At 45.0% G+C, this 71,878-nt stretch overlaps 3 protein-coding genes and 1 long non-coding RNA gene across 4 annotated transcripts in view; all 4 read right to left on the bottom strand.

Moving 5' to 3' along the window:
- The window catches only part of LOC119402088 (monocarboxylate transporter 5), a 19,884-nt gene extending 11,732 nt beyond the window's left edge, over positions 1 to 8,152 (bottom strand). Inside the window, exon 1 of the mRNA XM_037669190.1 lies at positions 7,859 to 8,152. Within this exon, the coding sequence (XP_037525118.1) occupies positions 7,859 to 8,036 (178 nt within the window). The 5' untranslated portion in view covers positions 8,037 to 8,152. The remainder of the gene's footprint in view (positions 1 to 7,858) is intronic.
- A 5,714-nt stretch (positions 8,153 to 13,866) lies between these two features.
- LOC119402084 (PR domain zinc finger protein 4) lies at positions 13,867 to 44,556 on the bottom strand. Its single transcript, XM_037669183.1, has 10 exons — positions 43,687 to 44,556; positions 39,541 to 39,615; positions 37,934 to 38,065; positions 37,152 to 37,268; positions 29,033 to 29,131; positions 28,080 to 28,150; positions 26,795 to 26,977; positions 23,661 to 23,871; positions 20,624 to 20,741; positions 13,867 to 14,363 (listed from the first exon to the last, which is right to left on the bottom strand). The coding sequence occupies exons 1-10, from the start codon at positions 43,811 to 43,813 to the stop codon at positions 13,985 to 13,987; spliced, it is 1,512 nt and encodes a 503-aa protein (XP_037525111.1). The 5' UTR covers positions 43,814 to 44,556; the 3' UTR covers positions 13,867 to 13,984.
- Positions 44,557 to 44,804: 248 nt separating this feature from the next.
- Positions 44,805 to 61,329, bottom strand: LOC119402083 (uncharacterized). The gene is made up of 4 exons (XM_037669182.2): positions 61,115 to 61,329; positions 50,407 to 50,580; positions 49,080 to 49,274; positions 44,805 to 46,700 (listed from the first exon to the last, which is right to left on the bottom strand). Exons 1-4 carry the CDS (start codon positions 61,179 to 61,181, stop codon positions 46,561 to 46,563), a joined length of 576 nt encoding a protein of 191 aa, XP_037525110.1. The 5' UTR covers positions 61,182 to 61,329; the 3' UTR covers positions 44,805 to 46,560.
- A 7,177-nt stretch (positions 61,330 to 68,506) lies between these two features.
- The window catches only part of LOC119402082 (uncharacterized), a 17,340-nt gene continuing 13,968 nt past the window's right edge, over positions 68,507 to 71,878 (bottom strand). Inside the window, exon 4 of the long non-coding RNA XR_005185629.2 lies at positions 68,507 to 69,196. This is a non-coding gene — a long non-coding RNA (uncharacterized LOC119402082). The remainder of the gene's footprint in view (positions 69,197 to 71,878) is intronic.

The following is a 71,878-nucleotide window of genomic DNA, read 5'->3' as shown; positions in this document are numbered from 1 at the left end:
ATAAGATCCGGGTACTGGGGATGATGATAGAGCAGAACGGCGGCAATGGCGAAGCACTGCGCAGGATAACGGCAAAAGTCACCAGCACGATGCAACTCATCCGACGCATCGCGAATAAACACGCGGGCATGCGCGAAGGCAGCGTCATACGACTCATACAAGCCTTCGCCATTTCTCAAATAACGTACACGGCACCGTTTCACAAATGGAAGGTTGCGGAAAAGGACAAGCTTAACGCCCTCATACGCAAGACGTACAAATTTGCGTTGGGACTTGCGCCTGGAGTTAGCACCAGCAAACTCCTAGAACTAGGCTTGCATAACACGCTCGAGGAACTCGTGGAGGCGCAACAAATGTCCCAGCTCGAGCGCCTATCCAAGACCCGCCCGGGCCGACACGTGCTCGAAAAACTCGGCATAACATACCACACGCAGCATGGCATCAAGGTCGAAATTCCAAGAGCAGTACGCGAGCAAATATACGTTCCGCCATTGCCTCGCAACATGCACCCCCAGCACCACACGGGACGGCGTAAAGCCAGGGCACAAAGCATGAACCAAAGCTACTCCAACGACAAGGAAGCGGTTTTCACAGATGCAGCCCGTTATCCAGACAGGAAGAGTTTCGTGGCGGCAGTTACCAGCCATCGAGGCAAGTACCTCACGAGCGTGACCGTGAACACTGCACACGCCGAAGCGGCAGAGAAGCGGCTATAGCACTGGCCCTCACACAGACCAAGGCCACGTACGTGATCAGCGACTCACAAACAGCGATTCGCAATTTTGCGAACGGACGCATCTCGCAAGAGGCGTGCCACATACTACAGCGACATCCCGTACATCCAGGAGAGGTCGACTTCGATAACCGAAGGCACTTGCTGTGGATACCGGCACACACCGGACTGAGCACCCCAAACGAAGCGGCTCACCGTGTTGCTCGAGGCCTCACTCACCGAGCATCACCGGAGGAACAAGAGCCCCCGCGGGGTACGGCAAACATCTGGGCGTGGGAGGATCGTATGACCAGGTTTCACGATATCACGACACACTACCAGTTACAGAGACGCGTATACCCATCCCTCACGATAGGCTAAACAGGACGCAAGCGGTACACTACAGACAATTACAAACAGATTCGTACAGGAACCCCAGACTCATGCACGCCATGTATCCAGATATTTACACTACAAACAGATGCAGCTCGTGTGGCGAGGTTGCCACGCTTAGCCACATGTTGTGGGAGTGTCAGGGCTTAATAGACAAATCGAACAGTGCCGATTCATCCGTCTCTTCCACCGCCAGCCTCCGCTCGCGCTGGAAGACCGCACTGCTCAGCTCGAACCTGACAGCACAACTCTGGGCCGTCCAGCGTGCCGAGGAAGCCGCTTCGAGACAAGGTCTCGGAACCGCGTCCGCGGTGGGTGCCCAGGCCCACTAAAAAGACGCCGGACTCAAATCTCATTGATTTGACAATAAAGTTTCCGTTCTTCTTCCTTGGTGCGTTAGCTTAGTAAAAGGGGTTAGTCATGGACTTCACTTGAATCACGCGGTGCCTCTTTGGTACCTGTCCTCTACATAAGAAATAACTGAAAGGAAATAAGGAACGTGAAATCAGCGAGCTTATTTTCATATAATTTCATATTTCACAGACAACACGTACCGACAGAAACATCGTCACGTGACGTAAACGACCAATCCGCTTTAAAGTAAACTAACACGCCAACTATGAAAAGGTACCTTTGTCAAAGGTATATCCACCTATCCGAACGTCGGCCAGCTTTTCTGGGGCACCTAATAGATTATACAACTCACACAGCGTTTTTTACGGCAGTTTCTCGTGCTCATTCCTTGACATAATAACGGGATCATAACGTAAAGCAGGCTGTATAGTTGTAGTGCTTTACTCTCGACTCGTGTATTCAAGCCATACAGTCCGTGTCCTTTGGGTTCCGCTGGGCTTTTTTGAGCGTAATATGCGCGGCACTTAGTTATCCTAACAACCTACGCACTTCCGGGTGGGATCCGAGATAACGTGTTTTATTGCGCCAGCAACTTCAGGGGCACTCGTCGCGAAAATTCACCGGAGGCGTTATCGTGCAGTTAAGTATAAAGGCTAAACGCGATAACATGCAATCGCCTTGCGCGCGCGGTGCACAGTGTCTGAGGGAAAGGGTGAGAGGGTGAACCTAAAAACATGGTGGCACGATGTGCAGTCTTTCCCACTGGTGCTGCAGAAGGGGATGCTGCTTAGGTGAAGGTGCCAGGAGACCCGCATGATGTTCTCTGTGTGCAAAGGAGATATTCTGGAAATGTACATTAGTGGACATGTCCACTTCGGCCTGGCGGCATCAGAACGCGCTCAGTTGCTGCGAAAAGCGGCAAGCCGAGAAGTGATCGTGAAGGCGCGTTAAACGGGAGACCGCGTTAAGCCTAATTCGAGGGCTGACGCGATCGCGGTATCAGCGTTAATGCACGGCCTCTGATATTTACGATGCAAAGAGCGGATCTCAGGAGGCTGCGCTCGCGAGATAGAAGCGCATTCCGTTCCTTTCATTGCTGTTGAGAGTTGTGGAAGCCTCGTCATGTCAGAAGGACGTTACGGAAAAAGCACCGGAAAGAGTGATGCGCTGCTTGTGAAGCTCCGGCCAATCAAAGGTGGCCTAAATGGACAGTATACTCAATTGGCGGTTCGAGTATATATCCCCAAATAAACATAGCATGACGGAGCAGTTGCAGGAAGGCTGGCCGGATGTTCATGGGACAGGGTTGGGTCAGAAAAGAGAGGTATAGGGGGGAGGGGAGGGAGGTTCCGGTTGGCAAAGGTCTGACTTTCAGGTACCAGGAGATCTGCACATGCAACAGAGATGCAATATTGTCTGGTCCAGGCAAGATGTGATTTATAACAAGAACGAGGCTGTGGTTAAGTGGCTAACACAGCACCTGTATCAATAAAGATATTGGTTCACGTAAATGGTTTGGGTTTACAACGAAACGAGAGCCACGGCAGAAATCGAGCACCATGACTGACAATGCAACAGAAAGCAAATTAAACAAGGATGTTGCCTGACTGTCTGTCGACGTTTTTTTGTTTGAGCATCTGTGTGCTCATCCGTCGTCACTGATAGAACGAGCACAACGAAAGAAGAAAGTGGCCGCCGAAAGCGGAGAGAATGGCGGAAGAATTCGGGGGCCCTGCAGTTTTCACCGCCCAAAAAGAAGCCCATCGCCACCGCTGCCTGCGAGATGGCGCCATCGTATTTATAATCTGATTGTAAGGGTGAACCATATTGTGCACTTTTTCTGGAAGCCACGGGATTACCCACGGACCTTCGACGAGTCTTGCATAAAAGCCCACGTGCTCGACCCGTAGCTAAAATTTTCGCCAGCTCTTTCTGAACAATGAGTTACGCAACCCCGCAATTCGTGCCACCGAAGGAGAAGCTGATCGCCGCCACTGACAAGGGACCCGCGAAATAAGAACACACGTGGTTTAGCCTCAGGAAATATCGTAATCGTCAGTATTTTCTGTGCTGTTATCCAAATACCGTGAACGAAGTTAAACGAATATATCGCCGGATAACGTATTGAGTAAGAAGTGTGCGGTAATCCTGGCAATTACAGATCAAACTGATGCTTTCAGCACTTAGTTTCAGCTTGTAAACGCTGCTGTGGTTGTTCTGTAGAGGAGTGCTTGAAAAAGTTAGTAGCAAGGTGGAAAATGAGAGGATCTCAAACAACGACTGCAATATAAGTGTCCTGGCTATTAAAATAGCGAAAATTTCCTAATTTGTTGTACGTGGACAGCTTCGTGTCGAGAATGCTCAGTCATCAGAGAACAAAGGACACCCATGTAAACGCTGCCACGAACAAAGTGCTGAGAGAGAGAAATAGATGAAAAGGAAGAGGCAGGGAGGTTAACCTGGTGCGAGTGACCGGTTTGCTACCCTGCACAGGGGTGGGGATATAGGGGTCGGAAAGAGGACAGAGAGAGAGAGAGTGAGATAAAATAAAAACAAAACAAAAAATGCACACACATGCAGGACGTCTTATCAGAGCCGTTCTAATAGACCGGTTGAACGCAGAAAGCTCATTAGCGCCTGCACAGCCTTCTTCTGTGACGTTAAGTCCTGTCGGTGGCGCAGGATTCTCTCTTCCGAAAGAGTTCGGTCGTCCAGTTTATCAAGCGCGTTGCAAAGCGACTGTCTCTGCGAACAGTACTGCGGATAGTCGCACAGAATATGCTGAATAGTTTCATCACTTCCGCAGTGGTCACAAGCTGCGGTGTCGGCCATTCCTATGCGTAACGCGTACGCATAGGTAAATGCGACACTCAACCATAACCTGCACAGAAGGGTAGCGACACCTTGGCGAAGTCCTGGGGGAATGCGAAGGCTGAAAGTTGGGTCTAGGGCATATAGTCTTGCGTGCTGGAAGTGTGGCTCGTTCCGCTGCGACGTGGTGCGTTGGCGAGCAAGCACGCAGAGCTTCCGTGCAGCGTCAGTTCTAGAGGGCGGTATTGAGAGTTGATTGTTTTCAGTATGGGCGGAACGGGCAGCTTGATCGGCCCGTTCATTGCCGATAATCCCACAGTGACTTGGAAGCCACTGAAAAGTTATTTAATGCCCTTTCTCAGTTAAATGGTGCGTCTCTTCTGCAATCTCAAATATAAGTTGTTTGTGCGGGCCGCGTCGTAGAAGTGACAGAAGAGACTGCAGTGCCGCCTTCGAGTCACTGAACATAATCCATTTTTGTGCCCTTTCATCACTAATGAAATGTAATGCGACATGAAGCGCTGCGAGCTCTGCTGCCGTCGATGTCGTAAGGTGGGAGGTCTTCAATTTGATTGTTGTGGCTTTGATCGGTATCCCAACTGCTGCAGTTGAGCTGTTTGGCAAAACGGAGCCGTCAGTGTATACGTTTCGTAGTCTTGGTACTACTCATATAGCAGGAGTAAAGCAGGCTGTTTAAGGGCAGGTGACGACATATCCACTTTTCTTCGGATGCCAGGTATTGTTATGCTGATGTTGGGCTGAGCCAGGCACCACGGAGGAATCGAAGGTCTCGCGGCGGGCATGAAGCATGTTGGTAAAGACTCGCGATACGCGGTTACTGTTTGGCAAAAAGAGGTGCGTAGAGCCTGCTAAACACGGACATACGGACATACTTCAAAAACTTTGTGCGTCATGTCCTTAATTCTGAAAAGAATTACTCTTGGGAGGGACTGAAAACAGAGATTTAACACTCGATTCATATGTGGCAATATATATCTCTCGTGTACAGTGCTACAGCACTAGGTATCAATCGAGAAACGCCTGCCACGTCGAATCCACAGGTGCATTCCGCGAGATCTCCAAGAGGCCACCTCTAACGACGTCACGTTTTCTTACTTGACTTCCTCCGGAGAACGTGACACATTTGAGAGTAATATTATTACGCTCGTTTTAGATGTTGAATTTCACGGTAGGACACTGGTCAGCCAAGCCCACGTGGTCAGAAGATTCTAAAGGTCTTGAACAATCGGAACCGCAATGCAGACGAAGCATTACCATGTGAACAACTCGATAACATAGTCACTGATTTCTCAAGCGGCATTGTTCTCATTGTATTTAAATCCATTTCTCAATATTTCATCGTGGTTCAACGACATTTGAATGACTAGACTAGAACAGTAACCTAAGCGGCAGGTATTGTTAAAGACCAGGCCGTTAGTAAGTTAGTTGAGGTTTTTCAGAAGAAGGGCTATTCTTTGTGGCATGAATGGTAAGTGGTATGCCATTTTTTATTGTTGTCCTAACCTCCAGGTACCATTTGCCTTGCTGTCAAAGTTGTGCCATTCAATTTTTTTTGTATGATGTTAACATCATGCGTGTGCCGATAAATGTAGATTTCTGTAAAATAATATAGATGCAAGCGCTCGCCTCGGTTCTTGTTAACCTTGGTTGTTCAGTTCCGTACTGACATCTGTAATGAATATGGACACAAACGAGGTCGTTTCTTTAGTATGTTAGGTTAGTAAGATGGACTGCAGAGGAAGAATGTTGTCCTTCCTGTATCGACGTGGCCGCGGGCGTGTTAACAATATGTATAATGGTTAAGGTATCGTCGCATAAGGTAATCAGAACACAGCTGGTTTTGTGTCAATGTTATGCTGCTATTGCCTCATGAAGGGCTTCAGGGCATAAAGCACAGCCGCTTCATATTCTAAAAGGAAATGCTTGTGCGTAGGTATAAGGACCTGCTCGTGTCAACAGTGACGCATTAGGAACTGAAAAGCACAGGATAACGTTTTCGTGGAATGGGAGCTTTATTTTAGCGCACAGAAGTGTTGATTTGGAAGCTGTACACATACACGGCTGAACAATTTTGTGAAGAGACATGTGGAGGCTGGGGACAGTGTGCAAGATGAGAACATTCTTGAGAAGTGTGGCTTATGACCACAAAATAGTAAAAAAAAAGCAAATTGATGAAATGAATTGATGGACATTACTTATGATGCCAAGAAAATGTAATAATATAAGGTACAACGCATACTTTTCTACGTCAAGAGGCGAATTTGAGGTAAAGACTTTCGATTTATCAACTCCAGGAATGCAATAAACAACTTCGAAAGCATGCCACTATTTGAAATCGTAGAAGGCCGGCCATATGGTGTCACGTGGTATCAGGCCATGTGGGAGCGATTCGCCCGCAAGACTTCTGCGGCAATACGCAGTCGTTATAATAATTCTTAATTATGCGCACTAGTGTCTTATGTAGAGTACTAGGGGTCATTTGTACTGTACCTGTCTATACACCATTGTGCAAAGCTTCTACCAGCACATTAGACATCTTAACACCAGCAATGTGACGCTAACACGAGGAGGAGACACAAAGACAGGACGGGCACCCATCCGGTCTACGATGTTCTGTAAGTTATCACAAGCTAGCGTAAATTTCTGCATTAAATATATTCTCAGCTCCTCTTGCTCGAAGAAAGAAGATTGCTAATTCTTTCGATTATTAATCGTCTTCGTTTTGTTTTTTTCTGCGCTGTGCTGTCTACACATTGGACGACAAAGTGAAAAAGGGCACACAGCTGTTCCACTCAATTTGGTCGCACACGCCAGTGCAGTTTGTACCCGCTTATTACTCAAAGGAGGACAGTATGAATCCGGAGAAGCATGTGCAACAAAGTGAAACGGGACAGGAATGCGTCCCGTTTCACATTGCCGTCCATTGTATCAGGACAACGCAGAAAAGAACAAAATGATGCCATATAAACTAGCCTCACTAGAACCGCTAGTCCATGTCCTACTGGCTTATACTTGTGGGGAACTTGGAAGCAATTCGAGCAATTAAATTAGGAATATCTCATCGAAACCTCCAAAATTTTAAAATACCAGAGGAATTGTGTCGACGAGGTTGTCTACTATAAGACCATCCAGATTTTAAACGAAACTTAAGCTAAACTACTGGACCGAGCATTTCGCTATCAGCGATATCGTGCAATGAACCCTCAAATCGAAAAAAAAAAGAACGCACTGTCGGCCATTTATCGAGTACTTAAGGTACCAGAGGGTGGAAATGGTGACAAGGCCAAGGTGTGGGAATTAGTTCAGGAGCCGAGGGAAATGAATCGTATGTAACTACAAACGTACGACACAATTTGAACACGGATGCTAGTGTTAGGTAAGAAGTCTGCCGCGGTGGTAAAGTGCTTATGGTGCTCGGCCGCTGACCCGAAGTTCGATCCCGGTCGCTGCGGTCCCATTTCGATGGAAGCAGAGAGTAACGACTATATAGTACGTACCTACAAGCACACGTCAAAATGTGAACGCGGATGCCAGCGTTAGGTCAAGAGGGGGAATTCGCCAACTCACCTGCTAGCAGATTGAAAACGGTAGCCAGGCACATTGGCCAGGAAGCATCTTCTCGGGTCACCCCGAACGTGCTGGCGATTGCGACGTAAACGATGGCACCCGACCGCATCATGGCAAGCGTGAATATATTGATAGTGGAGGCCGCCGCGACGACGACCCATCCGCGTGAACAGCCCATCGCGAGCTGGAGTTCTCACTGTGTTTTCCAGTACGCGCTTTGCCCGCGCGCAAACATGCAAAGAACATTCAGATTCGTGACTCCTTACTTTCGACGTCGCAGGAAGAGCACCGCCGTCTTGCTCATACCCCTCTATCGTTCAAGCAAACGACCCTCCTTATCGCCTCGTTCGCATCTTTACCCGAAAGTTCTTGCTGCGGCGTGTGGTGGCCGCCAAAAGATAGCGCCGCCTTTGAAGGACTCCTTTGTGCGCCTGTATGACGTATGCCCTTAGCTAGGTTGTACTTGAGAATATGTTTATAGGCTTGTAACGCGTAAACGTCCGCGATAGGCGCGAATACGAGGGTCGTCAATCAAGTGCCACAGTATCTGAAGCCGGGGCTGTTATATGAGGGTGGTTATGCATATTAACTATAGTTATCCGCATTAACGGACACGGGTACAAGGGAACATACAGGGGTAGCTGCTATTCTAATTGGCATAACGAGCAAGTAATGGTCCTGGACCGGCCACGTAAGTCGTCGAGCAGGAAACCGGTGGTCATTTACCAAAAGATGGGAAACGCAGTCAGGAAGGCAGCGAGTTTAATGAAGTGACGGAATAAAGAAGTTCGCGGGGATAAACTGGAGTCAGCTCGCACAAGATAGAGTGAATTGGACATTACTAGGCAGGCCTGTAGCCAGAAATTTTTTACGGGGGGAAGTGGGGGGGGGGGAGAATGAGGCACTTGCTGAATGCCTTGACTATTTTAGAAAAACACCTATTTTCATTATTTATTTCCGGTAAAACATCCCCCTCCATCAAAATCAAGGGGGGGGGGGTGCTAAGCTCTTTCCCCTCTTGCTACGCGCCTGTTATTAAGCATTCGTGCTGCAGGGGACCTAAATAAACTGAAAATGTGATGATAATGATCAGTAACCGAAAATGGACTTTGTAGGTGGAAGTAGGAAATAAACTTCTGTCACAAAGCACATAAATCGGTGTGTGAAGATAAATTATAGCGCTTAACGTTCGCTCACGCCTGTGTGCGGTTCAACACGCCAACTCTGTGACAACGAAAGTGTGGAGTCATCCAGTGTGATCTGGTAGTGTTGTCCTCTGCGCCTTTGACACCACGTGTTGTGCAAGCAAATTCGCCAGGCATGTATTCGTCAAGGTAATAGCTGTGAATATTAACGTTCTTTTCTCGGGCACATACGCGACTTCTCTGGCAGCTGAACTTTTTGAACGCCCAACTGTATAAGCACGGTTCATGACATTTTTTGCCTTACCTTTTCATTGATGCGCGACCGCTACCATCGGCAATGAAACATATGATCTTGAATCATCAGTTGATAGTAATAATAATTGTTGGGCCTTAACGTCCCAAAACCACGATATTATTATGAGGGACACCGGGGTGGAGGGCTCCGGAAATTTAGACCACTTCTGGTTCTTTAACACGCATCTAAATCTATGTACATGGGTACCAGGCATTTCCGTTTACATCGAAAATGCGACCGCCGCGGTCGGGATTCAATCCCGCGACCTTTGCCTCAGCTGTAGAGCAGCATAACCACTATACCATCATGGTGGGTGCGCTCATCAGTTGAACGACACAATCACTGAGCCATTGGGGCAGGATCTAAAATTTACAATTTATTATTTTAGCGCCCACCCGTCGTCTGAAGAACCTAGAAGTTTGAATTTTATGTCCTTTCCAGGATGGATTTAGATCTTTTTCAAGATAGAGATATCTTCGCGTGCTCCCTTCGGGTCCCGTGCTCTTGTGAAGAAAACTATCGCATAGGAGAGACCGGGGCTTCAAGCCGGGCTCCAGTAGCAATCTGCAAGTTAGTGGATTACAAAAGGCAGGCAAAACAGAGAAATCTAATTCGCCTCAACCACTTTTTCCGCGTGTTGGTAGACTCGTACACCGTTCAGTCATTCATTTCGAGGGTTTGCTTTTAAATTTATACTTTTCATTCGGAGTGACTTGACGTGGCTGTGCTGCAAACTCACCCCTTCAGTAGTACCCTCTTGTGGGGTGTTTAAGGAAATAAAGTGATGTGATGAGAGAGGTACTCCTATGGCATGAGTATTGATTATTAACTGCACCAAGCAGCTCGGCTGCACTGGTGACGTCGCGGAAGTTGGGGGTCACCTGCCGGTCATTTAGGCCATGGCAATGCCTCGAGTTGCATCCGAAATTCGTTATTCATATGAATAACATTTCAAGCTATAATCGCTATTGAGATTTACTATGCGTGTTCAAGGAAATCGACCCGCAGGCTATCCTTCCGTGAAATTTTGTGTCAGTGCCCCATTCAGGTACAGGGCAAATTTCTTCGCAAGGAGGCGCACATTCATCGACATTCCGAAAGACAGCAGTCAAAATGGTTGTTTTATCTTCATCGCCCATATCCTGTCTGCGGTCGCTGAAACGCACGGGCAGTGAATAAGGCGGACATGAGTGGTGACTATAATTTAAAAATGCCGTTGCTCCTGCACTTGTTTCAGTTTACCATGCACCAAGTATAAATGATATTTCATTAATACTTGTACTTATAACGTAAGAGATGGTGCATCATTAGTATGCATCATTAAAATTTTGCTAAAGCATATCGCGAATAATTCATTGCCGCGACGCAAGCTTCGCAACAGCAGCCATTCGTTTACAAATATTAGGTTTACAAAAATTACTGCTGAGAAAGAAAGAACAGCCAATACTTTTATGCTGAAAGCGTGGCTTCACGCTTGGGCTTTCTCCTCAGTGGCTTAGACATCACCCACCAGAAATAAGCCGACAAATGTGACGGTTGTTTTCTAGCCGCGCACCAGTTCCGGAATGACGCCGCATTCTTGATTATTATGTTGAACTACGTCTTGGCGGAATAGCAGTATCTGCAGAAGCAGAACACGAGCAATACGAAGTCTCATTTCAGTGAGAGAGTTGCGAGTCTGTAACAGCGTATTTTTGGCAGATAAGCCGTACGCTCACACATCGTTATCTTTACTGGACTGTGGCATAAAACTGCGGACTCTATGGTGACCTTATCACGTCTCCGCCATCACTCGGTCAGGGCCGTGCTCTTACTCTTTTGGCGTCTCGCCACGGTGGTCTAGTGGTTATGGCGCTCGACTGCTGACCCGCAGGTCGCGGGATCGAATCCCGGCCGCGGCGGCTCCCTTTTCGATGGAGACGAAAATGTTTGAGGCCCGTCTACTTAGATTTAGGTGCATGGTAAAGAACCCCAGGTGGTCGAAATTTCCGGAGCCCTCCACTACGGCGTCTCTCATAATCATATTGTGGTTTTGGGACGTTAAACCCCATAATAATATTATTATGCTCTTTTGGCCTTACACGTGCTCATTTTGAAGTTTCACACCTAATGAAGCCGAGGTAAGCCATCAACACTGTCCCCGCTTACAGGCCAGGCCACCGCATCAACATGCGTTGGCACGGCCAGTAACCGCTCAAATGGAAAACCTTAAAGGAGCATACGCCTAATTCAAAGGAACCTTTCTGTAGCTTTCATGAAACTTGTTCGCCTGTCTGTACCTATTAATAAAAATTCTGTGTCCTCTAAGTGTCGTGTGCTGCACAGCTTCGCTGGTCACCCACCTTCAAAATGTGGAATGGCCTTAATCTTCAATAAAAATTGTATAACAATGGGGAAGTGGCCGTCTAACGCGAACTGTACGTTGAGGCGGAAATACATTGCCGTTGTCAAAGTTACATTTAAATGACCCATTATATGTAAAGGTTTAGGGCAGCATAATATATGGCATACTCATATTTCAGAAATCCAAAAAAAAAAGAAACAACGCACGTTATTCGAGACATTCGTCATTGATTGAAGGCCCCTGATCGAAATCAAGCACGTATACTCCATTTCACAAGCTGGTTGCAGCAGGGTGGAAGCTACGAGGTGTACACAAACCACACGCTAGCGCAGCAAAACATAGTTCTGTTTGTAATTGCATTATAATTGGGTAAGGTTAAGAAAACTGCGTTTGTTTAGCACGTTCTACGCCACAGCAATCCATGATACGCTACTCACGATTCGCATACGTGATAAACATTGAGTTATTGTACCGGAAACTGCCAATAACTACGATGACGAACAAACATGGCAGCGCCCATGCAAACGCGATCGCCCGCTTCAATCCGAACTCGCGCTTGGCACTTGCCACTGTCCTCACAGTAATTATTAAACAGCGCAATCGGTTATAGGTTTGTGTTTTCTCACGCTGAGGAAAAAGTATCAGGTTCATTTTGTCCTTGTATTGAGACTAGCTGTTTGCTCAGCGACGCCTGCTAAGCCTTTCATCTGAGAATTTGAAGAATGATCTTGGAAACAGTGCAAAATAGACACGAATGCATTGTTGTCGAAGCGTCAGGACGCAAATACAACGCGGACACAAGCGTTGGTTTAGAACTTACGGGCCACGCAGCTCACGACGGCGACTTCATAATTTAGAGTCGCAAGGAACAAGCGTCGACGTGTGCTGCCATGTTTTCTTTTTGTCAGGCGCTAAAGTTGCTCCCCAACGCTAAGAGCGCTGGTTTCTGTCGTGCGATCGCTTTGCTTACCAAACGCGTGTTGTTTTTTAAACACGATAGTCTTTCTTGGGGAATTTAAACGCAGAAATTTTGGTCTGTCTGTCTGTTTGTCTGTCTGTCTGTCACCCGTTTCAGCCACCCGGCAAAAGTTGAACCACTTGCCCAAGCGCCAGCCATATTGAACGGATTTGTAGGTTCATACTTGTGTACATTGTCGATCAAAAGGAAAACATGACGCATAACTGAGGCGCAACATCACTACGTAAGTATTAGGTAGTGTGTTCCTTTACCAGAAAATACATAGATACATAATTCTAAAGACCCTAGTTTCTTAGGCTGCGCTTAAAACGGCGGCTGCGCTGAAGGTGCGGCTGCGTTGAAAATGCAAGACGGCGACGAACGCCCTCTGCCACGGAAGAAGGAAACCCTCTGTACAAGCTCATGTTTCCCGACGATGTCAGATGGCGCTGATATCTCACGCAGCGCTCGTCTATCGTCTTTTGGCGGGATTTGCAGCGTAGCAAGCAGATACGCGGCCAATTTTTTTTCTTCGGCTCTGCTGTTGCTTCCCATCGCAAAGAACGTTAGTTGCTGCCGTGGGCTCTCTCCACTCGTCCAATGCGTGAACGTAGACGCTATGGGGACGCCAAGACGACGCTGCGCGGATGAATACATCATGAGTGGCGTTCGCTCTTCCTATTGGCTAAGAAGCCCCGTAGCTTCCACAGTGCTGCAACCAGCTCTTGAGATGGAGTATAGGGCGCGCAGGAACGCGGCAGCTGTTATACGTTTGTTTAGTAGCCTATTTAACTAGGAAGCTTTCTTTCTTAGAAATACGCCTGAATTTCCTTGTATATAGCTGCGAGCTACAACCGGGTGAATGGTAATTTTGTTTCTAATCACCCTTGCTACACCTTGCGAGATTCCGCAGAACAGATTTGCCAGTATCACGACTCTGTTTCAAAATTCCAGCGACTGATGCGGCTGGTTTACATGAGCAAAATTTATGCTGAAGCGAAAGATGGGAGCCCGTTGCTCTTCTGTAGTCTTTGGGTTTTTTGGTGCGCCGCAATCATGCAAATTAATCGTGAACCAATCACCTCAACAACGCGTTGTATCCGAAAATGGTTCATTGTCAGACTGACATAAGAAATCACCGAAGTGCTTCTCTAACCCTGGTTTTCTTATGAGGCACTCCACATCGAAACAAATTAATGAGGTGGAATCGAGGAAAACAGCTGCTTTCGTCGTGTGTCCAATGAAATGTAATTTCGTTTATTAGAGTGACTAAAGCGCCACCTTTACGGCTGTTTCCAAATCTATCGAGGAAGTAAGGTTCCTTCGCTGCACGGGAGTTCCTTCAGGCCTGACGTTCGGCCCTGTGCGGTACAGTGGGCGAACACTACCGTTTTCCGTGCATCAGTATCTCGTGCCTGGACCAGTGGCACTTGCGGGCGAACGCACGTCCGCAAACTCGGCACGAATACGGCTTCAGTCCCGCGTGGGATTGGACGTGGCTCTTGAAGTGCGTCACCATGCCAAACTCCCTCCCACACTCCGGGCACTTGTACATCAGGGCGCCCGTGTGACGCTTCTTGTGGCGCTTGAGCAACACCGCCTTAGTGAAGCTCTCCGCGCACTCTTCGCACTTGAATGGCTTCACCGAGGCGTGGATTGCGAGGTGACGGTCGAGGCCCACTTTCGTAAAGAACGCGTTGCAACAGACATGGCATACGAAGGACTTCGCGGCTTCGCGGCTTTTTTCGTTCGTACTGTCGCACCTGCGAAGGCCATAAATAAAGAGAATGGACTGTAATGAACGCTTTGAAGATGGTTGGTCAGATAAGTTGCCATCTCATCTGTTCCAGTAGACTAATGTGACGTAGATTTGAACTACAGAGCAATGTACTACAGGAAATGATTGACAGCGAGACAATCATGAGCACAGCAACTATATTGTTCACGCTACTGTTCGGATATTCGGAAGTCCTACTACGCCTGGCCTGGCCATAGCGTCATAAGCGTGCGCGGTGTTCTCAATCGGGGAGGGGCGGGGGAGGGGCAAATTTTACAGCAGCGCCCCCACCCTTCCGTTGGTTGAGTCCGAAAGAAACTGAGCTCAGCAGTGTATGCAAAGATTGAAATGAAGCCAGTGTAAACACTTCCTTGAATCAGGGGTCCTTGTTCATCATTACTGTAAAGAGAAAACAAAAATCACTCCATCTCCCGCTAAAGGGGACCATGAGGCGATGCGAAGTAGCGTTTCGGCATGTCGATCCCGCGTTTCTGAGGGGGAGTGGGAGGGGAGAGGGGTAGTGGATAGGAGGAAAATGGAGAGGGGTAAGTGGGAACGGAGAGGGGAATTGGAGAGGGAGGAAAGCGGGAGAGGGGAGTGGTGAGGGGTGTGTGGAGAGCGCTTGCGCATGCGCAGTAAGGGTGGTCACGCCCAGGGCTGGGCAGTATCGCGATACAAGAGTATCGCGATAGTATTTCAGAGATACTTTTGAGTATCTGTATTTCTGTATCGAGATACATTTGAAAAATGTATTTGTATCTCGGTAGTGAAATACATTTACGATGTATCGCCTGTATCGCGATACTATGCAGGAAACGAGTATCTCGTTACATTGTTTTTTTGTGTCGGAAATGAGTTGAGGCGTGTTTCCAATGGGGGAAGGACGTTTTTTTGTGCCAAGACAAGCAAAGGTGCGCCGCCGGTCGCCGACAGATAGGGCGGCGATGGCTTCCCCTCAAGCACAGAATGGTCCATGTGGTAAAGCGCGCAAAGCTGCAGACGGCAGAATCGCGGGGGCAGTGTTGTCGGCCTCTGCCAACGAAAGTCGCTGTCTCTCAAGGTCAGTGCAGCACGCCTATTTTTTTTCGGTTGGGAAGCCATTACTTCGCGACCTCCCGCGCGGACACCGCCTTGGAAAAGGCTTTGCAATGCTTCGCGTGCGTTCAGTTCTCAAAGCGGCGGCACTTCCGAAAGCAGTTCGCGTAGACGCGGCGGAAGTGAGTAGTAGATGGCTATCTTTGAAGCGCTTTCAGCCACCTCTCCAATGTCAGGGTGCGTTCCTAATTGATTACATGCGTGAAATGGTCTTTTGTGGTAGCAGGCTGCCCCACCGCCGGAGCCGACTTCGTCTGTTGCGGCTTTCTGAATTGGGTGCTGGTAGCGTCGGTGGTGGTGACAGCTTCATTGAAGCCGACAGGGTCAGACGGCTGTGGATTCCGAAGATGGGGACCGACTTGGGATTCTGAACAGTCAGAACAACCCAAGTGAGGGCGGAAGTGTTTCCGTATCTAGATGACCCGAGAAGACATATCGCCACGGTGCAGGGCAATCCGGCTATGAAGGCGTTATTTATTCACTATAACACCAATTTGTGCTCGCCTTCAGCGGTAGACAGACTTTTTTCTTTCGTGTGTCTTGTGCTGAGGCTGAACCGACGCTGTTAGAAGACAGCCTATTTGAGAAGCCTACGCAGCAAGCTTCACAGCAAAGCAGATCTTCAAAATAAATGTGTGCTTTATCTCAATTCACTGGCGTTAATTAGTGATTCGAGTGATTTGCTAAAAGTGTGCTATTTTTAGCATAGGTTAGTTCGTTCGCCAAGTATGTCGATTTCGGTGCCCAATCCTTGTTACTGTTGCTGTGAAATAGTGTATTTTTATTGCAATTGATAATTTTAATTATGCAATTATTACTAATTATGTACTTTGCCCGCCCCCCTCCCCTGCAACGTCTTAATGGCGCTGAGGGTACTGTAATAAATAAATAAATGAACTGAACGTTTCGATGCGCTGTAACTTTAATTACAACATTATGATGCACTAATGAGTGTCTTTGCTTAGTATGAGCATCCTTGAAATAAAAAAAGTATTCCAGTATCTGTATCGCTGTAACTGTATTCCGGAATACTTTTTTCGTCTTATTGCAAAAGTATCTCCGAAATATCCCGTTACGTTAAAGACAAATGTATCTCAGTATCTGTATTTTAGGCTTCCAGTTCATGTATTTCGATATCTGTATTCCGGAATACTTTTCCGAGTATCTCTGCCCAGCCCTGGTCACGTCACACACCACCACCCCCGCCACCGGTTTGAACTTCGCCATAAGATGCTTCGCATCTAAAAAATGCGTAGTCATAGCCCCATGCATTAAAAATGACGTGGAAGGGCAGAATGAGGCAGGCCCGTAGCCAGGAATTTTTTTCGGGGGGGGGGGGGGGGAGAGGCTCCTGCAGAAAACCTTGACTGTTTGAGAAAAACACCTATTGCCGTCATTTATTTTTGGTAAAAACACCTACTTTACCAAAATTTCGGGAGGGGGTGGTCCCCTAACCCCCCCCCCCCCCTCCAGGCTACGGGCCTGGACCAAGGAATAGGGGCATAATTGGCGTGCCCTTGAGATGACTCGCGAGAAGGCTCCCCCCCTCCCTGCTCCCCCCGCCCTCCTCCCCTCCATGCGCACGCCTATGCATAGCCTTATCACAACAGACATAAAACCACCAGTAGCTCGGCGCGTTCTTCACCGCAGAAGAATCGCCACTTGCGTTTGGGACACTAATTACAAAGGTATGGCTGGACGCGCATCTCTGTGAATTTGCTTTTTCGGATGAAGCCTTGAATGTAATGGTTCATTTCTGATTTCTGTGGAGATAACGCGAACAATACTTTTGCAGTATTCGTTTCATGATGATTGTATGTGGTAATGCTCGAACATTCTCAAACACGTCGTTGAAATCAGACGAGCGTTTATTGTTGCTATTTTGCTTAAACGTCCATAGTACATGATGTGGTACCATTGTACAAGTGTGAGGCTGTAGTGTAGGTGCGAGCGTGTTTCAAGCAGTTAATGCAGGCGCTTTCGAGTGAGCATATGGGTGACACAGACTCCAGGCAACCCCATGGGAACGCGGATATTTATTTATTTATTTATTTACAAATAATGAAGACCCTGTTCGGGCCCAAGCAGGAGTGGGTAACAAATGTCAGTGACAAAATCAGAATAAAAAACATAAGAAAATACAATACAAGATACGAAATTAAGAAAATTCTCAACATCAGGCAAAAATATAATTAATACATAGCAATAAAGGCATTCATACAGAAATAGAAAAAGATCTCAGCACTTATGAGGAACATAATATATTGCAATGTTAAAAATCAAGTGCCAGGTCATTGACGAGATGGGCGAACGATTGTGTTGTGTCCGCATTAACGACCTCCTGAGGTAACTTGTTCCATAATTAAAAAGCATGAGGGAATAATGAGTACTGATGAACGTTCAGATGACTGAATGGTTGTATAACTGTTTTATTATGATGAATACGATCAAAGCGCACGGGCGGGTTGGTTATATAATGATTGGGTGGAATTTTAAAGTGACCACGGTACAATTGATAGATGAATTTTAATCGAGAGACTGTTCTACGATGAGCGAGTGTCTTCAGATTTGCCTTCTCGCGAAGGGCAGAAACGCTTGCAACACGAGAGTAGCTGGAATAAATGAACCTCAGAGCCAGGTTTTGGACCCTCTCTATTTTTTTAATTAAGTATTTTTGATACGGGGCCCCGATCAGGCCTGCATATTCCAACTTAGGCCTGATAAGCGCTTTGTAAGCTGTTAGTTTTACAGAAGGTGAATTGTGACGCAGTTTACGTTTTAAAAACGCTAACTTTTTTAACACATTGCTACAAATGTTGTCTATATGGGTTTCCCAATTTAAATTGCTTGTAAGCGTGACACCCAGATATTTTACTTGTGTAGCCTTTTTAACATAAGCGCTTTTAATGGTATATTGGGATGCTAATGGGTTTTGTTTGTTCGTAACTGTGATGGATGCCGTTTTTGATTCGTTGAGCTTCAAGCCCCACTTATCACACCAGGCGCAGATGGATTGCAATGCATCGTTAAATCTGGCTTGATCAGAATGCTGATCAATGTCGGCATAAATAACACAATCGTTCGCAAAAAGTCGGATTTTCACAGGTGATTGAACTGAGAAATAAATATCTTTTATGTACACTAAAAACAATAATGGTGCAACACGGATCCTTGCGGCACTCCTGAGTGTACGTCTAATGAGTCAGAAACGCCGTCATTGACCATCACATATTGTTTCCGTGATGACAAATAGCATGCAACCCAACGGACAATGTTCTGATCAACACCAATAGCTGACAGTTTCGTAGCTAAATTATCGTGTGGCATTATCGTGTGGCATTTCATGCTTTTCTAAAGCATGAAATGCTTTAGAAAAATCTAAAAACACTGCATCAATCTGGCCTTACAGTTTAATGAATTTGCAAAATCATGAGTGATCTCGGCTGATTGAGTTGAAGTGGATAGGCCAGACCTGAATCCGTGTTGGTTGTCGTGAAGCAGTTTATTGTCTTCCAGGTGTATCATAATCGCCTTAAATATTATGTGTTCTAGTAGCTTACCAGCTGTGGATGTAAGAGAAACTGGCCTGTAGTTGTTTATATCTAACGGTGAGCCAGATTTATGAATTGGGACTATTCTTGCAGAGCGCCAGTCATCGGGTACCACACAAGTTTCTAGGGAAGTTACATATATCTTATACAAATATTCGGAAACCCAGGATGCATATCTACTAAAAAAAAACGTTCGATATATCATGAGGACGCGGGGATTTCTTTGTGTCTAATTTACACAAGAGGCTAAAAATACCATCTTTACTTAAATATAATTTGGGCATATGTTCGACGAGCGTATGAGATGGCAAGTGCGCATGTGAGGCCGTCAGCGTAAATACGGACTGAAAAAAGGCGTTGAAACTTTGAGCAATGACAGCAGCATTATCAGTAGTTCTGTCACATGTTTTTATCTCTGTGATGCTGTTTTTATCTTTAGATAAGTAACGCCAGAATTTTTTGGGTTGGTCTGTCATGAAGGAAGACAGAGCAGACGAAAAAAACTGGTCTCTTGCTGCATGCATTTTTTTCGTGGGAAATGTGTACTAGGCTTTGTAGCCGTTTCTTGTCACCATGTTTACGACAGCGTTTGATCTTGCGCTTCATATGGATCAAATCACGGTTTTTCCATGGGTATTCTCGGTTAATACGCTTCTTTCTTAATGGCACATAGCTGCGTTCACAGTGTAATATTATAGCTTTAAAACGTGACCACAACTCATTGACCTCATTCAATTCGCTGAAAGAAGGAAATGAGGATTCCATGTAATGAAGCACTGCATCATCAAGCGCATGCTTGTAGTCTCTGACAAATGAGTCGGAAGGTCTGGTAGTGGGTAGGAAGCTTGAAATTGGACATTCTAAAACAAGTAATTTGTGATCAGAGATGCCTTCTTTGACAGCGACCGAACACTCTTCGAGCGAGCTGCTTGCAAACGCTAGGTCTAGTACAGAACGGTTAGTCATGGTAGCATCAGAAACTAATTCTTTTAAAGAAAAAGTAAATGCAGTTAATAACAGTGATTCAGCATTTCTAGAGTTCTTGCCGTCATGAGAAAGATTGGGCCAAATAATGCTGGGCAAGTTGAAATCCCCAGTTATAGGAATGTTTGAACGCGAATTTGCATTTTGTAGCAGGTAATCGTAGAGTGCTTCTAAGTATTCTGGAGGTGCATTTGGAGGCCGATAGACAACTCCCAAAATTATATTCTTACGAAAAAAATTCAGTTTGCACCACATGCTTTCGTGATTATCTATACCATCCAAGCGAGTAAATTTAACATTGTTATTAATCGCAACTGCAACTGCAAATGCCATGCTTAATACTGTAGTGCTAAATACTTTAATGCACCTCTGGTTACCACCCAATATTGAGCCACGCAGTCTTTCCAATGAAAACAAAGTTTCTCCTTTGGTTTGGGGACAAAGAAGGAACAAACATGACGCGAGTGGGAATAAGCTTACCGCGTCGCTCTATTCATCCTGGTTTGTTGTGGCAGTGTCAGAAAGAACCAAAACGAACAAGGAAAGCAAGCGTCACAACGTTCAACACCTGTTTTCGTAATTGTAAGGATAGCCAAATAAATGGTACTTTGCCTACTGTGCCGAAGGGTGCGTGGTTTCACGGTGCTTGTCCAACTGCCATTTCGACGAACAGGTGCATCCGCAGATGTCGCAGTCAAAGGCTGTCCTCCAACTTGGCATTGCAATGGGCGGGGCTGAAAGATTAAATATAATAAAAGATAAATTACTAATACTAATAAATTAAGAACGCAATAAGCAGAAACGAAAACCTACACAGGGATATCATGTTCGGACAGAGACAGGTCAATAACTAAAGCGGTAATTATAGTAAGAACATCCAAAAATGCCCAAAGTGTTCTTTCAGATGTTCTCCCAAACAGCAAGATGTGAAGAGATAAGCACAAATTTGGCGATTAGCGCCCGCAAGAAAGGAATAAGAAGGTTTCGTTAAAGTACACGTAAATAAAATGTCCTATATATATTTTCCCGGTGAAACTCAATTCCCAGAGTGCGCGTTCAATATCCACGGTAATGGCTATCTGGAAATCCAATCGCTGAAATGGGGTAGGCAGGGCTTACGTCGATTTTGTAAGGGCAGACAAAATGTTGAAAATAATTACATCTTATATTATTCTGGAAGGCTTGGGAGATTCACGGCTTTGATGTCATAAAGAGGGCACAATTCTTGTGAAGCTGACTAGGGTGTGACTAGGGGCTTGTTGGTCTGCCATCATGGGATGACTTGGAGCACAGGAAAGCGCATTACAAGGAAGCGCATTGCAATAGACACAAGTGGTAACTCTGAACAAGAAAATAATAAAATTGTGTTTATACGCCGACAAAACATCTGCAAAGCGATATCAAATGTTTACACTACGAGACCGAAAGACACAACTTTAAGCGAACAGCTGATAATGTCAAGGAAAGCAACGGGAGCGTTATCTGCAGTTTTTACATTGAAGTGTTATTTATGACATAAAGGGAACATGAATTTAACGAGGCAAGAAAAGAATTCCCATTCTGCGGAGAATCCACAACCTTCGCAGGCGAAGCTTGTGGATTTGTATATCAAGACACGCTTAGGAATTAAAGCAATGCAGGTGTTATGTAGAAAGCTTTCTAGAGCGGACGTTTTTACCTGTCATCAACAATTATTAAATCTAACAATAGGCCTTAGCTGTAGAAAAACGGTGTTACAGGTGGTCGTGTCTGGCTTGGCTCCTGCTCTTAGCGACCTATATTTAGAAACACAACATGGGAAAATGAGTGAAAACCCCAAGGAAATATCATTTTTCAAAAAAGCTCTTGGATTTTTATTTATGTATTTATTTCAAGAAACCCCTAAAGCTCCTCACTGGGAGTGTATTACATAGAGGGGCAGGAAAAAAAGGTTAGAATGCAATAGAAGCAGAGTAAGCACAACAAATGGCAAAAATAACAGGTGCGTGTTATCAGTCAAAACGCGTCATAAGACTAGCTTAAGCCTTATGAAAAATAGCAACATAATAACAAAACACAAAAGAATAGAATAACATAAGAACAGAACACAAAATAAAAATCAAATTGGCTACCAGAACAGAACGGAACATCAATGAAAACTACACATTATCATTTTTAGAAGGTCATTAGGTTTCGAAGTATTGGTTTCCCTTACGATTGTACGAGGCAGCTGCTTATCGACTAATTCGTTCATTCCAAACACACGGCGCATTCACACACGCACACACCCACTCGCCCAGGCACCAAACACGCACAACACGTACAAGGCAGCGTTGTACGCATTTGGTGCCCGGGTGTGTGGATATGTGCGCCTGTCAATGTCCCGTGTGTATGCGCTAAAATAATTCTTGATATTGTAGCGTAAAGAGCGAACAAGACAAGTATCCGATGATTATATTATTATGTTGTGCAACAGCATAAAATACAACTACTGTGCAGTGACATAACACCCGTACACGTCTAATTATTCATACAATGGCTAATTTGCAAGCATGCATGCTTTTGTGCTCATAAAAATTGATATGGGTCTAGCACCAAATAGATACTATATTAACACCGATAGACATAGTATTGCATCTCCGCAACTATAGTCAAAACAAAACGAAGCCTATTTGTTTGATTCATTTCTAGTCGCATGGGCTGTGGCGATGAAATTGTGCGTTGCTTAAGGTTTACTAATCAATGTCCTTCAGATATTTCAGCTCAAATTGTGCGCCGATCAGTTTCCTAGATATTTAAGACAAGATTCGCACGTATCTGCGAACATCATCTCGTTTTGTCGAGGTGAGCTATGTGCCTAGTTCCCAGCGTAAAGTCACAGAGATAACGTAGGACCGGCGGTAATTTGACTTGCTGAACCTTTGTAGCTTTTAGGGGCGAAGCTCCTTAAGGCGGCACCCGTTCGTCCCTCGTCGTAGTCGTAGTAGTCGTAGTGCGTAACCAGTCTTACGCTTTGACCTCCAAGGTGGTGCCGGTGGGAGATTTTTCCTGTGCGTTGTTGAACAATAAAAGATTCGCAGCGTGCGCGTTAACTAAAAGCCGAATTCTTCTGTCTCTCATTCCCCATTAGCAGCCATTGGCATGTTCCAGTAGGAAACGTTAGTAGAAGTAGAAGTGTAAGTGTTAGCTAAAAGCCGACTTCTTCTGTCTCTCATTCCCATTAGCAGCCATTGTTTACCTCCAAGGTAGTGCCTGGTGAGATTTCTCCTGTGCGTGATTAAACAATAAAATTTTTGTTCAAAACGCCGTTGATTGATGAAATAAACCAACGAAAGACGCCTGATGTTTTGTAAAAGCAAAACGAAAGAACGCCAGATGTTTCTAAAGCAAAACGAAAAGACGCCAGCTGCTTAATGAAAGACGCCAGATGTTTTCTAAAGCAATGGTTTTCTAAACAATGAAAATTCACAGCGTACATGTAAAATTAAAGTGAGCTGCAAGTCGCCATAACTGATCGAACCTTTAGTATAAACGCGCCCGATCTCACGTCGGTGATGATGTACTGGGCAGAATTCACGGAAGATTCCCGGTTTACCGATGAACCTCCGCAGCTTCGCATCATCATTCACTCCGTGGATAAGCTGTGATTTTTTTGCAAGTAAACGACCACTTACGGGGAGCGACGCTATTGATGATACCACACCACACCATGAGTTCTGCGGATTGTTCCAAAGGCTGGCAGGTCTGGTAGTAGACCAACCCGGCCTGCTGTATGACCACGAGGTTGCACTGGTGCTCGCTGGGAGCACAGTTGACGTAGCAGATCCACCTCGCTATTTCTGGGCCAGCCTCACCAGTTTTTGGAGGTTCCCGCTCGCCCTCTTCCTGCGCAACAAAAGCCGCCATTACATCCTTAAAAATTCTGGAAGATGATACTCGTAATTTTTCAAAAAAAAAAGCTCATAAGTGAAGACCTAAACTGGTAAGTAGCCACTTGTCTCCATACTCTAATAAAACCTTGGGTAATATTTGATCTATTACATTCTGTATGTTTCGAATTATTGTGTGCTGTGAAGAGGTTGTGTTTTTATCTTTTATATGAAGCAAGGTGCATGCGGATCTGTAAATGGTTTATTGATATTCTTGTTTTATGGTTTTTAGCTAATTGGCTGACATTTAATTTAGAACCTGGTGTGGCAAGGAATAGAATCAAATATGAACTGCTTACAGAATACCACAAGATGTCGCGAAAATCGAGAATGCAACGTGGGTGCGATTATCAGTGGCGCAATATGCAATATTCGTGTTTGTGTTCTGGCAAAAGAAAAGTTCTCGTTTTATAGTGATAAAGAAATGGTTACCTAGGGCACGTTGAACTAGACGCCCCGTTGGCACATCACCGTGGTGTAATCTAAAACATTTATTATGGTATCTTAGGAGGCGGGAATACGCGATGAATTGGCAAACGAGTTTCATTACAGAAATGTCTTTCTGTTACAGCAGAGCGGAAGAACATTATCCTAACTTTTAAAAAGGTGTTCGAAAAGTTATGCGAAGGCTGGAATTAAAAAAACAAAAGTTATTCTTTAGCACTTCATATTTTCCAGGTCGATATATTTCAGGCGATATTCCAAGTCGATATTCCAGGCGAGATATTTTGAACCAAAATATATTCTCACACAAATACATGCCCAAAATTTTTATCTAGTTACTGCGCGCGGATGCATATATTGTTCTTTAACCAGATGTTTTTCAAGATATGCTGTTTTTCGAAAGAAATACTTTATTAGGTATGTTGTATCTCAGGTGTTCTTGTAGGTTAAAAAAATCACAGCATATCCACGGAGTGAATGATGATAAGTGGGCGAAGCTGCGGAGGTTCATCGGTAAACCGTGAATCTTCCGTGAATTCTGCCCAGTACATCATCACCGACGTGAGATCGGGCGCGTTTATACTAAAGGTTCGATGAGTTATGACGACTTGCAGCTCACTTTAATTTTACATGTACGCTGTGAATTTTCATTGTTTAGAAAACCATTGCTTTAGAAAACATCTGGCGTCTTTCGTTAAGCAGCTGGCGTCTTTTCATTTTGCTTTAGAAACATCTGGCGTTCTTTCGTTTTGCTTTTACAAAACATCGGGCGTCTTTCGTTGGTTTATTTCATCAATCAACGGCGTTTTGAACAAAATTTTTATTGTTTAATGACGCACAGGAGAAATCTCACCAGGCACTACCTTGGAGGTAAACAATGGCTGCTAATGGGAATGAGAGACAGAAGAAGTCGGCTTTTAGCTAACACTTACACTTCTACTTCTACAACGTTTCCTACTGGAACATGCCAATGGCTGCTAATGGGGAATGAGAGACAGAAGAATTCGGCTTTTAGTTAACGCGCACGCTGCGAATTTTTTATTGTTCAACAACGCACAGAAAAAATCTCCCACCGGCACCACCTTGGAGGTCAAAGCGTAAGAATGGTTACGCACTACGACTACTACTACGACTACGAGGGACGAACGGGTGCCGCCTTAAGGAGCTTCGCCCCTAAAAACGAGTTCTTGAGGGACTGATCATTTACGGCTGAGCAAGTTTGCTGCCTCTAGCGTCTACACACCTAAAAAAAAGAAAAAATAAGAAACGAAAGTCCACCGACTGGGTTTCATAACATTTATGTATCTCAATCAAGTAAGATTGATAGAAATTGCACTTATATAAACGTGCACAAATAGAGGTCCAAAGCACACCAGTAGCGCAGTTGTGAGAAAATAGCTTTAAGAATGCTAACGGAAGCAGGCGTGTGAACGTTCGAAACTTGCACAAGAATCAAACGCATCACAAATCGCCGTACTTAGACCATTCTCACGATATCTAGGGCCTTATTTAGACCGGCGGTTCCACCGATAACTAGCCCAATACATAGACTTGTCATCATTGTAATGTTTAGTCTATCTTTAATACGTTACAAGAGGAATATTGCTTGAATGACTTTGTTATCAGGGACTGGGGCATCTTGATCCTGCTATACGAGACATTTCTTAAGTTAATTGGTTTACGTAAATATCGATTACTCTTGGCTGGCGTTTTCATTTCCGTCATACGAATTTTTTTTCAGCTACCGCAGTACTAGATGCATAAATACTTAGTTTAATGTCTCAGAGCTTCACACGCACATGTGAGACAGACAGTTCAGCTGTGGTCTCTGGACTGAAATCGACCAGGTTTGATTCTGTATTGTTCACTGTGAGCGAGGGACGCGAGAGGTTATTTGTATTTCATTCCGTCTAGATCAGAATATATATGTCATGTTCATGAATCTAACTCTAACGTGATTCTCGCTAGCCGTACACACTTCTCCCAGAGCTATTGTACCATATAAAATCAATGAACCCTAAAAAAGTGAGCACAAACGTTCAAGGAAAATTTTCAAGTCAACATACGAGTGCATAAGGTTTTATTGAGGATAAAGGAGACAGCTTTTTTAAAAAAGGTGCCGTGATCCTTATTGATACAGTGTGGGCCAAATGTTCTTAGTAGTACTCAGATGAAGACTTATCCGCGTTATATCAGCGTATACGGATGCATGCAGATGTTGCTGTGTTCGCTAGCGCATGAGTCTTATATAAGCGCATTATGTGTTCTCGTTCTTGAAAGCCACCGTTTTATGAATCATAGGTCCCTAGTTTCGGGGGGAGGTACACCATGCTGCGAATAATTTTTCTTATGTGCGCAGGAAATTAGTAGGTATCTCCAGCCGAATTTCGCAGCCTAAACATAAAAGGCATAGTTTTGTCATACTTGGGACTTACCTCATCGGCAGCTTGACTGATATTGGGCTTCGCGGAGGAGTGGGCGTAAGGACCAAAGCAGTGACCCTCGGCAAGTGGCTCCACAGCGAAGATCCCGAGCTGCGCACCTTTAATCTTTGAACGGAGCACCGCCAGGCCTTTGGGCATTTTCTTCTTGGCTAGCTCGAAGTCTTCCAGGGGCACCTGAAATAGAAAAAAAATATGGAGTTTAGAATGAGCCAATGCGAAGCCCCTTCCCATTTATTAAGTTCACTGTAATAAGCCTAGTACAGCATGTAACAGAGAACAGAAATGGTACTTCCATGAATGTAAATTATCGAAGATAGCCAAGCTTTATGTTCATGTGGATTGCATGTGGGGCTGCTGCAGCTGTTTTGTCGTTGCGTTGTAGGAAAGTGGTGTTTCATCGCGTGGCTGTGAAGCCACACTCACCCACACATACAGATATATATATATATATATATATATATATATATATATATATATATATACTCAAGCACATTTTACTCTCTATTACATTCCCCTTCATACACGTAGGTTTCTCTTTCCCTCTCGGACGTGTGTTCTACTTCTTCCACCTCTTTTCTCTTATAAATAAGTGCTTGGTCCCAGTGTACTTACTGACACATACTGTACCAAGTATTCATGTGCCAGTCAGGCTTCGGTGCCTCTGTGCGATAAAATAATATCGTATCTGGGAATAAATCATGGAGTGCCAAGGGAGTGTTAAGGTGCTGCTGCGTATTTTTCGCGGATGTATTGTACGGAGATCTTTCTTTGTATATATGCGTGCCTCCCAATTGACAGCACACATGAAAGTCAGCGCATGTTCTAGTCCTGACCTTTCTGTGTGCCTGTGTCTCAATTTTTGCGATCTACTGACGACGCATTCATACCAACTGGCCCAGCTCAATACGCTTCTACAAATATGAGAATAGACTGTTGGGCGAGTTGGTATTTCATCATCAGAGAAACAGCGCGAAAAAACACGGACAAAAGGAGGAAAAAGTCAGCTCATGTGGGTGGTCGTTCTTTTCTCCTTTTCTCCACTTTCTTTTCGCGCATTTTGCTTGATAATACAAATATGAGTCTACGCAACGAGAGCAACCCAGGAAATTTAGGAGGAGGAACTCAAGCGAGACCTGATATATATGTATTAGATGTATTACTTCTGCGAATAATACTTATGGATAGAAGAAGTTACTTGACTCTGTTATTGAAACAACACACAAAATAGACCTTTAGCGATAGTTGAGTTAGACAAACAATGTTTAGGGCTGCTTACCCCACGGACGTAAAATGACGGTCCATGGACGGGACATTCACTGGGGTCTTCATGAGAGCAGCCGTAGCGACCTGGAATATAAATTTGAAGCTGCCTGAGAGAGGATCACCTAAAGCAATTAGGGTAACAAAAAAGCAAGAAGAAATATTTTAAATATTTAAGAGTTTGCTTGCGCGTTACGAAATATAAATGTTTCGAGCTTTCAAGAATCAGTCGCGACGAAGTCTTTGTATTGGCCACTTCTGCCCAATTTATTGCTGTCTATGGTCACTTTGAGAAACGATACTTTGATTCCGCGGTTTCTTGGGTTTACAGTCCTAGAACTAGAAATTTTAATTTGCCAGATTTCAGAGTTCTGTGAAATTACTAACGGCGGGAACACACGTCGCAGAAACAGAATGTGTTACATGCAGTATGAAGGCCTAGCGTTAGGTACGATAAATTTTTATACTCTGGATCGGTAATGTTGAGCAAAATATCGTTGATGTGTAAGTGAGAAAAAATATTGTGCTTCTTGTTTTCAAATCATGTCGCTTGACCCTGCTGAAACGTTTCGTCTTTCATTCCACTAATTCAGTATTTTCTTACCGAATCCATGTGAAGTCCGTTTATTTTCCATATATTATAGATCTATTCTTTATGTATCTTACAGAAACACATGGAAATATTTGGATGTCATACGAAACATTTCGCTAGGAGATAAGAAAGTACTAAAGAAGATTAAGTTTTCGAGCTAGAAATACTTGGTGCCGCGCCCGCTCAGATAGACGTTTTGAAGTTTTGCCAAGAACTCTGGAACCGAAACTACACCTGACACATTGCTGTCCTCGGACACGTAGCACGTTTACGTATTCGATGATTATCGTTGTGTTTTGGTTTTTCCAAGAGCGACAATTGTTGACCGCAGTCAACCTTCCCGGTAGTTATAGAACTCATCACCCACGTAGACTTACACTTGTGCCGATCCTTGCCAAGCGCTGTATTCTGGGTGCGCCTTGCGGGAACTTTTCGAGTCAGTCGTGGCACTTGGGCGATCGTTCGACCCTTACGTGCTGCGAAGAATGAGTCACAATATTGTTATAAATACAAGTGGACCCATCCTCAACAAAATGCAACAAGCGTGTTCTTCTGTTGGGCACCGGCACTGTACTTGGCGAGGGATACCTGAAGCAAGCTAAATAATCGATCGTGCGCGAACCATAAGAGCAACGTGACTTTTTCAAACACCAGCTGTCTTTAACACCGCCAATAAGCTTCCGTACAAAATACATGTGATTTTGATTAATGTTGTCATTCGCAGGGAATGCGTGCGAGTGTCCTCAATATGCGACATCCTCGAGTACCGCGCCCAATCCGCTGGCCACTGATACTGATTTCCGCACTCAGGCAAAAGCCTATAAGGCTGATGCGTAAAAAAATCACAGCATATCCACGGAGTGAATGATGATGAGTGGGCGAAGCTGCGGAGGTTCATCGGTAAACCGTGAATCTTCCGTGAATTCTGCCCAGTACATCATCACCGACGTGAGATAGGGCGCGTTTATACTAAAGGTTCGATGAGTTATGACGACTTGCAGCTGACTATAATTTTACATGTACGCTGCGAATTTTCATTGTTTAGAAAACCATTGCTTTAGAAAACATCTGGCGTCTTTCGTTAAGCAGCTGGCGTCTTTTCCTTTTGCTTTAGAAACATCTGGCGTTCTTCCGTTTTGCTTTTACAAAACATCTGGCGTCTTTCGTTGGTTTATTTCATCAATAAACGGCGTTTTGAACAAAATTTTTATTGTTTAATCACGCACAGGAGAAATCTCACCAGGCACTACCTTGGAGGTAAAGAATGGCTGCTAATGGGAATGAGAGACAGAAGAAGTCGGCTTTTAGCTACCGCTGCGAATTTTTTATTGTTCAACAACGCACAGGAAAAATCTCCCACCGGCACCACCTTGGAGGTCAAAGCGTAAGACTGGTTACGGACTACGACTACGACTACGAGGGACGAACGGGTGCCGCCTTAAGGAGCTTCGCCCCTAAAAAAAATACGGCGCCACACGGCAGCGTGAACGCAAATGGTAACCAAAGTCAGCTAGGTGGCCCGATCCAGGAGGTCTACAACAACACAGGGTGACGTGCGTAAATCTTCAATTGGATGGGCGGGGCTTGACGTTATAGGAGTTTGACAAGCAATTAGAACAGACAATTAGTGCGTAAGGTGAACGAATTGAGAATGAATGAATGAATTGAACCTTTATTTCGCAGGAGAGGAAGGCGCTCGGCCGCAGTTTGGGAATAGGTGGGGAAGGGATTGTTCGGTAAACAGCATATGCACAATAAATTAACATGACTTGGTGCGAATCCGTTTTCGGTATAAGTTCAATGGAGTCGCTCTCGCGCGAGATCGTCGACCTCTTCTACACCACTCGAAACAGGCCACTTATACTAGCATAGTTCGCAAGTGCTTTTTGTGCTTCATCATTCGACTGTAGCACGCTTCCTAAAGCGCTTATGTCGTCGCGTCGCAAGTGTTGGATGCGTGTTCTTCCTCGCGAGAAAGCTGAGCAAATCCAAATGAGGTGGTGTAAATCTGCTCTGCATAATTCTTGACAATGTGGGCATCGGGGAGAAGTGTTTGCAATTGCTTGTCTGGGCCTAATCCATTTGTCAAGTACATGTGGTGTGTATGCTGCATTGGCCATAACCTTATTCAGAAATATCTCTTGCTGGCGAGTAAGTCCGCCCTTGTCGCTTAATAGAGGTGCTGGTGTAGCTTCTAATAGCCTTCGTTTACTGTCGGTTTTCAATTTTACGCGAATATAATGCATAAATGCTCTGCTAGGAGAGCCTGCGCGCAGCATTTCTAGGTAGGGATTGAGGTCCGCCAGGTTTGGCGACGAACTGGAGTGTGGGGTGCTCAATGAATAGTCAAGCCCACCCGCTTGGGCGGCGACCGCATGAGCGGCTTCGTTTCCCCCGTCCGTGCCAGTGTGTCCCGGTGTCCACAAAATTTCCGCATCGATTCCGCAATCCTGTAATCTCTTTAACTTTTTTCCAATATCGTTGGCCACCGCATCTTCAGTCGTTGTTGCTGTAAGTTCAGCCACCGCTTCGTATGATTCGGTCAGTATACGAAAGCTATTTCGAAGACTCTCGCTTGCTGTGTTACCTGCGTCAATCGGAATAGTGTTGACCGCTCCCCATATGGCCAACAACTCTGCATGTAAGGGTGCACCACCGGGAAGGTGGCAACTGTGATAGCCATTGTAGCGTGATGCGGATGTGCTGACCCAGGCCATACTAGCTTGTTCGTGTATGATTGTTGCGTCAGTGTAGATGTCGATGGTTTTCTCAGGTTTTCTGAGGCGCTGCCTTTTCTCGAAGAGTTGCCTGGTTTTTGTGTTGCGCCTAGCGATCGGGCGTTGTTGTTTCCGTGAGCTCAGCGGTGCTTCCCATGGTGGTGCTGTGGTCGTGTCCTCGTGCCCCAACGGCGCATGAACTCTGTTGTCCCATGCCATGATTTGTTTGCCTTGTGGTGTGTTATCAAGCCGACATCGCATGCGAATTCGTGCTTCATTGATTATGTCCCTTATTGGTGGTATCGGCACAAGCTTGAGCACCTCCTCGTTCCTCGTGTGCTTCGGGAGTCCAGCTATCGTACGGAGGGTCGCCCTGTGTAACTTCTCGAGGTCACGGAGGTCTCGATCGGAGAACTCATACACAGGTGCCCCATAAAAAATCATTCCGACAGCGACTGCTTTGGCAAGTGTTTGGCACGTTTTCTGTCTTGCTCCACCGTGTTTATTGGAAATGCGTCGGACCATGTGCAACATCGGGCTCCACGTGCGTCTTAAGGCTCGGATCCATGGCTGGGGACTGTTGCAACTAGCAATCTGTGCTCCGAGGACCCTAATTTGTCCGTTGGTAGATGTAATGTCGCTTTCGCCGATGTGTAGTGTGATCTGCTTGCTTGCATTGGTCGCTTTCTTTCAGTCCACGCTAATCAATTCCGTCTTTTCTGGTGACAGCTCCAGTCCGAGGGTACCTAATGTATCGATGAGGGTGAGTATAGCTGCTTGGAGTTCAATTTGCATGCTCTGCTCGTCGGGATAATCCGCCGCTTCTGTCCATATTGTGATGTCATCCGCGTAGATAGTAAAACGGGCCGAAGTTTCTTGCTCAAGCCTTTCTGCCACACGGGTCATGGCCAGATTAAAGAGCAAAGGACCGAGGATGGAGCCCTGGGGTACACCCCTATCCAGATAATAGGTCCTCGGACTCCAACCCGGTGCTTTGCCGTGGAGCCTGATTGGTCTACATTGGAGAAAGCTGCGAATCCAATTATATGCTTTTTGGCTGGGATACCTTGCTGCCAATTCTTGTAGTATAGCCTCTTGTTTCACGTTGTCGAATGCTTTGCGCATATCTACTGCAAGGATATAGTCTGGCATCAGTTTACGAGATTTGCGGTTGATTACTCTGCGAAGTAACCACAGGCAGTCATGTGTGCCCATGTTCGGCCGAAAACCTGCCTGCGCAGGGTGTAGTCCGGGTTTCTCGTATTCGATGTAGTACTGTATCCGTGTGTTCAGCATTCGCTCTATGAGTTTGCAGACTGTAGAAGTCAGAGCTATTGGTCGCAGATTCGCTGGCTTTGTATGGTCTTTTCCTGGCTTCGGTATAGGATAGATGAGCGAAAGTTTAAGTGAATCGGGTACAAGGCCGGATTCCCAGGATTCGTTAATGATAGTTAAAAGTTTTTTTAGTGTTTCGTCGCTGAGATTGCGAAGTTCTTGCCATGTCACTCCATCGTGTCCAGGGGCGGACTTCTTTTTGCTCTGGGCCAAAGCTGCTACAAGCTCACCTAGCGTGAAGGGTGTGTCAAGCTCCGCTCTAGGGTCGGCTATCCTGATATATGGCAGTTGTAGTGGTGGTGTTTCAGCAGCATGTGGGAAAAAAGTATGAATGACGCGGTCCTCTAGTGATGTGGGTTCTTCCCGTAGGAAGAGTTCTGAGAGAGGAGGCGCGCCTTTCTTTTTTCCAAGTAGGCTCCTGAGAATCTGCCATAGCCTTTTTAGACCAGGTTCTCGACCCAACTTTGCGCACGTGTCGTGCCACGCGTCGGCTTCGAGCATTTCTTGGTATTCTTTTATCAGTCGGTATTGGCGCTTGAGACGCATGAGGTCCCGATGACGTTTTCCTTTATATCGGTACTGTTGTGTTAGGCGATTAGCCTTGCGCCAGAGATTTGCTAGATGCATATCCATGTGCGTCGCGGTGTCATTGCATGGGATATATTCCCTGGCGTATGGACGCGCCTCAGCGACTGCAGCGCTGAAACCTTCGAAATCTGTAAAACAATCTCAGGTGGCCATTCGAAATTTTTCCCAGTCAAAAACAAGTACCTCTCTTTTCTCTCTAACCTTTTTCCGATTGAGTGTAATGATAATGGGTAGATGGTCACTTCCCCATGTTGTCGATTTAACTTCCCACTGCCGCACGAGCCCGGCAGAGGCTAGCGTCAAATCGGGTGCCGTGTCCTGCTGCTTCGCGTGCAGCCCTATACGAGTTGGCGTGTCCAGTGAGTTGCATATATTCGAAGTCGCCATTTCTATTACATCGTGGAATACGCGCCCTCTCGGATCAGCCTTGGTGTAGCCCCAGGTTGGATGTTTGGCGTTGAAATCGCCGCCCACTAAGATAGGAAGGCTTCCCGCCTGTGCCTCTACTTCACGCAGCCATTCAAAAGAGTCGTTCCGATCTTTGCTCGTTAAAGGCCTGTAGTACGCGGAGACTGCAACCATTGGACGATGTCCTTGAGGACTTAGCTTAACTGCCACTACCTCTCTAAATTCGTTACTTAGGTGTGGAATTTGGAGTTCGGTAGCAGTGCAGTCTTGCCTAACTAAAACAGCGGCCTGGCCTTGCGCTTGCTGATTTCCTTTGCCCTGATGTAGTATGGTAGCTTTTTGAAAGGTTCGATAACCTTGAACTCTGCATGGTCCTCTTGTCTCCTGTAGCAATACGACAAGAGGTTTGAGTTGCCTAATTTGCTGTCTTAGTGTAGAACCATTCTGCGTGAAGCTGCGACAGTTCCACTGAATGATTATAGGTCGTGTAGCCATATTTAATCTGCCGGCTTACGCCGTTTAGGTTCGTCATCTCGAGTCTGCAGAACTTTGTGGATTTCCATGAAAAGTGTTTGCATCTGTGTTTGTATTGCATTAGTTACAGCCTGAAATTCTTCCCGTAGATTCTTTTCTAAACGCTGAGTCTCAGTGTACCTTTCTTGCCTTAGGATGCTCAACATCTCCTCAACTTCCTCTGAAGGGCAGTACTTGGCAATGTGTCCCAATCCGTGGCAGTTATAGCAGGCTATGATTTTCGGTTTGTACTCGTACACCCTTGTGATCTCATAGTCAAATACGAGCCTCGCTGGGGGTGATGGCGTATTGAACGTCAGCAGCAGCATGTTCGTCTTTCCAAGTCGCCGCGCGTCAAGGATAGTGGCCGTTTCGCATCTCAAGTGGTCCATGATGTAGTCGATAGTCTGGTCGGGACGCACCTTGATAACCCCTCGACTGCTACCTGCTCTCTGTGTCGGAACTCTTTCGATGCGCACTTCATGCATGCGAACTCGGCCGCACGTTTTTTCAGTCAATCGTGTCAGCGCTGTAAGCCGTTCAGCATGTTCTTCATCCCTCACTGTAACTTTTATGCAGTTCGCTGCAGACTCGTAACGGAAGATCGCTAATTCTGCTAGCTCCCAACTTTTAGCTGTCATCTCTAGTGCAGCCGTTATAGCCTGTTTAGGTATATCATGCACATGTACCTTATTAAGTGGCCTGATCGAGAGAGCAAAATGAGGTCGACTTACCCGTTCGAGGCGAAGCTGCTCGGGCTTGACTTTCCGGATCGGTTTCCGCTTGGTAAACAGAGACCACTCTGCGTTCCCTTCGTCGTCGCGCGCGTCTCTGCACCCACCCCATCGTCGCTTGTATCCTCGGTATCCATTTGGTCGTTTAGTGGTGGCCCTGTCTTCCTGGTCACCTCCCTCAAGGGGCGTAGTCCGGCATCTTCTGCTGCTACTCGGCGTTCGCTTGGCGTTCCGTTGTCCTCGGCGTGCTTCGCTCGACGCGCTGTCTGCATGCTGGAGGAGCTGCTGTCCAATTTTCCGGCCTCTCTCCTGCTAGGCGAATACGAAGCTCCAGCGTTCGGTTCACTCGAATGTGAGTGGTGCGGTGGCGTCGGCGGCATGATGATGGATTCACCGAGCCGGCATCGCCGGGACCGCACTCGAGTTGGGCCTTCGCGCTGTTAAGCCTAAGGGAGCAGTCCGCCGTTCAAGCGTTCGTCGTAGCCAAGAAAAAGACGGCTGCTGATGCTTCGAAAAGGCAGTGTACACTCACCAAAAACGTTCACAGAGACGTTGCGTCAATAAAAAGTGAATTAAAACCTCGCCCGAGAAGTCTCACCATGTACTATAACCAGTCCTGCGCTTTAGGAGACCAAAAAATAACCTGTAATATGAAGTAACAATGCACTCGTCTTAGAATGTCAAAGCAATTTAATGAGTGCCCCGTGGAAACATAGGCTTTCTGCTGCGCTATCAACAGCGTTAGCTAAAGGGGCCAATTTTTGGTTTTCTTGTGACTCACTAGTGACGTCCCAGGTCACTTCGTCTTATCGAGACCTCAGAATCCTCAAACAAGCCTCGAGTCGATGGTGTTCCTTTCAACCGAGTTGATCACAGCGTCGCCGCTCAACTGAATATGCTGCCACGCTTCACAAGAGCTGCAGTAGATTATCGTTCGTGCGCAGTGATTACTTCTGCCTAGGGACGGCGCTGCCATCGACTCTCTGGAGTCGAGGTGACGCATTCAATGGAGGCATATTCTATAACACTGGGCTGGATGTGCGAAGGAAAGAAGTGTTAATTTCAAGGGCTCGTTTTCTTTGTTATACACAATATTAATGAGAACTATCAGACAATAATGCCAAGGAAAGTATAGGGGATGTTTTTAGTAATAAATGTCATTTTGAAGTATTCGTGCTGCGAATGTTTCACCATCGTCATTCGTCAGGTAAAGTAGAAAGGTGGGCGAGTTGGAACTGATGCATTCTTGAAAACTTTTCAGCGCGAACTGGACGGAGCACATAGAAGAGGACACAGGACGAGCGCTGTGACCAGCGCTCGTCTTGTGTCCTTTTCTTTGTGCTCCGTCCAGTTCACGCTGAAAAGTTTTCAAGAATGCATTCGTTAGGATGACGATAGCGAGGCCTTCACGCTGCCTCCCACGTACGCGCGCAAGGAAAATTGATCCGAGTCAATATTTTTCATGTTGAAGGAGTTGAAGATAGGCGCAGAAATATTAATCCAGTGTTGACCCCGTGGCACCGTCACGCTTGAAAAGGCCACGTGACAATACCCCATGCAAACTCGCTTCGTCAGCAAACTGATTTCACGTTCATCACGCAATACTTTGTGTACTAGTAAACATAAAGCGAAAATGCAATATGACTGGAGTTGCAGAAAGACGCTATAAATTCATGTCCTAAAAATCTTATGTTATTCAAAGAGCGAGCATTGACCCAGTTCAAAAGTGAACGTTTGAACTTTTGCTATGGCGTAAAGATTCCATTACTGCTTTGTATTCATGGGCAAAGGCTAAATGCGTTGAGTGTATGCTGCCAAAAGGTTGGAAATATGAAACTGAGAAGCTTACATAGATAAACAGCTTCTAGTCTAGCATTGTAACAGTTCGCTTGCGTCTGATTATATGCTTTAAATTATCCCGTGCCAACGCAGGATACTTTAAAGCATATAATCATGCTATTGACGAACTCTTCAAGTTTGCGCTGCAGTACTGCAAAAATGTCCGTCTCTTTGCCAGTCCACGGGGTGACCGTACAGTTATTTTCTCAAGTTCACGTTACATGCAAATTCGAACAGCGATGCTTTGTACTTATGTAACAGCTTAGACCTAAATTGGAGAATTTTGTACAGATACGCCAGCGGCCTTTGTCACTATACAGAGGAGCAACGGTACAACTTTGTCTACTGTCGATTTTACTTACGTGGACTCTCGTCTTCCGAAGCATCCTCGCTTTCCGTGTACGTGATACTCCTGAGACTTCTCTTCGGATACCGAGATACGCTCGTGGGTTTGGCTTGTGCGCCCGACGTAGGTATGGCTAAGTGGTAATTAGGAACACTTGATATTGGCTAAATGTCATGTATTGCGCAGCAATAGGCAGAATCCGTAGTAATATTACTATTACTGCTGCTACAACGAATATTACTTCATCCTTATTTTATCCTCGTAAAATAACATATGAAGCTTGTCAAAACAAAGAAAGAGGCTTGTGCAAATCGGCGAGGAACAAAAAATTGCAACAGATATCCCTAGACCTTGATAATACCCAGTATAACAATTCAATAAGACGAATCAAACTGATGATACGCAGAACTTGCACACAAGGAAAATAAGGACACTACATATATCAAGTACATGAATTTTCAGATTTCCTTTACGCAAACCCTTTAGGCGTCGCTTTTTAGTTGCAGCACCAACGTTTACAGAGATATTATTAAGGATTTCGCAATTTAGATTCATATTCTCACACAAGGTTTCGCAAAGGTAGAGTTTATTGTGCGCGGCTAGAGTTGAGCTTGTGAAAGTTTGGACCGCAGTAGTGTCGCTTGCATATTTATGTGCACTTGTTAGTGCATTAAAACAGTCAGTCGTGAGTCAGCGTTCATGTGGCCTGGATCCGTGACAATTGTTTCGCGTTGTTATTTCGACATAATTATTGCTAAGTTGTGTCAATGCATGTTGCCATGTAAATACCCTGCTTACCCTTGTTTTCAGAGGCCTTCATTGTTCTTGCCTGTACGCGCGTCGACCGCCGGACTGGTGATTTCCCGGAAGTTTTAGAGTCGGGGTGGGAATCACATGACGTGCGCTTTACTTTGCGGCCGCTTGAGCCACCTGCGTTGAAACAGAATGCCTTCAATTCTCAGTCTGGCTTACGGGAATTCGCATATACGCTTACGTGGAACACAATACTTGCGGTCTTTGTGCACTTGAGAACAAAAAGACTGAAAACTGCGAAGTGTGATTCTCGGCACACTATGTCAGACCTAGTCAAGATGGCAAGCTTTGTTGCCGGTGTTACATTTGAGCTGTAACTTTTCGAATTGGTGGCATCATCTCTCCTGCATTGCTTTTAAAGTACGATAAAAGCTATAAAAAGAGGCTTCGCAGCTTTAACATGACATTGCAAGAGCCACGCCAGTGTTGATTTGAAAAATGTGGTTTCTGGTAAATGCCGCTCGCAAAGTTTTACAGATAGGGCATTAGAGAAAAATTCATGCGAGTGGATTTTCCATACGAGTGGAGAGAGGCTATTACGATCCTCACTGCAACTTCTGATGCAAACGCATTAACAATAAATACTAATCAAATAGGTAAGAGAAATCAAGATCTGAGGCTTGCTAGTATATAATATTGCTACGGAAAGCGGACAGTGGCTGAAAAAAAAGATTGTTCCTAAGTGTTCTGAAAAGTGCATTGCGAGGTTCACAATTGTGTAATAAATTCCACAGGGTATTGAATTCGCAACAGAGCCGAGGCGCAGAGCAGAAACTGACACATAGACAGCTTGCGTCTTGTCTGTGCTGAGCAATACAACATCCAATCATACCATACGAACCCGTCCATTCTTCAACCCTTATTAATAAATTCTTCATGAGAAGTGATACCTGAATGAACACGCATTGCCATTGAAAGAAAATTTTTCTGTATATTTTATGGTACTGAGAGCGACTACTGACAATGGCGGGCAGATGCGCTGGCTAGGACCTGACAACTTATAACACGTGGTTTAAACAGCCGCAAAAGCTCAGAATACATGCAGCCACTTTGTAGCGTAATCCTATTGCCACGTGCCATCGTGTGTGAGCCATTCACTGGGGCACGTACACGCTTAGGAGTAGAATGACAGAACGTTTATGTGGTCTTTTTTCAGAGAAGATGTGAACTCCTGGCTCTCTTTCTTGGTTCCCCGTGACACTACTTTCACCCTTGTAGAGCAAGTGTTCATAACAACTGTTATAATGAAGCTCCCGAGGACGATAAATTACTGTTTGAACGAAGTTATTGTACTTCTATAGAACATATCATATTTAATTATGACTGACGGCGGACAATTTCAAATTATACAGTCACATGAACATGGTTCACACGTAGCATGCATATGTATCAGAGGCGTCGATGATAGCAGTTAAGTTCGTGGTTTACGATTAGAAAATATAAAGCGGAACTACAATGCGAAGCATATTCATTAAGCTTGTTCTAATTTAGCGAGTTAAGGAGATGAAGGGGCGGTGCGTTTTTCTAACAATGTGAATACATCATTGAAGAAGTTAGGTCTCTTTTGTTGGCTTTGGCATGTATTTACTTACAAGAGTTAGGCTTTGCTGGAGCATTACGAGCTGCAGGTTTGGCGTCCATAAACTCTGGAATTGGCGGCTGAAGACCTGGAGTTGGGAAATTAAAAGAAAACGCGTTTAATCAATGTTCAAGTGCGAATCTTTGCTCCGAATAGATTAGGTATACAGTAAAAGCTCTTCAATTCGGATTTGACGGGACCGGGAAAAATGTCTGAATTAATCGAATTCTGAATTATCGAGATTATCAAGGAGACAGTAAACAAATGTCCGTTAGGTCAATACACTTCCATTTTCTTGATGAATGTATAAATCCTGTACTTTGTTAAGTTAACTTAAGTTTGAGTTTGAGTTTATTGGTGACATAAGGGTTAGTTACATAATACGTGTATACCGATGAGGGTCCCAGAGTATAAATACTGAAAACGGGACCCTCATAAGAGCATAAGAGCAGTTTAAAAGCCGCAATTTTCGCCACTCGCGGCTTTGTTCAGTATGTGACCGCGGCTCAAGACCTCTCTGTCTTGAACAACCCGAAACGTACTAACCCAAAATTAACCGGAAACGTCGTTGGCGTCGTTTCCGTACGGTTCGCGCTGATGGCGATGGCGATGCAGACTGCGCCACCTCGTTTCGGTTGTCCGCGAACGCCGTTTTCGCTCCTTTGCGTCCCGCATTTGGGGCGCTTCGTGCATGGCGAGCTCCGAGAATCGTCTGAATCAACCGCGTTGCGCCCAAATATGACCGAATTAATCAGAGTTTGATGCCATTAAACAACACGCATGCTTGCCGGGCCCAGAGAACGTGTCCGAATATGCGATTTTCCGAAATAATGGGTGTCAAATTAACGAGCGTTTACTGTATTAAGATATTTTGTGGTAAAGGAAAATATTTTGGCATTTTACGTATTGTAACCATGATCCGTTTATCAGGTGGGCCTTAATGAGAAGCTCAGACTAATTTTGACAGAATGAGCTTCTTTATTGCATACATAAATTTACGCACAAACGAAATTTTGAAATGAAACCCCACGAAACTGCGTCTGTCTCAGCCGGATTCCTAACAGCGACTTCGAGCTATAGCAATCCAACACCATGGCTACTAAGCAATCTTGTTTGCTCGCAGAAAAGAAGCTTTCAGCAGGGGCAACCTTTCCTCCTATATTCAAAGCTAGCTCATTACTGGAAACCTTTGCAATTCTACATCACAAAGAATAATCAACGTGGCCAGTAATCGGTAAAGAGCACAGCAGTAATGTGTCAATACGTGGAGAATTGGCATCAAATTCGCAAGAATAGGATGCAGAGTCGTGAGCTGTATGTAAGGCTACAATGAATTGATGTTTAAGAAACCATTGTGGCTAAAGGTTGCGGCCCAGCATAAAAGTGTTCGAGGCAGCGGGAACGTACTTTCGCAAATCGAAAACTCATTCCCCCTTATGCATTCTACTAGGACGACTTTTCTCCACAGTCGACGTACTGATCCTCCCCTGCCCACCTCCGATACCTTCCTGCACCTAACGCGGTTTCACACTGCATCCAGGATCGGAGGTATTGCAAGCTTGCTGCACCCGACTTGGTTGTTTTGCAATGCCTCCATGATCGGGCCACCGTTCGCCAAGTGACGATGTCATGTGATGATGACACCGCGCGGCGTCACATCAGCTGGCATCATAGTGATGTCATGATGATGTCATTAGTGTTGGCAATCTGTGACGTCATGTTCACGTCATGATGATCTTTCGCATCTCGCGTTGACGCTGCCGACGGTCAATATGTCGTTTGATGAGGCATCTAAGGCTTTTGCCTTAATACGTCAGATTGGTATCCGTACGCCATGAGTATTCGTTGCTTGACGCATAGACACACTTTGTTCACAATTGTGTAGAACACTTGTTTTCAGTAGCTGTGTCGACTAGGGGCAAAGGAAGAGCAACATACATTGATGTAGAAGGAAAATCGTGAGTTGGGCTAATTGGTCGATGTTCATCGTAAAACATATAACAGCGCATTTCTTATTTTTGTCCGTATTCTAACCCTCTTGCTCTGTTATATATTTTACTATATGCATTGATGTTTGGATGATTTGAACCTCGTGCCTAATAAATCTCTTTTCATGTAATTTTATTTTGCAGTGTACCGTTTTATATGATCGCTTTGCTGTAGGAACTACCATGTTCGGAGAGTCGTTCGACATGCCGTTTCCTCCAAGCCACGTCAAAAGTACATATATATATATATATATAGGAAAAAGATATACGCTTCTAAAAACTGTTCATTTGTGACCGATCTTCATCAGGATAGGTCTCCGATCGAAACGGCGACAAATAAACAGTGTTTTAGAAGCGTATACCTTTTTCCTAAATATTTTACGGCAAGCGAAGACAGACTCTTCATAATCTACGTACCATATATATATATATATATATATATCTTGCTGAAAATGAACATAACCGAAAACGATTTTGCACTATATTTCTAGCCTGCGATCTTATTCTATTTATGAAAAAACAGAGCATGCATGACTTCAGAAAAAAAATAAACATTTACTCACAATTATATTATGATTACTTACAATAAAACACACCAATCAACGTATTATTAAATTTATCTTGGTTGCAATAGAATATCGAGTGCCTTGAAATCATGTGTGAATTTGACGCATTTACCGACAGTTCTTCAAAGGTAGCGCCTCAAAGTGTTAAACACATACACGGTGTTCACTGTCATATTGCTCAACGACTTGACAGCTTTCTAAACACGCTGAAAACATTGTGAATGTGCCGGTGTAAATACTCTTGAGTGAAGAAATAAAAATCTGTTCCGCCGCAAGGGCGAAGCAATGAAATCGATAGTAAGAAATCAGAATGCTTACGAAGTAAGGCTAACAGCTAACTCCATTAGAATTCAATGTGCTGCAATTGAACAAAATGCAGGCCAAAGGAAACGCGGCCGCTGCGGCAAGCGAAGCGACCTTTGTGTTGGCTATGGCTTCAATGCAAAATTAGTGGTGTGAACGCAACAGCTGCGATGGTATGAGCCATCTACTGATCGCTGTCACAATAGGGCGCTCGTGGCGGCGGCCAGTAGCTCGAAGTACGCAGTTCATGCCGGAGTCGAGCAGCCCTGCACACACCCCCCCCTCCGGGACCCACCATGAGAAGGAGCCCAGCGGATTACATGTATGCTTGAGCCACGATCGTCGGCTGTCTACGCAAGCTTTCACTCGCACACAGAACACACGACGTGCGGTGCCGAATTTCTCCTCTTTTTCCGAATTTTACCATTTCCTTCTGACAAGATTCAAGGTTTCCTTGTGACGGCCTTTAATATTTTCTTCCTTCCTCCATCACTGAACTGACCATGGTCTAGATTTCTAGATTTCCTCTCGCCGTGGAAGATATTCTGTAGACGTATTGTATATCCGCCAAGGGACCCTTCTTTGTCCCTTGCTCTCGCGTCCTCTCGATCCCAGCGCATCTTCATTTGTCTTAGGGAGACTCAACAGTGGCGCCTATAAGCAGTTTATATTGCGCGAACTTTCCTCGGTAAATCATTAAGGTCGTAAGATGCTATACCATCCCTTAGTATCCCTGCCAACCATTAGTATCCCCGCCAAAATAGGCTGTTTCACATGATAGCATTCTCTATGCCAGGCTGGTATATTAGCTGATCCAACCGTTGTGTTATTTGCATAAAGTGGAGTGAAGGATTGATAGAAAGACTTCTGAAAGTCGCGAATTATGTGAGCATTTCGTAGAGCAATCAGAACAGTCTATAAACTACAGAATACAGATATCACGGACTTGTTAGTACTGCGTTTTGTGCACAGGGTGCTCTAGAATCTACGCGTGTTGTAGCGTGCAGATAATCATTATTGGCAGGCAGTAGTTAATGACGTACCGAATTATTGATACCTATCCTACGAATGACTGCAGCAAATGAGTTATATGTGCTCGAGCTAATATTCTTAAGGTTATATTCAGTAACAGAGAAAAAGCAGTAATTTGTTGCAGTTTGTAGGATTATTGGATTAGTAAGCTCAAGAGATGCGAAAATGTCAGGACAGCTCTGTAGCAAAAACAATTTGGCAAGCCTACGCAATTCGCTTGGCAAGTATTTCTTCAGAATTGAGTCTCCAACGTTCCTGGCTGTGACTTACCTAGTGCGACCATCTTGTCGTAGTTTTCTTTGATGTTGCCGTAGCGGACCTTCATGTAGTCTGGAAGCTTCATCCATTCCTGGTCCGTGAAGTAACGGCGCACGCCTTCCACGTTGCTACTGCTCATCCTTCTAACGCTCGAAAAACCGCAGCATCACCAGTTACAAAGCGCGCACGCTAGCTGTCCCGGAGCCCGCCCCGACCGCCACCGACACCAAAAGAAGGTTTCTTTTAGTTCGTTTTCCTTTAGTGATGGCGCATACCCACTGCATAGATTCGTCAACTTCCGGGTGGTATTAAAATGAAGGTTTTTACTACTGAGGTTAGGCGGAATTTCCAAGAACGAAATTAATAAAAAAAAATTGAATTACGGAGAAGTTATCGCTAGAATAGACATGTGGCTGAGTTAGCGTTCATGAGGCAGTGTCCGAGAGATGAGGCTCCCGAGTAAGAAATTATGATGATGATGATGATGCCATAATTCTGCTGGCACGCAACCACTACGGGGCATAGGCCACGAACCGTGCGGTATTTTAAGAAAGTTCCAATGTCAGTAATCGATAACGAAAAGAACTAAGTAGATAGGAATATGAAAGTAGCTTTACCATACCTTGCAGGTGTCATCCGTCTTTATTAAGTGGGTAATAACTATATCACCTAGAGATTGGAAACATTGACACGGTAGTCAGTTTGTGTTAGAGAGGTAGTTACGGATGACGCGGCAAACATTCCTGTGGTTAGATCCCAACACCGCTGCTCCAAATAAATGTAAATCTATCTATCTATCTATCTATCTATCTATCTATCTATCTATCTATCTATCTATCTATCTATCTATCTATCTATCTATCTATCTATCTATCTATCTATCTATCTATCTATCTATCTATCTATCTATCTATCTATCTATCTATCTATCTATCTATCTATCTATCTATCTATCTATCTATCTATCTTTTGCATTGCGATTCCGTCGATTTTGTTTCAATAAAATTCACTCTTGGATATATATTTGAAGACGTACATCATGACTAAGCACGTGTAACAGGGTGAGTGAGATGTTATGACAGATATTACGGCCTTATATGTTGGCTGTATCATAATATGAATGAAATAAATGACACAATGCGTAACTCGTCATTATCAATATTTTTATTAGTGATATGTACCAGCCTGTGCGGGGCACGACATGAGTGTATGACCAGGATGAATGACGAGTCAGGACATGAACTACAGGACTCGCATTGTAGTAGTCGTAATACAAATGACACCATTAAACAAGTGCCGTAGTGGTCATTTCTTTCAATAACATATCACAATAGGCATCCCCTAACATAAATTACATGAATATTCATTCCCTAAGTATCATCACTCATTGGCGCACCGTCAGCCAGCGCTGGCTCACGCTGCCCAGTGTTGGCTAACTTTTTGCTAGCAGTGCTCAATATCTGCTAACGTTTAGCTAGCTTTAGCTGATGTTTACTCTATTTATCGCCTAATGCTGCCTGTGCCTGGTGCTTGTTAATGTTGACTAGTTAGGGTAACCATTGACTGGCACTGTTTAATATTGGGTAACTGTCGGTTATGCTGAGTGATGTTGCTTGACTGTCAGCTAATGTTGCCTAATGCTTGTTAATGTTGATTAGTTAGGGTAACTGTTGGCTAGCACTGGTTTATATTGGGTAACTGCCGGCTAATGTTGCGTTGTGTTGGTTGTCTGTCAGTTAAGGTTGATTAGGTAGGGTAAATGTTGACTGGCTCTGGTCAATATTGGGTAACTGTCGGCCAATCGGCAGTTTTAGAATAGGATGAGCAAAGATAGCGTTCGTTGCGTACGCACGCTGTTTCCCTCACTTAACGGGGACACGCAAAAGAATAGCGTACGACGCACGCACAGCGGCGACATACGCTAACGCTAAGATTTGCGTACCTCACTCTAAAACTCTATTGTTGCGTGATGTTGACTGACTGTCGGCTGATGTGTAGCGCTTAGTAATGTTGGCTAGTTAGGGTAACTGTTTGCTAGCACTGGTCAATATCAAGTAACTGGTGCCTGCTAGTGTCTAATGTTGACTAATTGTTTACTATGGTTAGCTAACTGTTAGTTAATGCTGACAATAGGTGGCTTGGGACCAAACCCGCGTCTTTCGGGTCAGCAGCCGAGCACCACAACCAGTGAGCCATCACTGCTAGCGCGGCTTTACCCGAAAGTATATTTTAAAGAAACAAAAACAAACTAGAGAAAGAGGCCTTGATTAGTCAGGCTTTATATTAGGCATAAATGTGTCCATTAAGGTAGAGAAAAATATATTTTTTCTAAATGGTATGCTAGAAAAAAGACCTGCATACGTTTGTACATGACGCTGCTTATATAGATTATTTACATTGTATGGGTTGTAAAATTAAATGGAACCTTTTGGCTTTCCCATAGATGCAGAGATGCTGAATCTAAGGTAAACGCACGTACCCCTATTGAATAATTATGCTCGAGAGGTGATCATCGGCTACCTGTTTTACGGTGCGAAATTAAGGGATATATTTCAGGTCGTGTGGAATCCTTTGAAAGCTATCTTGACACAACTAACAGCATTCATATGGAATGTACTGTAATGTCATTTGTATGGAATGCAAATATTTACCTTTGGAACTGCATGTGGGCGAGAAGCTAGCGATTACAAGCTGGCGCTTACAGTGCGTGTGCGGCCAGCGTAACCTAAACGTGCAAGCGGCTGTTTTTTAAGACAACGATCTCTGTAGGAAGAATACGTTAAAAATTACGAACAGTTGTGGAAATTTTTGCTTTATTTTCAACATTAATGAATTCATAGTCATCGCATCGAGCTCATGCTGTTACTGTAAGGCATATTAGGTGCACTAATTGAACTGAATACCGTAAGGCATATTAGGCGCACTAATTGAACTGAACGTTTTTACTGGTAGAGGGTATTCAGGGATGAACGCATCAGAATTTGGTATCTTTTTCGCTCGAGGCAGCTTCCACCACCAGGGCTTTACTGCAAATAAAAAAAAACGCACCTTCTGTCAAACTAGAGCATTGGAATACTTCAGAACCACAAATTTTCAAACGTTCCTAATGAGAACCATATAGGGCGTCAAATATTACCGATGACATTGTACATTTTGTCATACGACAATTCGCGCGTGTGAACCGCAAATGACAAATGTCAGGGATAACGCATAATAATAGTGTTCTCGAGCTCTAGTGTTTTAACCCTACCAGACTATACATATGGTAGGGTTTTGCCTGCTACCGAGCGATTTAGACCGCGTGAAGAAGGATTCACGCGAAAGCAATTCGTCTGTTCTAGAGAGTTTGATTGTAATACATTGCGTTATGGCCGTGTCGTCTTTGCCTCTCGTATTCGCCCTCTACCTGGTTTTTATCAATGAATAATTTTCTTCTTTTCTGAATTCTGTACCTCTGTTTCTTCCAGTTTTCTTGCTTTCTTTTTGTGGCCAGTTTTTTTTGTACCAAAAAGTGTACCATTTTTTCATTGCGATTTTAAGAAATAAATAAATAAAGGAATAGCGATGAACATAATATACTACTAATACCGAATTGCATTTACACATTCCCACAACTCCAAAGGTTCCATTAAGCATGTTAACCTTGTGCATGACACACCGAATGGATGGATGATCAGACTTCATGAGACAAGGCTGGTTCAGATCTATATATGCTTTTTAAAATAAAACATGGATTTGTGAACTATCTTGAGGAGAACACGAAATGCCTAAGAGCATCAGTGCATAAAACCTGCTGCAACACTCTTCATAAACAACTTTGCATGGTTCCTTGCAGACACGTAGCCGGAGGAGGGGGGTGTTTTATCGAAAATAAATAGTGAAAACATGTACTTATCCTATATAGTGATACATGCACTTCTCATCACGTACCTAAAGGAACATTTAAGGCAAATAACAAGTTATGTCAGAGTGAAAGCTCAATGTATGACAACGTCTAAAACGGCAATATTATCAAACGCAGTGCCCCACTTACTGAAAAATTAAGCTAAATGTATCACACGACGTGCGCCATGAGCGGGACATTTTGGAAATGATCCGGATGACGTGAGAGCGTCCGACTACAATTAATCACTAGTAATCAAACTAGCTGCAATAAAAAAAAAAACCTTCCGTGCATCAAGAGACGTAATAAAATGCTGCTTGATTGTTTCTGTTTGATTCATGAAAAAAAGAACCTCTTTGGCGTTTCTATGGGGAACGGCGCGCGTGGTTCAAAGGTTCCGTTTTCGCCGAACAGCGCTTCGCCCGGCGCCTGTCTTCGCTCAGCGGTTGCGTCTCAGTGGTAGTTTCGGTATCGCGTACTGCCGAGTGGGTTTTGCACACTCGTGAAAGTCGCCCTGACTTCGACAAAATGCCGCATGCATGTGATGCTGCCGGATGCTCGAATGGTGCACGCCGCCGCGAAGTAGAGGTCGGCAACATTGGGCACGGCAACAGTGACGTCAGAAATTCAGGCGGGTGATTTGAAGTGCGCTAACGCGAGGCGGACCACTAAAACGTGATTTTATGTCAAATTAAGCACTTCCTTGGTACAGAAGTAGCACTACGAGGTTTCTGGACCGCTACTTCAACAATCAACGTCGACTTAATATTTGCCTTTAGTGTCCCTTTAAATTATAGCTGTTTTTCCCGAATAGTGAAGATAGTCAGCAAGTGGCCCCGACCCTCCCCCCGAAAAAAAATTCCTGGCTACGAGCCTGGTTCCTTGTCCCGCTCACAGTAAACTAAATACTAGGTGTTGAATTCGTTTTTGAGGAGTGAGACGGCAAAGCTAATTTACGTCACCACGCCTTTTATTCATCTCCTTGAAGCTTTCCAATCGAGTATCAGTGTCACCGCCAAGTGCTGTCACCGTTCAGTATAAGTGCGTGCGCCAAAATTATAAAAAAAAATGCACGGAAACGTTTCCAAATATTTTACCGTGTTCTATAATAAACTGCCCTTGCCAATGCGTGAGTTTCGTTCCAACACTTCTCGACAAATTTGTTTCATCACTGCAACATCTGCCCCGCATCGCATTAATTTTCACCAAGGTAGGCATTCCGTGCCGTGAAACCAAGACACTTGCAAAATCTTTTTCTACCACTCGCACCAATCGAGTGGAACCACCTTCCCAGCTGACATGTAGCGTCAATTGATGATAACGTTTTAGCGAGGCAGTAAACTCCAAGCTGTTGCAAATATGCCGTGTATTTTTACTTGCTATAATTTATCTTTTTGTTTTATAATTTTTGTCCACTCCTCTGCTCTTGGCCTTGAGGGCAAATGAATGATTGATTGAATGAATGAAGGAATGAATAAATAAATAAATAAATACTGCGAGTACTATGTGATTCGTCACTTACTCGTGCATGACTTCGTGAGCAGACTGTAAATGTAAATCACTCTTTTAAAGTCACCACAGCCAGTGAAGACCAAGTAATCATGGACTCTGCCAAAGATGTCACGACGCGAAGACTCCCATTTGTCGGTGCAGCGATCCATGTTAAGTAACCAGTAACGGCAACTGAGGACCCTCGTAGGCAGTCTTGCATGAGGAACTGCAGGCAGCAGAGAGAGGGTGGTTCATTGATTTCTTACCAACAGGACATGCGCTGATCAAGTTTGTTTGCTGCCATTCTGGCCTTACCACACAGACAAAAATACCACAATTGAACATTTCACCAGAACGAAGATAATGTATCGAAATCTAGTTTTCGGCGGGTAAAACAGAACGTTATAATTTAATTCTAAAAAGCGAGGGGTATGGACGCTAAGAACACTTCTTTTAATTAGACAATTAGGAGACCGTTATGGTTCCGGCTGATTCTTGCTCGTGCGAGCTTGAATATGATGCTGGCGGCAGTTACGTCCTGGTTGCGGCGCTTCGACGTGTTAGACAAGTTCCCAAACTCGCGTCCTTGCGACGGAAGAGGTTGCCAGATGGAGTAAACAATAAAAATAAGAAAAAAAGAGACAACCTAATAAAGGTAAAAAAAGAGAAGGCATTTCTATCGCTGGGGCTACTTGCTACTATGGGCGATGCAGGGGCACATATTTTTGGTAACGTTAAATTGAGATCCCTCCACGGTATTGATCCATCTGTTTGTGCCATGTGTAGAATGTAAATATTCAGTTCACTTATTATGACTGCGTTAAGTGATCCTGCTCTCGTGCAGTATATCTCGTTGACTGATGTGTTAGTTTTTCTCTTAGATGTTAGGATGTAAGCTCCATTGCATTTGTTTTGGCAAACTATTTACCTTATGAGCTCGTAAAGAGCGAGACAGCTGGATCGAGTAAACATTGGAACAACTCCTTAGGTCACCAGGCGGTGATGTGTCACTGAGCATTGCACTAAAGCCAGCGAGGTAAGCTTAATGACGCGCCCTTCTTTTAATATTTTTTTGAGGTTTTCATGTACACCTGCATGCACTCCTCTACCACGAAACACATCAAAGACAGATAACCATTAAAATGAGAGGCTCGTGGACAGACAATGGCCGATAGCATGACAATCAAGACCGTCCATTTAGAAGTAGCTGGAAATAGAATATTCGTAATAAGGGATTACGACCAGACAATCAACTAACATGATTTAACAATTCAAGCAGAATTCTTCGCTCAATGTTGCCGCAGGCATTGCTGAAATTAACTAGTCACGCGTTAGAACGCTTTCATTTATTCCCATACCTGCGGGGCAGAGTGTCTCGCATTCTTCTCTAGTTTGGAAGCTGTTCGGTGATCGATAGCACACGAAACCTTGCTCGCATCGCCTGGCTCCCCGTATGTAACTCCATTGCAGCAGCAGGCTGTTGCAGTGCTCAATCTGAGGAGGTACAACACACCGCGGGTTTCGTAGGGCCTCTGTGAAGTAAAAGGTTTACCGGAAGCAATAGATTAGCTGCAAAAACAACAGAGAGGCAAATAAACTGAACTGTAACAATTGATAACATAAGACCGACTGCAGCCTAACGTGAAGGATGCAAGTGGTGTTGTCTAAGACGTAATTAGGTAATTAAAGAGCTTAGATACACCAGTGATATTATTTCACTGCCACCAAAACGCGAGGCCTGCGCGGAGCACGCAGCACAGTCACAGCGTAGGCTGGAGGAGCGGCCCTTCGAGAGCACGTTGTGAACTCTCTTGGGGCAACTACTGCAAGTACACTTGCAAAGTACCCACTACGCGATATATCTTCGTAATTTTGCGAAACACAGTGGTAGCCATAGTACCCACGATGCCATTATTCATCATTTTGCGGGGAAGAGAGGTACCCGCTACCCATATGTAAGGCATTATGCGCACTTCGTTGGGCAACTCACGCTATATTATGCCTGGTGTGATTTTACTGTTCTACTAGCTATATTTAATCTGTAGACGTGGTTCCTGGCCCGACATGACGCATCTATGGGGCTTTTTGCGAATGAGCTTCAAGCAGAGGCATGGCTCTGTGGTAGCATACTCGACTGCCACGAAGAGATGGATGGATAGATGAAAGAATTTTGTTAAGGTCCAATAGGTCACGCTAGTTTCCAAGCCGGAAGCGGGCCGCTCCCACGTTGGGACCGAAAGACCTAGCCTTTCGGCCGCTTCGTGGGCCCGTTGGACTGCCCATAACTGTCCCTCTAATGTCGTGCCACGAAGAGTGCCTGCGTTCAAATCCTGCTCGAACAGTCGATTTATTTATCTCAATATGCACGATAGCGGTTACGGCAAGCGGCGGCAGCGCAGGCGGCGGACAACTATGCCACCAAAATCACCGGTTGTGATCTCATAACGGCTTTCGCTGTAAAACTTGCATTCCTGATAACATGTACGCGAAGCCCACGCTCTTTGCCAAGTTCATGTATATGCGTTAAAGTAAGCAAACGTGAGCCCGTACCTCTCAAAATATCATTATTAAAATTCGTGAGACTTTTCTTGCATGGGTGCACTTCTGAACTCAGTGGAACGACGGACAAGGCAAAGAAGATGCCGCTAGTTTGAAGGCGCCACCACCATTGTCGACCACCCTTTACGTGAGGCCGCGTTCCATCGTAACCAATGGAACGCGGCGCATGCTGAGGGCTACGTTTGATCTTTTCGCACTGTTAGTTCGTTCAAAAGGGGGTGTCGCCAGAGCTCGGAAAGATTCCTAGTTTCGCCAAACTCGGGCCATCCTGCACAGCACCCATGTTCGCTGTTTCCGTGTTTGCGTAGCTTCGGGTACTAGTTATGAGCATGTTTATGACCACTGACGTCACTACACACAAGCGCCTAGTCACGTGCTGCTTATTTTGAAGTCTCGGGCACTGCCCTTGTAGCCCGAAAAAGTTAAACCTCCCACTCCTCATATTCGCCCACCTTAGCAGCCTTATGAGCGCAGTACTATTATTATTATTATTATTATTAGTAGTAGTAGTAGTAGTAGTAGTAGTAGTAGTAGTAGTAGTAGTAGTAGTAGTAGTAGTAGTAGTAGTAGTAGTAGTAGTAGTAGTAGTAGTAGTGGTAATAATGGTGGTGGTGGTAATAGCAGTAGTAAGTGGTTGTTTATTAGAGGGAATGTATACAGAAATGGGGGGAAACGGAAAGGGAAAAACAGTATAGATGGCCGCACTGGAAATGTCAAGCTCGAGCAGCAGACACATGAGCGGTGGACATCGGTGGATGATGGAGTAGTAAAGATTAGAGAGATAGAGGCTCGAGGGGGGCCAATTTACATATGTACCCAGATGGGTGCAATGGTTATTTACGTGTGCACACTGAAGGAATGTATGCCTCATAGTTGTCCTGTGGAAGAGGCCTCCTCGAAAGAGTTTGTCACCCGGCACGGTTAAGTAACGGAGAGCAGTCGGTAGGCGTGGGAGGACTGCTCGATGAGGTCACATATTGTTCTACGAACAGTCTTCCGCACGCGGGAGGAGCCGCGAGGCCATTGTAGCGTCTCAGCACTGTCGGCCGGCAGCCCGTGCGCGCGGTAGTATCTCAACAGCCCCTCCCGAGGTGTTTGACAGGCTGCGCACTGCAGGGTCAAGCGTTCGAGTGCCTGGACTACACCACAGTGTTGCCAAGTGCTTCTTGAGGCAACTCCGAAGCGACGCCTGCTCGCTTGCAACGACACGCACCCTACACGCACCCTACACGCACCCTACACGCAACCGCAGCGGTCCCGCGCTTTGTTGGTGTGATATGCCGCGCGACGTGACAGCGGATTACCCTTCCCCACGCGGGATACGTGGGTCAGGGTGCTACTCTTTTTATAGGTGCCTTCGGATAGCAATACGCATGTCTTTGCTGTTCAAGGGTACGTCTACAGGTCACAGTAGATGTGCACTTACAGCGCTAGTGGGGGGATCCGGATAATATAGTCTACCTGGAGTTCTGTAACGCGCATTGATATCGCACAATGCAGGGCTTCTAGCATTTCGTCTCAATTGAAATGCGACCACTGAATCCGGGGTCGATGCAGCGACTTTCGGGTCAGCAGCAGAGCACCGTAACCAGCAGGCACTGCGACGGCTTTTGATGAAACTCAAACAATTCACTAGCAGACCGTCACCCCCCATCCCCATGCCGTTCAGGCAAAAGAGAAACTACGACCTCTGCTTGTACATTCTCTGAACTTGTGGTTGTTCTAGCAGTATACATTAAAAACAGTTATTTTTATTAAAAGAAGACTGTAATGCACGCAAAGGTCGCAGAACGTAGATCTGCGATCAGCGAGAACCAGCGAGAACGTAGATAGTATACAGTAATTAACAGGTCAGCTATTCTGTACTCAGTGTTTTAAGCTAATCCAAGATCTGCTTAGGAAAAGTTGTATCATGACAAGACAGAAGGTTCGCAGACGCATAGAGCCGCAAATTTTGAACAACAGACGGACAAGGGAAGAACAGCACGGTCCCAAAAGACCTTGTGATATTCCTGTTTAAACTTTAAACATTTTCCCAAACAATAGACGTCTATTAATTAATAAAGAGAAACCCGCAGCGGAAATACATGCATAGAAGAATGAACGCACATGACAGAGCCAACAAATTCAAGCATTTTCTTCACGGAGACTGGTGTTCACAGGTTTTTCTGCGAACACATAGGACATTCATGCTTGTATCATGTTATAAGAAATTCAACCTGTTACTGACTCAAGTGCGGAAATGATTGCAGAAGCTCGTCAAAGTTTTGCAATAATAGAAGCAAGAACAATTTCGGGGCTCTGCTACTGTTGTACTGATATGAGCAATAGGGGACGGTGTAAAGCCCAAGGATCTTTATTGAAGTATTAGCCAGCGAGGAACAACGTTTTTGATATCATATTCTTGTCCTTTCATCTAGTTTCACCCATGTACTGCTTTCCAAAAAACAGGTGGTGGGAGACAATAATACACACAAAATACGATGTATCAACATACTAAGCTTACAATTCATTACTGCTCAGGCTGCTCTTGTTATCACGGCTACCTATTCCCACAGCAAATTGTAGTAGTGTTACAACGTATGCAAAAACTTACTTTTTTTCTTTTCTTCATTCGGCTGTCGTCTTAATATTTGTGGAGCCTCATGTATACATCACCAAGTGTTTTCTGTGGGCCGGGGCTGCACCATACTTTTCAAGCAAAGCATTTTCCTAAGTAGTTTACTGTAGCTGTTTGATCATGCGTCAGATCACCCGCATCTTCGATCGAATTTCTAGGCTAACAACTATATTGGGTTCGCGGAAAAAACGCCTCAGATTTTTTTTTTGACAAGATTCGAATGAATGCTGTTTCTGAAAAAGGGTTTTTAAGCTATACTCTGCGCTTTTAGGTGCAAATCACCTTATGCGCCCTGACTGCCGGCGTCTGCTGTCGCCGTAGCCCGTCGTGGTGTCTGCTGTCGTCGCGCGTCACGGTAAAGCAAGTGGCAAATAAGACGACGCGTTGGCTCAGGCAAAGCTCTGCTTCTGCAATGGACGCTGTATGCGATGATGTGTGTAGTAATGAGAGGACGCTGTTGTCTAATTGGCATTGAGGTGTCCCTATGGCAAACACCAGTGCTTCACACCTCTTCAGGTTTCACGTGGCCTATATAACGACAGGAAGAATGCTATTAAGAGCGGCAACTCTGTAGAAAACTTGTCGATAATCCATTAAAATATTAAACCATGATGATAGCATGTCTTCCACCATAATGTGGATATTTTAGTGCGGAGGCATAAATGTCGATATTGTGTCGCCATCGAATGAGTGAGAAACCTATGCCTCTGCGCACAAACGACTACCCAGAAGCCGGACTGAAAGAGAGCACTTAATCACATCAACAGGTGCACAGGGTAGACGTATCCACTGGCCTAAGGAAGGCGCTTACTGTGTGCAGCTCCCTCTCCAGCCCCATTCAGGGTAGTACGAGTAAACTATGCAGACGCAGAGGTTTCCCATTTGCTCATGAGGATGATGGGAGGGATTAGGACGGATTAAATGTGCATTCAGTGAGGCACCGAACAACCACCATATCCACTACAATATGCACCATTAGGATGGAAATCGTTCCGTGAAAATGGTGGAATTCGTTAAAGAATTATGGGCACATCTTCTGTAGGAAAGATTGCAGCGTAACAGCCCCCGATAAATTGGGCAGCAAGGACGGAAAGAAAAAATGCCAGGCCTGCGCTGAAACCCCAGCACAGTCACAGCGAAAGCTGGAAAAGCGGCGTGTCTAGAGCCGGCTGTAAGCTCTCTTGGGGCTACTAATACAAGTACCCACTACGCCATAAATACAAGCAAGGTACCCACTACGCCATAAATCAAAATTTTTGTGAAGTTGGGAAGCACCTACTAAGCCATTATTCGTCATTCTGCGGAGAAGCGAGACACCAGCTACACGTCTGTAAGGCATTATGTGCACTTTGTTGACGCGACGATTGATGACGATGAAGAATTATGGCTCAGCCCTTTGTGATGGGTTGGAAGCTTTAAACGGCACACCAGTTATGCAATTTGCATTTGGTGACGCCCGGTCGTTATTTCCCTCTCCCGCCATGCTGTATAACATATGTTGACGTGGGAGCGCGAGGGGGGGGGGGGGGCGAAGAACTTTACTAAGACCCCGAGGAAATGGATCATGCGCTTATGGGCTTCCTTGGCAACCAATACTAGTACACTTGCGAGGAACCCACTACGCTATAAATCAATGTAATTTTTGAGAAGTAGGGAAGCAGGCACTAGGCCATTTTTCGTCATTCTACGGAGAGCCGTGGTACCTGCTAAACGCACGTAAGGCATTATGTGCTTTGATGATGCTGTGCCTGATGACGATGAAGCATTATGGCGGAATCCTTTGTAATGGGTTGGAAGCATTCAACAACCTACTCGTTACGCAATTCGCATTGTGTGACGCCTGGTTACAGAATTCGCGTTGTGCGACGCTTGGTGCTTATTTTACTCTTCTACCACGCTACATTGCATATGTTATTGTGGTTCCTTCCCGACATGAAGCCTGTATAGGACCTTTTTGCAAAGCAGTTTCCAGCATCGGCATGGCTCAGAGGTTGAATGCTGGGCTACCACGCAGAGGGCCGAGGTTCGAACCTCATTCCATCCTGGAATTTTTTCTTATTTCGTTTTTTTTCCTATTTTGAGTAATAGTGGTTACGGACACCGGCGGCGGCGGCGGCGGACAACTACGGCGCCAAAAGCGGCCGCTGAAGTGATCTCATAACAGCTTTCGCTGTAAAAGGAAAATGTTTGATGTCAGTTCAAGGGGAAGTCCCGTGCTGTTTCAAGCCAGATAAAGATGTCTGAGAACGTGAAGCTATGAGACAAATACTCTAACGAAGATTTCTCATGCTTAACACGTGGGAAGGGTCCATAAAACATTGATCATGTACCAATTGAATGTGAAGGTTTTTAACCAATAATCATGAGACGAATAATTTGAGAAGAGATGTTAGGTTTAAAAGACACTCTTCAGAACGTTACTGAATCTACTATCGAGACCACTAAGAGAAGACTGGTACATTAGTGACAAAAGCTACTGAACACACAGAATGCGAAAAAAGAACTATGCAGTAAATATAAAAATTGTGAGGAGGGGCGGGGTCAGTATTGACAACGTGTTAGTAGAAATTACATTGCATGGAAAAGACTAAATAAAGGGCTTGATAGCGCTAACCATCACCGATATTAAAGGGGGATGCTCCTGACATATATCCATTCATCCCCGCCACAACGACGTTACTGGTGTAATGACAACGTGGTGACGAAGTGGTGACAACGTGGTGACGAAGCGGAAACGGTGCGGCTAAACAGCACGAATACGGCGCCAAAATTTCGTGAAGATGACGCCGTAAGGACGAAAGCATAACGAAGGTAGCGCGAAGAGAACGGTATAACAGCTGCGTAACCGGGATGATGACGTGGGAACAATGGAAGGACGACAACAAAGGTGGCGACAGTGTGACGGTACAGGTGCGACGACGACGCCATGACCGAGGCGGCGGCTGAGTGACGACAACGCTGGAAAGAGAATGGCATGATGGTCATGGCATGACGGCGAAGGACATGTGAAAGGGACACTAAAGAGAAACAATAAATCGGTTTATATTGATAAAGTTTACTCTCAGAACACTAATGTCGTTAATTTCACCATCATAGGTTGAATATTAGAGGAGAAAATCAAGTTCAAAGTTTCATTTTTCAATTTCGCGCGGAGATTTGAGGTCACGGATTTCAAAGCGTATTTATCGTATTTTGGTGCCATTGGCTGAACAAAATTTCCTCAGACTTAGTATGTTAAGTCTGCGGTCCCCTCAGAGGACAATGTACTTCATTTTTAACGATTATGAAGTACGTAGGCCCTAGTAGGCGCCGTAAAAATATGTGACGTCATGGCGAATGGTGCGGAAACTTCAAGGTGTCGTCGCCACCTACGTTTTCTTTTTGTGGTTTTTCTCGCTTACTAAGCGTCTTCTCGCCTCAAGCGTGGTGTTTCTAGCATCGTGAAACAGTAGTTTACTAGTACGGGAAAAATCGTTTTGCTCTTTAGTGTCCCTTTAACAGTTGAGTGAAGATGGCATGATGACGACAGGATTGCGCTAGCGTAACGATGACAAGAACGCAATGACCACGGCAGTTATAGGCGTGTAATTGCTGTTGAGGGTATCCTGGAGTATATGTAGTCGGCCAAAATAGTGTGGTCGGATCTCTTGTGAATAGACTGTCGTACTAGTATACTAAACGCGCGCTAAAGGCATTTTAGTTGCCACGTATGACACGAGGGAGCTTCAGCAGAAAATAAAATATAGCTAAAAGAATCCACATATTCCAGTGATCCCACTTGATGCACCGGCAGCGTCTTAAGCAATGGGAAAAACACGTTCAGTGTATGAATATGTGGTCATCGCAAACTTCACAAAATTCACAATCTTCTTTAATATTTTACAAGTTTGCCTAGCAGGTTAGGCTGAGCCCTATTGCAAACTGGACACACACGATGCGTTAACTGGTTCTGTATTCGCGCGTCAATTTAGCCTCATCTCCATGAATAAAAGAAGTTATTATTTTATTAGAAATTGTAAGAGAAACATACCTACTAAAATAAATACATTTGTGTTGAAATGAAGTGACGTTTTCATTACAGAAGCAGATATGAGGTTGGTGTATATGCTTTGCACATAAAATATTTTTCTGGCGTCTATGAAAATTTATGTGAAGGCACCCTACGCGGAATCACCAATACAGTCTAGCGTTGTTTGCTAACCGTAGCAAGAAATGCTAATTTGGGTATAAAAAAGAACCCAGGCGTATGATTGGGGCTTTCCCTTCGTCCTTGAGCAACAGAGGTTTATTCCACGGCTTTCGTCACGTTATTCTAAATTCTATACAATATATCTCTGCGCTGCCACGACGCAGTAAAAATACTGCGCATTCTTCTATTGTCACATTAGTAGGCAAACAGAAAAACTTTCCACTGATTGTCTGAAAGTCACATGATTTTTTTTGTAAGCTACCTTTGAAGCTTATCCTCATAAAAATAGACCGGGTTGAAAAACAACTCCAGCGTTGTTTTTCAAAGTTCTGAGTAGGCGAACATTTTCTGCGTCATCTTGGAATCACGACTAACGGTTCCCTTCGACTTAAATATATCGATCTTGAAAATTAAATATGAGTTTTATTTCCCAAGCCTGCTCAGAATATTAAACTTATGGTTAAGGCGTCCACCACGGTGCAATAGTGGTTATGGAGCTCGGCTGCTGACCCTAAGATTGCGGGTTCGATCCCGGTCACGACGGTAGCATTTCGACGGAGGCGAAATGCTAGAGACCCGTGTACGATCGATATCAGTGCACGTTAAAAAAGACCAGATGGTCGAAATTTCCGGAGCTCTCCACTACGGCGTGGCTTATAATCATATCGTGGTTTTCGCACGTAAAGCCCAAGAAGTTATTATTAAAACAAGATTACAGAGTGTCTAGCTTCCTGTGCAGTTACGCCTATATGATCACAATGAAGTTAGAAGCCTCTATTGTGGAAATGACGGGAGTGGGTTACGCAGTGCATAGCATGCTCAAGGAAGCACTTTTTTGCGACTGTCCTGCATATTATCCGTACTTAATGTAACTGCGCAATAACGGACGGAAACACGAAGGGCGAGAAAAGGACAAACAAGCGCAGACTATCAACTGAAGTTTTATTGCAAGAACGAGGCAATATAAAGGGCAGAAAAAAGCGAGAGAGGGCAAAAAAAGAAGGAGACAAAAGGCACGAGGGACCAACTCAACAAAAACATTGGCCACATCAGGCAAGGCACGCCCGTCATACAAAACCAATATAACTCTTTATCATGTATGGCGACAGATGGAACACTGACGCAGGACTCAGAATTCTTTTGAATATGCGCAGCCTCAATTAGTTCACGCGCTCTTTGGTTCTTATGCCGGAACAACACAGAGGTATCACCAAAGAGCGCGAGAACTAATTGAGGCTGCGCATATTCAAAATAATTCTGAGTCCTGCGTCAGTGTTCCATCTGTCGCCATACATGATAAAGAGTTAAGTTATCTTGGTTTTGTATGGCGGGCGTGCCTTGCCTGATGTGGCCAATGTTTTTGTTGATTTGGTCCCTCGTGCCTTTTGTCTCCTTCTTTTTTTGCCCTCTCTCGCTTTTTTCTGCCCTTTATATTGCCTCGTTCTTGCGATAAAACTTCAGTTGATAGTCTGCGCTTGTTTGTCCTTTTCTCGCCCTTCGTGTTTCCGTCCGTTTTTGCGCAGTTACATTAAGTATGGATCATTACCAACTAGCCCAACTTACCACTCTTCTGAACTGCATATCATCGTCTTGCACTTTGCCTTTAAGCTTGACTATCGCTTCCCTTCCAGCAGCCGCGCTGGAAGTAGTGGAACTCTTTAGCCATTACGAATTTAGACACATATTGACTTAGAGCCAATAGCACGTTTTCACCGGGGAAGCATATGAGACGACGGGATCACTACACAGCTGCAGCGCATTTTTACTTTTGCCGAGATATTTGTACGTGAACAGTTTGTTAACGTGAGTAGACTCTTATAAAGTATGAAAATCTACGGCAGTGCGATGGTTGTCAGTTTTATGTCCATCAACGCAGACAGCCTGCTGCCTTCAATCATTGTCATAAATAAATACAGGTGAAAAAATAAGCAATGTACTAAATCAGTTCCGCGCAATAGAATAAAATATCTTAAAGGGCCGCATGAGGAGCTGTATTACAAAAAGTCAAAGATTAACACCCTGAGAAGTGTTCTTTTGGACCACGAGTAACATCTTCACCTTTACGACTGTAAAAAAATATTATGGGACGCAACAGCGAGCATTGACTACGCGTTGATTGCAAAAAGTCCTGAGTTAAAACTTCGTAATAATTCGCGTAAAATTTTTTTATTGTCAACTTCGTGAATGTTGCACATATTATTAATTTTTTTTGCAATGGAAAGTCAAGAGAGAAGAGCGTTGTATTTGCCGCAAATAAAATTACATCTAGGCACTGAAACATGAAGTTGCGAGGCGTGAAACAACCGAACACTTCTTAAATATGCGCGAAGGTCTTAAAATCTTTTGTGTGTACATGCGTAGCAAACTTCCTTCATTTTCTTTGCGTGGTGATTTTTATGAGGAAAGTTTTCTGTTTTACGCAAGAACAACAGTATGACGAGCATGCTAAAGTAATGTATCGAAAGAAGGTCAGTGCTATATACCATTTAGAGGCCATAAAATGTCGGCAGAATGCGTGCGACATGAAGTCGCCCAGTCTGTCGTAATCTAACTTCAGGTAGCTTTTCCGACAAGATAAGCTGGGAATAATTACCATGAACAATGGCTCCACCAAAAACGACGAACATAACATCGGTTCAGCCGGGTTTCAATGAGTACAGTGTCTTACGGAAAAAAAAAGAACGCCGCTTCTACTCACCTGCTACATAGCACCAAGAAAGTGCCTTGAGAACAGCTAACACTCTGAGTGCATAAAATAGCGTCATTTCACGTGAACTTTGTAGTTCAACTACTCCAGTGGCCACCAGGCAAGCCGAGTCAGCGTGAATCGAAACGGCTCAATGCAATTTGCTTCTGCTTTCCATTGTCATGGATGCGTTTACATTTATGGCGACGCGAAAGCTGCTGCGCGGAACATTGGGACAACTAGTTTCTTTGTGCTCGAGGACTTTTTTGTTCTGTTCTTGCGTTTCATTATTTTTGCGACACTCCTGCGTCGTTTTTGCAATATCTCCACTTCCGTAACTGTCAAAGGATATTGTCCTCGTAGGCCAATCGAATGGCAATAGGCCGATGATGCCTTTTTTTCCTTTGCGTATTTTACAGTTGAAAGCAACTGATGAGCCAATAGTACTGGCTGAATGCGTTCTGCATTAAATCAGCAAAACAGGAGCTATAATTACTAAGCTACTGTGTTTCGTTCAATTCTTTTCGCTCTTCAATAAATATACGCCCCTGCATATGTATATCTATGTGCACTTGTATGTGGCGCAAGTTTTTATAAAAGCTTTTCATAAATATACATTTACATATAATCGTCGAAGGGAAGACAATCATACCACTTACAATAAGTAAAAGCACCATCAGTGTCGCAGAAGTATTCGCAGTATCAAATGCATGACAATGAAATCTAGGCCAATGTCATACTTCCAAATTCGTTCAAGGAGAAAGATGGCTTTTCCCGCTTTCACTGGGCAACATTTTGTAAACTTTCCGTATGTGTTTGATTACACAACTACAAAAAATAGCAAAGCTTTGAGTTCAGCGTCAGACAAAACTGGCGCCGCCACGGCAGCGTGCGCGCTTTTCTGAATTATGAAGTTGCTATAGAAATAGAGTTCTCTCATAGCTTTCTAAACGACAAAAGGGCGCATGAGTGTCTCGAGGTGATCCGCTGATACCTTTCGGCAATTGCCTTTCTGTATTTTCAGCATCTGATACTAAACTAATATATAAAAAAAACATTCTAAAAGTCACCTGCATTTTGAACGCTTCCTATCAGACACTTCGTGATACACTGTTATAAATGATGAAGCTAGTGGAATGAAAGTTACTTTTACTGCTATTACTGTTTAATATCCACAGAGAGCAGGGGGGTGCCTCAAGAATTTTCAAATTGTGATAGAATTTTTCTCAAGTTTACATCCTTCCCAGTAAAATAGATTTTGTAGCATCGAGAAGTCTCATCAAGGCCCTCTTTCTTCCAAGGAAATTCATGGAAGCCCTTATGTGCACCGGTAATAGGACCACCGCATAGCTATGACCTAATTTTCCGTATATATAAAAATGCATGCGACCCATTATGAAATCTATGCAATCCAGGTATGTGCTCTGAAATGTCTAAATAAGTCACTATACTCTCGCAAGCGAGTTAGTCCTGACAATTTCGCCGTAGGGGGCGAAATTCACTTCAATATGTAACAATCGTCGTAAGGTGAATTAGTGGTCCCGACATTGCTTCCATCTTGGATCCAATTCTTAATGTTGTTGAAACAAGTGTAAGCAGTTTACAACGCAGAACTCAGTGCGCTAAAGGTCTCTTTTTTTTCTTAGGCCTCATTGTGTATCTATGTGTATTATTAACTTCGGCAAAAAAGCCGTAATTCGCAATGATCGTGAGGGATATAGCAGAACGAATCTTTCTGAATCATACATTTTGCATTGTCTATGCTTCATATAGTAATATATTAGTAATACATTAAAATAGCTGGCCAGAATAATTCCTCGCCCACTGTCTATTTAAAAATTTACATTTAACACGCGTCGACATAATGCTAAACTTTCAAAATATTTTGTACGCAAGCCTCACAGTAAGTCGACGTGAAGTTTCATGTGCTGCGAAATTTCAGAAACACTTTGCTCATTCGCTGTCAATTACTACCATAAAATAAATAAGGAAAACGCGCATATCACTACAAGCAAGCTCCCTGCCTTTCTGTTTTTTTTCTCCTTCTCCTCAACTTTTTTCTCTTTCGCCTCAACATCAGGACGGGCTAATCCTACAACGATTTCTGCGTGAGCGAACACCTTGGTACCTTGCAAAAAACGAGCCAGCTGCACTCCGTGAAAACCAAATAAACAGCGAAGCTGAAGCCCCCTTTCGTCAGGCTACTGCATTTCTCTGGTTAAAAATCTTTTTTCACGCAGTTTTGTGTTGCATCATTGTTCTATATTTCATACTCTATGTTTAGATATGTGGTGCTAGTAGGCGGAGGAGCAAGAAGAGGCAGTGAGGTCAACCAGACGCGCGTCCGGTGTGCTACCCTACACTGATGGGGAGGTAGTAGTGCTTTATTGAACTATTGCGTCTACTGTCGCCACTTTTATCAGGCGTTACATTTTGCTCCTAACTTTCTTCTGTTTACGCTAAGGACTTCTTTGTTCTTCAAGCTAAGCCTTGTGAATCTAGCGCGGCGATATGCTCTTTCACACCGGCGCCGGAGCGGCTGCGGTAGAATGTCAGTGCGGCTGTGGCCGATTCCACCCGACCACTCGCCCAAAACGCGTATTACCATCACGGCTGCGTAGGAACGCAAACGGCGTTGCAAGCGCTGCTGCCGTTTATAATACCTTTGTCACACGGCCACCACCCAACTTCGTTACACTCAATCAATGTAAAACTCTATGAGGGAGTTGGACAGAGATGGAGTTGTGCCCATGTCACACGGCGGTTTTACGAGCTTTGGACAGAAGCCGCAAGGCGCTGATGTACCAACAGTCTGCATGCAAGATTTCGCGTCTAATCACGCTGAAAACATTCTTAATGGTACGTGTGATTATAAAGAAGTATAATCTATCACATCGATACAAAAAAAATTGTCTTTATCACAGAAACGTGTACTTGCAAGCATGTTGACAGTAATTTTGACAGGAGTGCTGGCAACACTGTACATTTATTTTGTTAGCGCGTCTTCTCTATGCGTGTCGATTGTCAAACACACTGCAAGTTGTCGTCGAGCTCTTTGAAGTTGCGCTACCACCCAGATCATGTTGTCCTTTCCAATATCGGTTGGGCACAGGTCTCACGTCCAGTCCACAAAGCCTTTGCTGCGGATGGCTCCCACCACAGCCCGCATATACTGCCGGTACGAGTGCCGGCGTCGACGAAGAAGGAAGAAAACCCGCGTCACTCGGCTGCTATGACTATTGGTAATGCTGAAGTAGTATGAAGAGCACCGCAATAAGAACGGAACGAGATGCACAGACGTAAACACAACGGTGCACACGGACTCGGAGACACTTATTCGAAATGGCGGCACGACGACTTTTCGCGAGGCCTGGTGCGGAGAGTATGTGCACTTATACGCGTTTTTTAACACGAAAGTGTTTTATGCCGGGGTCCACCACGGCTCCACTGACGTATTTCCGTCACGAATATGACGTTGTAAAATGTAAAGACTAACATATGGCAAAGAAAAAACTATGAGAAAAAGTTCCGTCACCGGGAGTCGAACTTACGACCTCTCGATTGCCAGCGCGCAGCGCGTAACGACTCCGCCACAGGCGGCATGTTCTCTGCTATGCTAAAGGCGAGCTGTTTATGTACACCATTTGCCGGTGGCGGTACTCAGAGATCGGCGGTACAGCGTATTTTCGTTATCACTAGCGAGATGGCGCGAAGGGCTCGAAGAGCGCGCTTTAAAGGGCCCCTCACCAGGTGACCTAACGAATTTTAGTTAGACATTGCAAGTTGTTGCGAGCCCGATAAAGAGCATTTTGCCACAAGAATTTTTCTAATTGGTCGGTTAGAAGCTGAGAAAAACAATAATTTGTAGCGGCGCAAAACCATGATGCGAGGAGGCGAGCTGCAAACACTTGCCGCTCGCCCCGTGTAGCCTTCGCAAGCCAAAGCCCTTCCCTGCCCTCTTCGGCACGCGAGCAGAAGGATCACATAACGCATACGCATGAACACGTCATGCGCACAAAATGTCACGAGCGCATGACGTGCCCGAACCAGCCCGAGCCCCCGAGAGGCGAGCGGTGTTGTGGCGGCGTTCTCTGCGCTTCGTCTCTGCAAGTTATGCCGAATGCGCCCTCGCCGATCACTTGGCTTTTCAACCTATTACTGAGCACGAAAGCTGCAACATTTGTACGGACGCGAGACTAGCGGTGTGCCGCAAGAACATCTAGTTAGACGCGGGAGGATAAATGAGCCTAATAAGCGCTGGAACGCGGTAGGAAATTAGTTTCTTTGCAAAGGGTGGCGTCTGCACGATGCGCAAAGCGCGAGAACACGAACTCGTGCGAAACAGAGGTAGATTAGTCTCGAATCTAGCTGCGATTCGCAGTAAAAAATTAAAAAAAGTCAACGTATACATTTCGTTTGTGTGTTTTGTTATGGCTCTCAAGTTTTATTCATCCATCCAAGCAACAAATTACACAAACTACACGTCGTGTCAAATAATTATCGCAGTGTCACGTGCTACTGTTGGCGACGTCAGAGCACAGTCGTCTACGTAGAGAAGCGACGTCACAGCACTACCATCTACGTAGGGCCATTCTCTCATGTACGTCATCCCCTCATTCTCTGGGCGCGCGGACGCGAGAAGGGCAAGCAGCGTTCAGCTTGAAATTTGACCCATTTACGCGGCGCGTAGCGTTGCAAATTTTGGCAGACGTAATCGTGAACGCCCAGTGCATGCATTGCGCTCGTTAGCTCAAAATTGTCAAACCTGGTGAGGGGCCCTTTAAAAGTGGTCCCCCCACGCGGATTAGCGCGCACCTCGACAGGGCGTGGTCGCTCGTGCGGGCGCTTATCTCATGATCTCGGTGGTTTGTACGTCTTGCGCTCTGCCTGCAATTTCCGTTGAGAGCACGAAGGTCACCTCGCTCACTGCAGCGGCCGCTTTTGCGAAAGGAGCGCGCTGCTCACACAGAAATAAGTTACAACTGTGACAGTTCGCGCTCATCCTGTGTATGTTGGTTCCGCGCGTCCTTTCTCCTTGAGCAGCGCATTGAAAGTTTCGAGTGGCTTGCCGTTCTTCGCCTAACATTACAATTTGATGCTGTAGCATTCATTCCTTCGCGCTTGGGGCGAAAGAATGCACAACAAACGCTCAACTACGTCTGTGAAGACACGTTTCACTTTCGTGTTATACCGATTCCTATGACAGAGGGATCAGCCATGTTTTTTTTTCGTTAAACGCACGTTATGACTGGATTGTGCAGTGAAATAACTTTCAATATTATGAAAATTCATAATCGTGTAGAGTGCGGCTGTTTTGTGTTTGTTTTTCCGTAACTACAGATTACTGGGGACGAGTGTACTCCATTCCGCCGCTAATGGAGATCGCGTGACAGGGGTATTACAAGCCCACCTCGCAAAGCAAGTTTAGTGAGGCGTCGTTGCATATACACCCCCCCCCCCCCCCGCTCCAGCCCAGCGAGCGTACAAAGACGCTCCTCACCTCTTCCTCCGTGGGAGCCTCTTTCTCGACACCATTGACAAGGTGCAGCGCCTTCCCCTGCCTACCGAGCCCCACTCTAACCCACACCGCAATGCCACGCAACCCGGCGGGGGGGGGGGGGGGGGGGGTGTTTCTTAAAGGGCCCCTCACCAGGTGACTTAACGAATTTTAGTTAGACATTGCAAGTTGTTGCGAGCCCAATAAAAAGCATTTTGCCACAAGAATTTTTCTAATCGGTCGGTTAGAAGCTGAGAAAAACAATAATTTGTAGCGGCGCGAAACCATGATGCGAGGAGGCGAGCTGCAAACCTTTGCCGCTCGTTCCGTGTAGCCTTCGCAAGCCAAATCCCTTCCCTGCCCTCTTCGGCACGCGAGCAGAAGGATCACATAACGCATACGCATGAACACGTCATGCGCATAAAATGTCACGAGCTCATGACGTGCCCGTACCGGCCCGAGCCCCCGAGACGCGAGCGGTGTTGTGGCGGCGTTCTTTGCGCTTCATCTCTGCAAGTTATGCCCCATGCGCCCTCGCCGATCACTTGGCTTTTAACCTATTACTGAGCACGAAAGCTGCTCTGGCTGCAACATTTGTACGGACGCGAGACTAGCTGTGTGCCGCATAAACATCTAGTTAGACGCGGGAGGATAAATGAGCCTAATGAGCGCTGGAACGCGGTAGAAAATTGGTTCTTTGCAACGGGTGGCGTCTGCACGATGCGCAAAGCGCGAGAACACGAACGCGTGCGAAACGGAGGTAGCTGAGTCTCGAATCTCGCTGTGATTCACAGTAAAAATTAAAAAAAAAGAAAACGCACACATTCCGTTTGTGTGTTTTATTATTGCTCTCAAGTTTTATTCATCCATTCAAGCAACAAATTACACAAACTACACGTCGTGTCAAATAATTATTGCAGTGTCACGTGCTACTGTTGGCGACGTCAGAGCACAGTTGTCTACGTAGAGGAGCGACGTCACAGCACTACCATCTACGTCATCCCCTCATTCTCTGAGCGCGCGGACGCGAGAAGAAGGGAAAGCAGCGTTCAGCTTGAAATTTGACCCATTTACGCGGCGCGTAGCGTTGCAAATTTTAGCAGACGTAATTGTGAACGCCCAGTGCATGCATTGCGCTCGTCAGCTCAAAATTGTCAAACCTGGTGAGGGGCCCTTTAAAGAAGAATAGAAATGCATCACCAACTAGCTCCGCAACATGTTTAATGAGTGACTTGCACGTGCAAAACATGTCATACAATAGAAATTATATCTCAAAAGGCATCCTAGTGCCGCCATTGTTAGTTTCTTATCTTGCTAAGGCTCTTTAATACCAAGTTCAGGCACTTGCATGGACACTTATAGGGTACTGAAACGAACATTTTCAGTTGTCGTTTTCTTGCGTCAAGTGAAAGGCCAAGCTCTCAAGGGCCTAGTAAAAGTACTGCTAAGAGTGAGTGCAGACTGAACAAGTAATTACAGTGGGTTTTGAAAAGCTAGTTTCGGTTCCTGCTGTACCCTGACGTCACAACACGGTATGAGCTTCTCGTCACATGCTCGCGCAATATATCGTGACGTTTCCACGGCCGTTCCGCACCGTGGCTCCGTTGGTGACACAGAAACGGCCATCTTGAATGTTTTGGTGACGACAAGTAGCCAATTTCGAAGTTTTGGTATCTGGCGTCATCTCAACTAGTCAGACTGCTGCGTGAAGGCACCAGAACTAGTGCTGCAGCCTGACGTCAAGCTAGTGTCGATGTCGGTAGGTGCGCCATGCTAAAATTGACCTTAATATCTAAACTAAATATTTTATCAGCATTTGCTGAGCTTTGCACTCGCTCAGAGCCATCTCTTTATACCAGATATGGTATACAGATATGGTACCAGGTATGGCAGAGTAGACTCGCCTTCGAAAAATGGTGTCAGTGCCTGTTTAATGCAGCCTGAAGTGTGGAAAGGAGGTACACAAAAATGTACTTGCAGCAAACTTATGCTGTCATACCTGCAAGAGCGTAGCTTTATACATTGTATTATAAATTTTCAGTCTAACTGACGGCGGGATTACGTTTTTTTGCAGGAAAAGACGTTTGACCATTACGTGATCTTCGAAACCACAATAGAAACATTTTGATTTGCCCATAATGCGATCAGTTTTGAGGCGTAATTCATACTTTAAGACATTGCGCGAGAATCGGAATATAGATATATTTCGCCTAAATATTCATCATTGGCAGCTTCAAAGCAGTTAGAGTGGTACTCCTACCTTTTATAACAGGAAGTACTCACACATCATCATTTTGAAATAACTATCCTAATTCGTACTTAGTTTGATCAAAACTGAAAAGCTTTGTATGACACGCAGCCTAGTGAAACTGCTCCGTGTTATTTTTTATTTTTAAATGAGCAAGCATTATGAAGCGCTCGCAATTATGACTAATCAGATGCGTGATTGTGACCGACATTCATGGTCGTGCGTTCATCGCCCAGCGTTCTGTTCCGTCTAGGATGACCCAATGGCGACAAATGTGTTGCTACCAAGGGTAAAATTAAGAAAGTTATCTTGCTTTATTCCCATGATCCATAGCGTCTTCTTGTTATTTCTGAAAAAAAAAGCAAATAGTAGCAGTAAATACAGTAGTTCAAGTAATAAAAAATTAGAACTTGCCACAACGTTAGCTTAACACACGGGTCTGAAAGGAGTAAAACAAACGCAATTGAGTAAGTGAATGCGAGCTTCAGGTGGCAGTGTTTAACAGTATTACAATGGAGTAAAATTTAAGTGACCACTCTTTCTTTCTAATAGGATCCGTCAACGATGCGAAAAGCATCAAATATAATTCGAAGGTTTGGAAAAATATTTCGCCTAATGAGATGCATATAATGCAAAGCTCCCAAACTCGCCTTAACCATTGGGCCGCGCTCACAAAATTTAGTCTCCCGAAAAGGACGCGGCAGAGAAGATCGGATCGGTGGGGGGGGGGGGGGGGGGAGGTGGGTGGAGGTAGGGGGGCTTGAGCGATATATTAGCTAACGTTGCCATTTGAAAGAACACCTTTCCTACATGTCATATAATGGTCATTTCTGAAGGGCATTTGGAGGGAGAGTTCGAGAAACAACAATATCGATCTACAGAATGACTGCAATATGGACGCAGATTCTCAAATATAGTTTCTTTCCGCGATTGTGTATCCACACATCGTGACGGCATGGGCCCAGGTGCCTCACGAAAAGAATGCTTGAGACCAGACATGTACGTGTAGCTCATGAACCTCCTTATAAGAAAATTAAATGAAAAAATAGGACAAAGACAGTCATGAGCGGGCCGGGCCGCCAACGAAGGGTTTGCGGGCCACGTGTTTAAGGTCCCCGATATAATGATACGGGGAATTTTACAAACTACTGCATCCTTACCATCAGGTACGCACTGAAGATCCTGGTTTCAATTTACGTCAGAGGAAACGAAAGTCTGTGTCTTAGATTCAGCGTGCCAAAGTACTGCTACCCCAAGTGGTAAAAGCTTATGCAGAAGAAGTTGAAGTCTAGCGATGCTGTAGAATGTTTGGTGACAAACATGCGCTTGTGTTTGTCTTCCCTATGTTTTTCATCTTAATGTATGTGCTCAAAAGATCCAGGGGTATGGAATGCGGCTGCGTCAGCAAAATGGTACCCACGGAACAGGCCCGTAGTCAGGAATTTTTTTCGGGGGGGGGGAGTGGGTGGTGGGGCACTTGCTAAAGTCCTTGACTATTAAAAAACACCTATTTTTATTATTTATTTTCGGTAAAACACCCCCTCCACCATGAAAACCTCAGGGAGATGGGGGGAGGAAAGGGGCCCTAGCCCCCCCCCCTCATGGTTGTGGGCCTGCTCCTGAAGGTTTCTAGTCATTCCCAAAGCATAAGATACAGCATGCGTCAGCATAACCCTGTCAGGAAACTTCGCAGGGCCTCTAGCAGACAACGAAACAGCATGAGAAAGAAGCCAGAGACGGCAGTAGAGGGGCATGTGTATCCCAGTTCTAATATAATACCATGGAAATGAAGAAAAGTTGGATGAGAGCTTGAGAATCAACTGAAGGGTAAATGGGCGGGGTTGTTTGCTCATGAATGAATCATCCATCCACCGGACAGTAGACTTGGTTTTGTCTGCGTCGCGGAATTCAATGTGCTCTCACGTTAAATTGCGACAGGTGGAAGTGAAATATTTCGTGGCATACCTTTAGTACCTGGCCTTAAAAGTTAAGCTAGACGGTTACTGATCGTAAGAAAACAAGGCTACAGTGCTAAGAGAACATCTGGTGCAAGGATGTGATAGGTAGTCTGGAAGAAGTGACGTGTACTGTTGAATTCTTATAAATGTTCGCTGTTGGGCATTGAAGCATTCGTGCTGTAAAGCCAGCTAAAGTCCAGTGCCCGTGGGACGCCCACTTTTCACAACTTTGTTACCTCTGGTTCTGTACTCCCGTCTACAATAGCGGTACCTTCCTGACGTGACGAAGTGCTTCAGTGATAATTCTTTGTTTGTGGTGGTTTTATGTGTTTTATGGTATAATGCAGAACACAGTTTAAACACGCGAAAAAAAGAAGAAACGGACGAAATGAGCGCTGTCGTGTGCCGCGTGGGTTCTTTTGTCCGTGTATTGGTGCAGTCAAGGAGCGAATAGTGTTGTGCAAGGCTTAAAAACAAGAACAACGCACAACCTCCAACGTACGTACTTTCATGCGCAACTTCACAATGATATGAAGTACAATAGATACCTTTCACTTCATGAGATACAGAGCTTCATAGTGCCTTATGAAATGACCGCTCGGAACGAAGTACCCAGTTGTGTGATTCATTGTTTATGCAGGCGAACATCAACTAATTCGGCCGTTGTAAAGACATGTAATATCAAACGCCAATCCAAAAGAGTTTAGGGATTTATGCCATAACCCACGCAATGCAGTGCTTTTGGATAACCTATCAACTTAGAGTTGCGAGATATGACGGTGTTCTGCCCTGGCCTCGCAAGAGGGGGATTTTGGTGGTTCCAACGCCCTCTCGAAACAACAAATTTTTAGAGTTTTTATAAGCATATATAAAAGCAGACATGCAAGTAGATGCACTAAAAGACCTGCAGCGGGGTTTGGGCCCTTCCCCCGTTATTAAGTCCCGGCTACGCCCCTGGCGTTGTCTTGAGTTGTTCTTTTAAAATAAATTGATGCACTGCTTGAAAATTCTACATAAATAACGTGGCTTCAGTAATTTAATTTTTGGAATTTTGGCGGGTGTGCATACCTGAA

Source organism: Rhipicephalus sanguineus, chromosome 8 (genome assembly GCF_013339695.2).
Source record: "Rhipicephalus sanguineus isolate Rsan-2018 chromosome 8, BIME_Rsan_1.4, whole genome shotgun sequence".
NCBI lineage: Eukaryota > Metazoa > Arthropoda > Arachnida > Ixodida > Ixodidae > Rhipicephalus > Rhipicephalus sanguineus.
The sequence above is the reverse complement of the archived record's forward strand: the minus strand, read 5'-3'. Positions and strand labels throughout refer to the sequence as shown.

Bases quoted from the DNA above. Each gene is read 5' to 3' on its own strand.
- LOC119402084 (XM_037669183.1), bottom strand. From the start codon at position 43,813: ATGAGCAGTAGCAACGTGGAAGGCGTGCGCCGTTACTTCACGGACCAG. The intron at 37,269-37,933 runs GTAAGCAGGGTA...ATTACCACTTAG, and splicing joins GAAGGCCTCTGAAAACAAGG to CCATACCTACGTCGGGCGCA. The intron at 14,364-20,623 runs GTAGGCAAAGTA...TGGCCTTCGCAG, and splicing joins ACCACGCACCCTTCGGCACA to GTGCGACAGTACGAACGAAA.
- LOC119402083 (XM_037669182.2), bottom strand. From the start codon at position 61,181: ATGACGCTATTTTATGCACTCAGAGTGTTAGCTGTTCTCAAGGCACTT. The intron at 50,581-61,114 runs GTGAGTAGAAGC...TTTACTTCACAG, and splicing joins TTCTTGGTGCTATGTAGCAG to AGGCCCTACGAAACCCGCGG. The intron at 49,275-50,406 runs GTATGGGAATAA...TGCTGCCTGCAG, and splicing joins CGAGACACTCTGCCCCGCAG to TTCCTCATGCAAGACTGCCT.